The following is a 70,842-nucleotide window of genomic DNA, read 5'->3' as shown; positions in this document are numbered from 1 at the left end:
TCAGGCTTTGTATGTAGGGTGCTCAATGAATAGCTTAGGTTCAAAATAGGTAGACAGGAGGAACATAATTGTATTGAAGTTTAACATTCAAAATTATTATTTCTCAAGGATTATTACACTGTACAATAAAATGTAAAGTGCTAAATGGCGTTCCTGAAAGATGAATTAATCTGTGGTAAAAGTTAATTTCATATGAAACATAAAGTCCTGAATTGTCGTTGTGCAAAACATGTTGCATAAGGTACTATTTTATAAATATGTAAAATACCAAAATATTCCACATTCCTTCCATGTCTAATGGAGAGACATATTTTTTTTGGTTATTTTATTCAGGCATTAGGTGTGTGATAAAATAGATAGCCCATTGAAGACATCCAAGCCCTTTCCACTGAAGTTTCACCGGCTCACACTAACTATCCTGTTGAGCTCATTTGAATGTGTGTCTGCATCTAATCTTACCATTATGTTGATTCAGTGATTACTACTGCTTGTATAAAAGAAAATTGAGACAAAGAGGGCAGTTTTCATAATTGTCATGACCTGTGATCTTTAATTCTCTTTTGCGGCCTATATTATGTTCTCGGCAAAGTATAGGGGAACACGAACACGTGTCAATGTGGTAATACTATTTTTAGCATGTTCCTGTTTCATACAGTGATGTGTGACAGTTGAAGCAGAATACATGAAAGCCCGCAGTGTTTTGACTTCATGTCCCAGTATGATCTGAGAACAATTTGCAATCGAGGGCCTCCTTCAGATGGGGCAGAAAAAACAAGAAAAACACCTGCTTTCCCCCCCTGACCCTCACATAAATCAACTATATATCTGTCTGTCTGTCTTTCTTGTGTGTGTGTGTGTGTGTGTGTGTGTGTGTGTGTGTGTGTGTGTGTGTGTGTGTGTGTGTGTGTGTGTGTGTGTGTGAGTGTGTGTGTGTGTGTGTGTCTGAAGATCCATGTGTAAGAGTAAGGTTCTGTGTAGGTGACTCTCTCTAACTCTTAACACGGTGGTCTAATGGTCTTCTTGTTCTGTTCAGTACGACTCGGAGCAGGACGCAGAGAGCCTGGGCCCGACCTCCATCGCTGTGAGTGCTCTCTCCCTTTCTCTCTCTTTCTCTCCCTTTCTCTCCCTGAACATCCCAGGGCAGCCAGACACAACCCAGTGCCCTTGTTACTTGTGCTGGTGAGCCAGTTATAATCTATGTCATCGAGCAGGGCTGGATTTTTTTAATAGATCTAGAAGAAGAATACATCTTTAAGTCAATCACCATATCTAAGCTCCTTCTGTCATAGTAAGGCTGAAACTAGGAAATACTATCACTATTTAAAAATAACAAAAACTCCAAAACTATAATCTAAAACCATGAGCAGCTCTGACCGGGGGCGGATCCCAGCTCTGCGACAGTTAGCCGAGGCCGGCTCCGTTGAGCCAAACATCACTGATAGAACAAAGTTTGGAGTTATCAGTGAAAACAGAGCAGGAAGTGGACAACCACAAGAGCGCGTGTGTGTGTGTGTGTAAATGTGTGTGCAGGCATATACATAAGTCTGTCCTGTGCTAATAAGCATTTTCCACTGTTTGTGTGTGTGTGTGTGTGTGTGTGTGTGTGTGTGTGTGTGTGTGTGTGTGTGTGTGTGTGTGTGTGTGTGTGTGTGTGTGTGTGTGTGTGTGTGTGTGTGTGTGTGTGTGTGTGCGTGCGTGCGTGCGTGCGTGCGTGTGTGCGTGCGTGTGGTAGCTCGACCCCATAGAGAAGGACTGGATCTACTCGGCCGCGAGTGCACGTGTGCCCGATCTGTCTCAACTGCTGCAGCAGGACCCCTCTTTGGCCAACAAGAAGGTAGCACACACACACCGAGAACACGCTCTGCCTCTCAATGGCTGTCTGCCGATTAATAACAGTCATGGTGGCAATGGAAATGTAATGTAATGTAATGAGGCTCTAGCTGGCCATCCCTCTAATAAATGGCTTTGGTGTTTTTTCTTTTTTGTTTATTTGGGCTGGGCGCACCAGGACTTCACCTCTGTAAGTACCTGACCTGCTGCACATTAGTTATTTCATGAGGACAACTATAAAAGTCACACTGCAAATGGATTGCACGTGTTAACCTGTGGATCGGCCCATCTGACATCCCATTTGCTTCCTCCTCACGTGCTGTGTTTCTCCTGACTGCTGCGTGTTTCCAATGGTCCTGCTCCCCAGGGGGTGAGTTTACGGGCGACTCCCGTGCCGTAGCCCTGCCATTACACACCGCCTCTTGAGATCTGGGGGGAAATCAAAACGCTCGCACAAACAACGGCGCCGTGGGCGAGCCCGCCGCCGTAGCGCCGAGCGGAGCATGCGGCGCCACGGTTTCTTCTTCACGCGTTGTCAACGCGATTGCGAAAAACGAAGAAGAAATCCTTTCCTGGCCGTTTTAGCTTGTATAAACTTCACAAGCTCATTCCATTGAGATTTCCACCCCCTTTAATTGTATTCCGAGGGGCCTGTGTTGAAACATCCAGATCATGCATTTCAAAGGTCCACTATCAAAAGGATTATGAAAGATAGCTTTTTAGCTCCTGCGGCCCCCTGACAACCCAAATCCCTTTTATTTGTCTCCCTGTGAGCCTAAGAGATTTGAGCTCATGTTTGTTGTCCCTCCCCTCGGCTCAAAGTTCTCCCACCGTCCTATGGCCAAGGACAGACCACCTTCTAAGAGAAGCCCTAAGCCCCTCTGCCATCCCCACCCGGACAAGATAGCATGTCCACCGCCATTGAAGTGCAGGGGGGTGGGGGAGGGGAGGGGAGGGAGGGGGGGCAGGGGATTAAGCAGAGTCTTAATGTGCCACAAAGACTTCACCCACTTAAAGATAATCTGAAAGTAATAGAGCAGGCTGGGATTAATTGTAGAACAATGTCGTGCTGTGTCCTCGGGAAGGTGCTAAGACCCTTGCAGGACCCTTTGATGTTCCTTCTTCAGCCCTTCGGCTTTTCCCTGTTCAGGAGGTGTTGAATGGGGTTCATCAGAGAGCGGCTCAGGCCACAAGTCATTGGTGTCCAATGTGTTTCTTTTTGAAGCCAGGAGTCAATAAATCGTGATGTTAGGTCAGCCGGTTACTGTTTCTTACGTACCAGAAGTGATGATACTGGACAGAAGTGCCATGTGGGGGAATGTATTGTCATCGGGCGGCCTGAAGATATTACCTGTCGTTAATGACCTTGTTGCTTACCCATGATAACACACAAGCTTAGTCATTGGAGACGCTTACTGTTTAAAATCAAATTGCCTAAAAAGCTCAAGCCAGAGTAAATGATCCAAGCTTTTCAGCGTAGCCTACGACTCACAGGGCAGCGCTTTAAAGGGGAACCCGTTCATTTGGACCCACAACAACTGTACTTCCTCGCGCTAATCACTCATAGCCTCACGATCCTGTCCTCCGTCCCTCTCGCTCTCTCTTCCTCTCTCTTCCTGTCTTCCGCGGTGTTGTTCCTGTGACGTGGCTCCCCTGGCCCCTGCGGTGACGGACTTCCTCTCGCTCTTGTGCGCTACAGTTTGTAAGTACATCATCCGTCCATCACTCGTTGCTGTCGCTCCCCTGGTCTGTCGCTGCGACCCTTTGTGGTCCCTGAGCTGTTGACGTGTCTGTCGTGCCTGGTCTAAGAGAAGACCCCTGCCCCTCTTACTTGAAGTGGGGGTGTGTGACTAGCCACCCTGCTAGTCATTGGTGGGGGCAGGAAGGGGGGGATGACGCTACATCCTGTTTGGCCTCGTCGTCCATCACCCACACCCACTGGGAGAGCCGGCGGGCTGCCCGTCAAGCCGGCGGGCTGCCACGCACATCTGTCTTGGGGCTGTGGCGGGAGGCGGGGGAGAGGGGGGGAGCTATGGAGCTTCTCCAACCAGACGCCGTCGATCACAATTTGTCAGCCACACTGAAGGAGGTGTATCTCACTGGATCCCTCACTCCCTAAGACGCCATGTGATCTAATATGAGCTACAGCTGGTCTGAGGCCCTAGCCCTCTACTGCTGGTCTGAGGCCCTAGCCCTGTACTGCTGGTCTGAGACCCTAGCCCTGTACTGCTGGTCTGAGGCCCTAGCCCTGTACTGCTGGTCTGAGACCATGAACCTCTAATGCTGGTCTGAGACCCTAGCCCTGTACTGCTGGTCTGAGACCCTAGCCCTGTACTGCTGGTCTGAGACCCTAGCCCTGTACTGCTGGTCTGAGACCCTAGCCCTGTACTGCTGGTCTGAGACCATGAACTTCTAATGCTGGTCTGACACCCTCAAATGCTGGTATAGTTATTGTTTTGCTTCCACATTGATAATACAAAGAATCTAGTCAAATACAATATCTGGACTGATCCATGGTCTGAGTTCTGTAGTTCCAACCATTTCTTTAATTTTCCAATTTTCACTTCATCACTTTAGTTAATTTATGCTGCCAACAATTGCTGCTATAATATTTATCACTTTACCACTTTTACCACTAATACCACTTAATCCAATCGCTCCTTTTCACTTATTTAGTTTGTACTTATTTTATTTCCATCTATTTTATCTATTTTGACTCTAACCCTGTATTACTTTCCCACCTTTCTATTGTAACTGTTGCACATTAATTTCTCTCGGGATAAATAAAGCATCCTGAATCTTGAATCTTCTACCGTTTGATGCTGTACATTGTTCGACTGCAACATGCTTTCACCTGTTGCAGGCTTTTAGAAAGGCCAGTAGGGGAAGTTAGGAACGCCCTGACAAGGCTGGTAGGAGTTTGTAGGAGCGTCATGACAACGCCAGTAGGAGTATGTAGGAACATGCTAACATGGCCAGGAGGAGTATGTAGGAACGTCCTTACATGGCCAGAGCCATTGACCACCACAGTCTCCACATAAACACCTGGCAGGTGAACAGGGTTGATGTGGTCTGAAGGACCTCTGATGTGTTTGTCTGTGTGTGTGTGTGTGTGTGTCATTTAGGTGCAGGCATCAATCTGCGTATAAATGTATGTGTGTGTGTTTATTTGGACATTTGCTGGTGGTGTGTGTGTGTTGACAGTAGTGCTGTGATTCCTGGGTGGGTCTAGTCTCCACGGGTCACACCAACATCATCAATCTTCCCCCCCCCCTCCGCTACCGTGACAGGCTGCTGGGACCCCCGACTGTGGGCACAGGGCTGTGTTGTTTTGTAATTAGGCTCTGTTAGGTGGCAGGAAACCATCTCTCTCTCTCTCTACCTCTCTCTCTCTCTCTCTCTCTCTACCTCTCTCTCCCTCTCTCTCCCTCTCTCCATCACTACGTCCCCTCCCCTGCGCTCCCTGCTGTGCACAGCTGGCTCTCTGCCCCTCAATCAGCTCGACGAGGGACGGCTAACCCGCGCCGCCCGCCTCGCGCACAAACTTGTTAGCGCAGTAATGAGGTTGTGGCAATTACCGCGGATGACGCCGTAGCATTGCAACACGGTAACATGCTAGGCTAGGGATACGGTCTGCCGGTGCTTTTTTAATGTCATTTGAGGTCTTAACAAAGTGCTGTGAGGAGCAGTGAGGCTTGTAATGAGGGATACTTTAGTTATCAAACATGAGCCCAAGCTGACTTGATTATAACGTGGTTATAGCAATTAACGTGATCTAATAACATGGTAACACCTGCTCTCCTTTCTCTCTGTTGTTTTTAGACGGCTTTGCACTGGGCAGCAAAGCATGGGAAAGAGGACATGGCCACACTGGTGGTTAAGGCTGGCGCTGACGTCAACACCAAATCGGTTAGTTTTAGCCCTGTGATAAGAAGAAACACAACATTGGAATTCACTTTTGTGTGTTTCCTTTGCAGCCCCTCACTCACCCTCTTTTCCTTCCATTCTCTTCTCTTCCAGCACGTGAGTGGGTGCCCTTTCGTTTTTTTAATCACAGCGCTTAAGACAGGAAGTGGTGTGGTACGTAAGTAGTTAAATCTGGACATGGTAGTGGGTTGAAGCAGAGCCCCTGTGTGCTGTGGTCGGAGGGGGCAGGAGTTGTCAAGTGATGTAATTACTGTTCCTAAACTGTGTGTGTGCGTGTGTGTGTGTGTGTGTGTGTGTGTGTGTGAGAGAGTGTGTGAAGATCCAGCTGTGAAAATGTATTACACCAACACGTGTTGCCGCTCCTAAAACTACCACATGGCTAATAAATCATGTTATGTCACATTAATTGTTTCCCCAAAACACTGTCTGTACGGGCCAGCGGGCCCAGCTCTAGAACGTCCCCATTTCACTGAATTACCAACCAATTATGTTTGTATCATTATCGTGTGTTGTCATAACCTTTCGCTAATTTGTATATTTCTTTCCTCCCCGGTGTTTTCCTTGGATGTCTGTGGGCCATGGGAAAATCTAGGGGGTAGGTGTTAAACCTTTCCAGTGTTTTTCCAACGTTTTGTCTCCTGAAATCTCTCTACAGAGTACAGCATGTTTAGCTGCGGACATCACAGACCGTTTGAACCTTTAAAGGGGCCCAAGGCAGGGTGTCCCTCCCAGGGTAGGATGTCCCAGGGCTGGGTACCCACAGTGGCTGGGATCAGCTGCAGGGATAAGTTGTTATGGTTGAGGTGGAACAACATTTGTTGCTTTTCAACTGACATAAATAAACAAAGGGCGTTGAGTGTGATGGCCGTTTTCCACCAACATTAACTCTCGAAAGCGCACATGCCTCACGCATATCAACACAATGACAACAGAAATGTTTTGGTAGATAAATACGAAAAATGCATGGTGACATTTAAACAATGCAAAATATATATAAAAATAAATAATGATGAAGATGGTGATATTATTATAAAATTAGTGGGATACAATATGAGCGGTATACAATAAATAATTAAGTAAAAATGTAACACTGGATATAATTTGATTCATGAGTTGAATACATCATTTATACGACATGGCTAATGTGTTTCCGTTTGACTCACTCGCTGTGCTTTCTCCTTGCTTCCTTCCTTCTTTCCTTAATTCCTCCCAGGGATACACACCTCTACACATAGCGGCGCTGCACGGCCACCAGCACATGGTTGAGCTGCTCGTCCAGACATACGGTAAGCAGGAGAAGGAACCCGAGTGAGGTTCATCTCAAACTTCTCAAAACCTACGAAAAGTGCTTGGAGAAAGCGCTCCCACAGACCCCATGATCCGTCCGGTCTTTTCCGGTTTGCAGGGGCGAAGAAGAACCTCAGGGACTACAGCGGCCACCTTGCCAGCCAGTACCTGACGGACCGGGATCCTGATGAGCCAGGAGAGGAGAGCGAAACACGTGAGCTTTGATTTCCATTTAGATGCCCCATCATTCAATTACTCTGAGCATGAAAAGTAAAGTCCAATTAGTGAAGGATGTTAGAGCTAATTGTAGTTTGAATCCCCGTACCTTGAAGGGCACGTAAACCCAAAATGTTTTTACGGATTAAACGTTTTTGGTTTGAGTCTTACCAAGGGTTTTCTGTGTAAGCTTCTTCTGGCAAAAAAAAACCCTTGCACTTTTTTTTAATTCAGATATAATTTTTTGTATATTTTCCAAAAATCGAAAAAAAAAAAACAGAAAAAATCAATGAATAAATGGCCAACGTAATACCTGCCAGTAATGAGCTTTTTGTCTTTTTAATTACTACACAGCAACCTTAACACCCAACATACTCTGTGTCTCATTAGAGCTCCAAGCGGCCCAGGCCAGGGAGCGGGGCCGCAACAGGAAGCTGCCGTCTCTCTTCCTGTCCAAGAAGAAGTGGGGCTCTGCGGAGGAGCTGGCGCCCATAGAGGAGGAACGGTCCACCCCCCCACAGCCGCTGCTGCCCGCCTACAGGCCCAGGAAGTTCTCCCGATGAACACACCAGAGAGTGTAGTAAAGAGAGCTCCTCCAAACACCCGTCTCAGCTCACATACATGACGCATGGTTAATTACCTCATGATCTATGGCTCTCTCTCCCTCCCTTGCTCTCGCTCTCTCCTTCTCGCTCCCTCTCTCTTGCTGTCTCTCTCTTTCACTCTCTCCTTCTCGCTCCCTCTCTCTTGCTCCCTCTCTCTTTCACTCTCTCCTTCTCGCTCCCGCTCTCTTGCTGTCTCTCTTTCACTCTCCTTCTCGTGCCCTTTCTCTTGCTGACTTTCTCTCTCTCTTTCTCGCTCCCTCTCTCTTGCTGTCTCTCTCTTTCACTCTCTCCTTCTCGCTCCCTCTCTCTTGCTGTCTCTCTTTCGCTCTCTCCTTCTCGTGCCCTTTCTCTTGCTGACTTTCTCTCTCTCTCTCTCTCTCTCCTTCTCGCTCCCTCTCTCTTGCTCTCGCTCTTGCTCTCTCCCTCTCCCTCCCTCCCTCCAAATCCCTATATCTTGCTTTATCTCTCGCTCTTTAACTCACACAAAAACACCTTGTCTAAGTGTGTTACATCATAGGAGTTAATATCAACGAGGGACTAATGAAGTGCTTTGCTTAGATTGCATTTATGCCAAATGAGAGGTTTAATTGATTGATTTAAAATGCAAAGATAAATATAAATGAATAGGTTTCACACACACACACACACACACACACACACACACACACACACACACACACACACACACACACACACACACACACACACACACACACACACACACACACACACAGTTTGTTGCATGCGTGCAAGCAAACTCCTCATGCAAATGGTTCATTTTGAAGGATTTCAAAAGAAATAGAAGTTGATCAAGTCAGTGCCTTGCTTAAGATGATCAACACATTCGTGCTAGCTAAAAGATTGTCACTGTGGTCTGACTGGTTCTTGTTGAACGTTTGAACATTTACCTTTCATTTATTTTTTTCCAATATGCTAGGCTGGGATAGGATTCTCTCCCTGTGTGTCAGAAACCTCTGTGTCCCAAGTGAACAAATCTGACAAGCAGGTAAAGAGCACATTATAAGCTTATCTGAATCTCCCTTTCACACCCACAAACCGATTCTGAGCCAAAGGAACATTCCAGAGGTAATCCCAAAGCTATGTTAGAACCTTGACGTTACAGGACTGTTGTCGTCTCAGGCGTTACGCTCGGTTTATCAGTTTAGCCAGTATTTCATGTTGATACCTTCAGACTTTTGCACTTGTTGTATTTATGTATCAGTTTCCTTGGTTGCAAAATGTATTGAAACGACTTGCCTTCACCCTGCACTCTTTAGTGCATCATTTGCATTTTCTGAAGGAAAGCTATTTTGTTTTGTGTCCCGCGGGACGATAATATGTCACAGATTTTTATTATTAGAGGAATGTTTGTGAATGAATAGTGAGCACATGCTGTATGTGTTTATCTGAGGAGCTGTACCATAATAATATTTTTGTGAACATCTGGAACAACAACGACACAATACGGAGGGACTTCATGATCATTTGATTATGCTGATTAAAAAATTAATGTCCTAAATAATAATGTACATTTCTTTATTTTCTCTTTTACTTGAATTTTCTCCTTTTCAAGCCTTTGATGTCACTTCAAGCAGCTGAGTGTTTTGGCTACAGATGGAGTCAATATGGGCCCTGCAACTCTCCATACGGCTTTAGACCTTAATACCTGATTAGTTGAAAAGGGCAGCACTTGCTATTGGGTCTTAGATATCAGAAGACCGAAGGGAACCGAGGCAAGTGTTACACACTTAGATATCAGAAACCATAGAGGAAGAGAGACAAGTGTTTTACGCTTAGATATCAGAAGACATAGAGGAAGAGAGACAAGTGTTTTACGCTTAGATATCAGAAGACATAGTGGAAGAGAGACAAGTGTTTTACGTTTAGATATCAGAAGACATAGAGGAAGAGAGACAAGTGTTTTACGCTTAGATATCAGAAGACATAGAGGAAGAGAGACAAGTGTTTTACCCTCAGATATCAGGAGATGAGGAGAACAGAGGCAAGTGTTTTTGTGGTTCATCTTGAAGGAGGAGGTTGGGGGACTATCAGGGATAAGATGAGTTTTCTGTAATAGATACTTATCTGACTGCCCTCAAGCCCTCCAACAAAGTCCCCCTCTGAAGAGATTAGAACCCAGGGAGGGCACATTAACTCTAATCCTATGCTTTGAGGCCTAGCTCCTCACCCCAGCCCCACACCTCCCTCTGGCCCACTTATTTCAACCCCTTCTGTTGGGCTGGGGGGGGGGGGTACCTTGTACCTCTGGTATGTGTATGAGGAGTGTGTGTGGCTACCCATTGGGTTTGTGTGTGTGTGTGTGTGTGTGTGTGTGTGTGTGTGTGTGTGTGTGTGTGTGTGTGTGTGTGTGTGTGTGTGTGTGTGTGTGTGTGTGTGTGTGTGTGTGTGTGTGTGTGTGTGTGTGTGCATACATGTGTGTGTGTGTGAGTGTCTGTGCCAGGGCGGTGGAGTGGTTGGTCTAATGAAAAGCATTGAGGGGTGCATACTGCTGTGTAACTGATTCCTCTCTCTGAAGAGATTAGGAGCTACATTGTCGCTTGGTTGCTCATTTCCATGTGACCACAGCCTCCCACCAGTGGCCGCTCTGCATTGTTATTTTGAGTTGCAAACACAGAGCCCATGTCCCCGGCTTCCTTGTAGCCATTGTTTCACAAATAGGCCAAAATGTAGATGTCATGTCACAGATGCCCAATAACATCATTAGCTCCTTCTGTGAGGCTATGGAGGGAAAATAATGCAGGCATGAAGTTCCCTTGCTGGTTTGTAACGGCTGATGCAATCCACAGCAGATGATTATTTTCTGAGAAAAACTGAATCAACGTAGGAATAATTGCGTTGGCTGAATTGTTCTTATTCAAACGATTCAGTCGATTTGCTAATGCAAAACAGTTATTTCCTTTCCATATGGTATCAATTTGCTGTACAGATGTCTATCTTCATCAGGACTGTGTCCTCATCTGCATCAGAACAACTGTTTCCTTTGTTTACATGCAGCCATCAGTCTCAATATTTCATACTGAGACATGGAGGAGAGAGAAGACCTGCTTGAAGCTCCAAGAGGAACGATCTCGCTCCTCCATGAAGCTCCACTGTATCTAGAGGAACAATCTCTCCTGCATGAAGCTCCACTGTATATAGAGGAACAATCTCTCTACTGTACGTAGAGGAACGATCTCTCTCCTCCATGAAGCTCTACCGTATCTAGAGGAACAATCTCTCCTCCATGAAGCACTGCCGTATGTAGAGGAACGATCTCTCTCTCCTCCATGAAGCTCTACCGTATGTAGAGGCACGATCTCTCTCCTCCATGAAGCACCACCGTATATAGAGGAACGATCTCTCTCCTCCATGAAGCACCACCGTGTATAGAGGAACGATCTCTCTCCTGCATGAAACTCTACTCTATGTAAACAAGGAACGATCTCTCTCCTCCATGAAGCTCTGCCATATCTAGAGGAACGATCTCTCTCCTACATGAAGCTCTGCCATATCTAGAGGAACGATCTCTCTCCTACATGAAGCTCTGCCATATCTAGAGGAACGATCTCTCTCCTACATGAAGCTCTGCCATATCTAGAGGAACGATCTCTCTCCTACATGGAGCTCCACCGTATGAGGGGGAACCATCTCTCTGGTCTGCTTAAGACGAGAGGAACAATCTCTCCTGCGTGAAACTCTAGGACGAATCTCTCTGCTTTGCATGAGGCTTTATGTAGAGGCTCAACCTCTCTCCTGCTTAAAGATCTAATGGGTGTAGCGAAACAATCTCTCCTGCAAGAAGCTCTAGATCGGCCAAAAAAGAATGGGTCAAATTCTCCTCTGGCCAAAGGCCCAGCCGTCCAGTCCATACCGTGATGCATCCAGGGCCCAGCTTCCGTCGGTATGTTTGTTGATATGTTTTGTGTGTGTGTGGATGTGTTGATTTTGGGTGTGTGTGTGTGTGTGTGTATTAGTAGATTCCGTTTGTGTTTCTTCATTGTGCGGGTGTTTGTGTGCGGAGGGGGTGTATGTAGAGTCCAACATGGCAGCAGCAGCAGCAGACCCAGCTGTCGCCTCGGCTCGTCACTCGGCTAACGAACGCCGCCTGTCACTCACCCAGCGGTGGGCCGTCAATCAATCGTGATGCACCCAGGGGGGGAGGGGTGGGGGGGAGGCGGGCCACTGGCAGAGCTGTAAACAAAGACATGGTCACATTTGCAAGCGGTTTGAGCGCTGCTGCTAACCACTTTTCAAAGAATGATAGAGTGATCCTGATAAGAGTGTCGTGACAAAGGACAAAGGGGTGGAGGGGAGAGGGGTGGGGGAGGAGGAGGAGAAGGGGGGAGGAGGAGGGAGGGACAGATTGCAAACAGGTTGGTTAGTCGGATCTTGATAACATTCCCCGCTCTGCCTATGCATCTTTCTCCATTTGTGTCTGCATCTCAGCAGAATCCCATTAAGGTGGAGAATGGGAGGTCCTGCTAGGGGGGGGGGGCGGGCGGGGGGGGGCGGGCGGGCGGGGGGGGCAGGGTTTAGCTAACCTAACTGTATAACTCATCACGATACAGTAGTTGTGGTGGATTGATCGTTTTCACACACCGAGCTGCTCCTTCTGCCAGAGCTACCAAGCACTGGCTTATGTTAGGATTTAGTTTTGCTGATGGGTACATTATAGGTCTATAAAGTATCTGTAAAGGAATGAAAAGTATACGTATATAACGTATCTCTAAAATACAACGTAAAGTATAGGTAAATAAAGGTATATCAAATATCTGTAAAGTACAAGGTGGAGTAGATATGGGTAGATATAGTATCTGTAAAGTATAGGTATAGGTAGATATAGTATCTGTAAAGTACAAGGCTAGTATAGTGGTACATGGTTAGATATAGTATCTGTAAATTAAATGAAAAAAAAGGTCTGCTTGAGGTCAAACAAAAGTATTGTCTACTCGATATATCATGACCAAAGTATTGCAATGAATTTTACTACATTAGGATAATAAAAGCTCAAAGTAAAGTTAGATAATCTTCAACTTGCACTAGTTTCAAATTCCTGAATTTACTTTAACACTTTAATGTTGTTTGTTGGGTCAAATACTTTTTTTTAAAGGGTTGGGCTTAAATATTCAATGCATATCTAAGGAAAGGCTCAACAATTGCAAAACAATGGCCAGAATAGAGCAACCAGTATCTGCCAAGTAAAAATAAACTAACATGTAAAAGGTGTTGTAAGACTGTGGATTCTCTGCGGTGCTTTTGTTGCATCTCTCACACCTAGCCGGGAGCTATTCTAATGACATGCCCCCTTTGTCGGCTCGCAGGTAGGTGATGGCCTATAATTGAGGTCACACCTAAAGCCCATTGTAGCAACAAACTCATTAGCTCCCTTGTCCTGTCCTCCCAAGAATGTCTCCCAAACAGGGGGGATGGTCGGGGGGAGGCTTTCCATCCACCCCCTTTTACGACACTGATACCGTTTGATAACCGTGTTGTCAATGTTGCTAACGACCAGCGGCACGACAGTGCCATGTAAATGATGGATGAGTCGGTGGAGCATGGATAAGACGGGTGCTCGGACATGTCCCGATCGTCAAGACACTGCGGGGGGATGTGGGTGTGGGTGTGGGAGATCTCCCCTTTAGTCCGCACCCTCCCCCCCCCCCCCCCTCCCCTCCACACACACACACACACACACACACACACACACACACACACACACACACACACACACACACACACACACACAACCACAAAAAAAGGCTTCTCATCTTTCCCATTTGCTCCACTGTTCTTCTCCTCTGTAAACGAGTGACATCCTAAGAGCAAACACGAAACACACACACACACACGGCTCAACCTGCCTGGCCTCCCCATGCATTGTGGATCTGTGTGTGGTGCTCGCGCACAGAGGAAGACCCGGAGAAAGACACGTCCACAAGCGCAACAAAGGCCCCCTGAGCGGGCCCTGAGCTGTTGACGCTGGCGAGATGGAACTGATGCTCTAATCCGCCGCTCTCTGCTTCCTCCTCCTCCGCCGGAGTGCCAGTGAAGCCTCAAGGCCCGGTGAACCCCCCCCCCCCCCCCCCCCAACATCTCCACAAGCCGTCTTCACCCATGTGCCACTTTTTATATTTTATCTTTCTCACTTTGCGCAAACTCCCCCCCCCCCACATGGTTTTTCTACCCCCTATCCTGCACGAAAGTCTGCAGCCGAGCTCTCTCTCTCTCTCTCTCTCTCTCTCTCTCTCTCTCTCTCTCTCTCTCTCTCTCTCTCTCTCTCTCTCTCTCTCTCTCTCTCTCTCTCTCTTAATTATTGATTTCGAAAGTTTGCTTTGTAAATATTAATTAAAGTCATATAGTAATACATTATATAAATATATTTGTTTGATAATACATGTATATATATAGGCCTATATATATATTTGCAAGAAACGTCCAATGTAACATTGAACGAGAGAAACCGAGAGACCGAAAGAAAGTACAATAACAAATAAAAAGTACATTTAATGTTCAACCCTTTTGTAAAATAAAGTTATAAAATTACAACTATTGGAACATCGAAAATGAGTGTAAAAGTACATTATATGATCTAAGCTATATTGGCCCTGCATAATTGTACTCCCACATCTGAACTTTTATTAGTGAGAATAAAATATTGCCCTATTGGCCGATATGCTCAAATGAAGGCTTACAGTGAAGAAAACAGTGCCCCGGGCGCTGTAAACCAGCTCTATCAGAGCACATGAAAGGGGCTGGTGGCAGGACAACTGCAGTGTTCCCCGGCTATCTTTAACAATCTCCTGACCTCCCCACATTAGCATCTGTTATCTCACTATTATCATACGTATTATCATACACATTATCATATACATTAGTCGACACCTGTTTCACTTAACTATATTTAATTAGGACTATTCAAGCGGAATGTTTGAGTGAAAACAAAACCATCCGACCTTTTGAAGGAGAGTGTGTTGTTGTTCTCTTGATATGTTGACAAATAAAAAGGTATTCGCCCGCGGCAGGTCATTTATGTGTTAAATCCATTTTTTACATGTTTTGCATTCAAACGCATGGAATTAGCCTATACGCATTGACTTTTAATTTTTTTTGCTTTAGGTCTGCTTTTGATTTATTTCGACACTCGTGGTTGGGCGGGATGGGAGGCGGGGGACAGTTAAGTCGTTGAGGAAATTATGAATAAATGAATACATTGGCCTATCGGTTTGTGGTGAAATTAGACTTAAAAGATCAAATATAAATAAAAAAGATCTAGCAGAAGGATGTGGCTAAATTAAATATATCGGCGCTTTGCATAGTTCATTATCCTTCATTGAAGCAGCTAAAATCGGGAGGGTAATTCAATTGACATGCAACTGCAGAGATCCGCGTGCAATACTATGGCCGAAGTGTCAGATACTGAGCCACAGACATCAGAGATTGACATGATGTTGTTAACTATATTTAGGTAATGTTATAGCCGCTAAATCCGTAAGTGTCAGACATCTAAATCAACAGGCCTATTCATGAATTTACTATCTAGCAGGGAGCCAAAAATCATCAAAACTTCTCAACTTACAGAAACGTAGATGAAAAGAAAGTTAAAATGGGTTTTTAGAGGTCTATCTAATAAGGTTTAACGACACAACCACAAAAAACGTTCCTTAAACATGAGTTATAACTTGTAGGAGAAGTGTGAATAATAAAAAAACATTTCACATCTTAGGGCAAACGTTAAAAGGAACAACGGACAGAGTCTTTGATGGGATTTGCTTTTAGTGAAAGCTGACTCTCTGTGTTGAGCGCATCTCTGAGTGCCTTGGACTGGTCCCGCCCCCAACACATACCGCCATGTGTATATAAACGGCCTGGGAAGTTACATTGGCACTCACACGAGACGCTGGGACGCAAACATGCCCGCCCAACCTGGATTTGTCAATATTTTGGAAAGAAACATTAACATGTCAACTGGATACCAGATACCGTTCTTGGGATGCCCGTCAGGCTTACAGTCATCACCCCACTCGCTGGGAGCGATGTCGGCCAGGGTTCCACTCGCGTATTCGGGACTACAAGGATACAACTTCATTCCCTACCCTCACCATCGACACATTGCTCACATGGTAAGTTAAAAAAAAACACAGTATAGGCCACATCTTATTATTTATTATTAAAAATGGAAAAGTGCAGGAAAGTGGGGTTTCCCCTCCCATTCATGTCAGTTTGTCGGATTTCCGTCAACGTGCGCAATTACGCATACGCGTAAGGTGTAAACCTTCTGGTCCTAACCTATCGTCCTTCCTTCCTCCCTCAGAACGCTGCGTTCGATCTGAAGGCAGCTTCCCCGTATCACCACGCACTCCTAGCCCGAGGGGGGCCATTCTACTCCCCCTACCGACCGGGGCCCACCGAGGACCCCAGCAGGATCGCCAAGGTGGCTACCCGGGAGAGCACCAGCGCGCTGAAGGCCTGGCTCAACGAGCACCTGAAGAACCCCTACCCCACCAAGGGAGAGAAGATCATGCTGGCAATCATCACCAAGATGAGCCTCACGCAGGTGTCCACGTGGTTTGCCAACGCGAGACGAAGGCTGAAGAAGGAGAACCGAGTGAGTTGGGCCTCTAAAGGAAAATCAGACGAGGAGGAGGAGGAGGAGGAGGACGAAGAGCACGATGGAGATAGTGATGGAGACGAGGGTCCTCTACGGACATGTCGTCTGGAGGACCAGGAGGAGAGGGGCGTCCGATCTGTGGACGAGGACGCGAACGAGGAAGCCGGACACGTGTACTGCAGTTCCAGCTCTCTGCACGATAATTCAGATGTTCAACAGAAAGTCGACACGACGCGTAAAGACAACGAAGTCGCACTTGTGAACAAAGGTGATAGTGATACGGAGCAGACATCCGCTCCTTTGGAGAGGGAAGACATTATCGCCTGCCAAAAACCTAAGATCTGGTCCCTGGCAGAAACGGCCACTTGTGAAACAGTGAAGAAGGCTGTGGACACCACGCACCGGTTCCATGGGGCAGATGTGGGCCTCCTCTGGGCGGACTGGGCCGCGAGGAACGGGTTTTACATCCCGCTGATGTATTCCAATCCTGGGAGATTGTAACCCATAGTTGAAACCCAATTCAGAGACTTTCCCCCGCATTGATGCACTTTAAAGTTTTACACTTCACTGTTGGGAAACTTTTGTTTTTCCCTTCAGTGTTTTTGGGGACCAAAGAGGAACCATCCCATGTTGATATGTAGTTGTATTTTTTCAAATGCCAATCTGTAAATTATATCTCCAATGTCTTATAATGAAGAATTATTTTTGCTTTAATAAAAAGTTAACAAAACATAATTGTCCTGTTCCGTATGTGTCCTATCGGCCTAGTTAAATTTCTTATTTATTAGTTAAAATTATTTATTAAAGTGTTTATAAATAATTTAGAATAGGCTACGGCGAATGATCCACCAATTTGTTATTACACATAATGCCAAACCACCAACTGCGATGATATTATCAAACAAGATATTACGTTAGATTAAAATGAAATTCTGTAATAAATCGTTTGGGTTTTCCACTTTATTAACTTTATGTGTACACCGTGGATTTTTTTATATCGATCCGATCAGACACAAGATATCAGATATGCCCCACATATAGGCTACATCCTACACTGACTCGGCGTGGCTGCTTATAATCAGACGAACTTGTTACTAAAATCAAACACAGTAAAGCAAATATTATACAGACATTTCTAATAAGAAAATTAAACCTATATACAGTTAATATTATACGTGAAGATAGACTTGGGAATAGGATATTCCTACCATTCTCACAAGAGCCTATTTCATGTTAAACCCTCCTCCATGGTCTAAATTTCCATTAACAATCAATCCGATTTTCTTGTTCTGCTTGGCCCTAAGCATAACCAATCTACACACATACACACACTACTGTCTAAATCGAGCATTTGTCACCTTGTAATCATTATTTAATTAAATTAATAAATAATCACATTAGAACAAACCTGAGAACATATGGTTTTCATTAACCAACTATAACCTTTAACATATTGTATTGCTGCAGCAAGATCCAGCGAGTTGCTAAAAGGCTACTCAAGTGAATCAAGTACAGATTCCCTCACGCTCAAGGGTACTTCCAAAACCCTTTAGCAGATCACTAGTACCCCCTTAAGGCAATACATAGTCATGACATGGTCTCATTTTCTCCTGTTCAGAAAATATTAACAATCGCAAGAACGTAATGACAAACAAACAAAAAAGTATGTACAAAAACTATCAAACACTTAACAATGTCAGTCTATGACATGTTATATATTTACAATATCTATCACAGACTAATTTAAGTAACATGGTTGAAGTTAGTCAAAAGGATTGATAAGCAACAAGGGATCATGGGATTCTTGTTGTGGGACGACGGAACCTTTCCCCCTTTCCTGTGCTACGACTCTCCCGTTGTCAGTCACTGGGGGGCCGCCGTTGGTGCCCATAGGTGGCTGAGGACGGACCAGCGGGTAGTCGTTCTCTTCTGGTAACGTTATGGCTACTTCCGGTCCATGAATGGGCACGGGTGCGTCTGTAGTGCCGAGTTCTTCAAAACTCTGCTGAGGAAAACAACACATAATAATGCTGTAAAAATGTTCTGAATACTTTAATCTATGGTGAGTTGGTGTCAATTTTACTGCTAAAATAATTTGCAGATGCAATAGTAGAGTTGTAAGGCAACATAAAGGACATCTTCTTTACCTTTTTATCTTCATTACCTGGCACACAACAGAAAAAACACAAGTTTGAGAAGACATTAGTCAAGCCATACTAATTTAGGAATCCAGCACTTCAAACTAAGATTATTATAATTTACCTCTTAGTTTCCAGTATGCAAATGCAAACAGGGCAAGGATTATGAGGATTGGGATTATCAAAAAGAAGTGTTGACGATGTGTTGACTCTGGCAAGAGAACAAATACATAAGTATCATATCCCTCACATGTACAAACCATTTGGAATTAAATCATATATGAAAGATCATAGACATAAATGTCTTCGGGGGCACTTAGATTACTTTTCAGCCACTGTTTAATATTTTAAATTAGAACAAAATTTTCCCCTGTGTAAAGGTCACCAGGAGATGCATTAATGTCATTGTTGTCATTGGTTTACTGTTAACTGAAATATATCTGTGTCTGTATGTACTCGCTTCAATTTGGCATGTTGAAATACTCAAAATATGACTAAAGGCTGTTGAAGGTGTGAACAGTTTGGGAGGGGTGTGAACACCTTAGGGGAACCCCGTCACGCCTGCAGAAACCACACTGGAAGACACTTTAGATTACTGAAGAGCAATTACGCCTTCCCTACTACTACTGAACCACAAAAAGCTCGATGGCATTGCAAGTGCTAAAGAAAAAAGGCGAACATCTATACAGTACTCACCACAGATTGCGTCAGATGTGGTTGTACCATCTATTTTTACGGGTCCAGGTTCACATCTGTTGAAATGTTGAAGCATGACATATTGAGTTTCAACAAAAACAATTCCTTTAAAAATCCCTTATTTTGTTAGAATCTTTGGGAATTATAGGCACTAAGAGACAAACTAGCTGATTTCAATATATATATATATATATAGTTAAAGATCTACAGCTACAGTACTACAGTTACAGGAGCTACAGTAAAAGGGCTACAGCTAAGGTACTACAGTTACAGCATTACAGTTAAGGTACCATTCTAAAGTTATTAAAGACTTCCTCACACTCCCCATTGGTTTGGCGAATTACTTACACAGTCCAATCATGGCAGTCACTGCCTGCATGCTCCAGAGGAGAAAATGTGTTGGGCGGACAATCTTGACACACTGTGTCAAGAGAATGGTTCCCTGCGAAAAAGTCACCACCACATCAAAATAGATCACAGAAAACACACCTAACCCTAACCCTAACCCACTGCAGCTCATTATACCTTTGTCTTTGACCCTCTGTCCGGCTGCACAGTGGGAGTGGGCCACACAGGTAATGCACGCTTCGGTGGAGCAGTGAAACCCGTCACGACACCTGCACACGCTTAGCTTCTCCTTTGTAACAGCTTCATCGTGGACCATGTTTTTATCTGTGAGGAGGAAAGATTGCAACGGACAGGTGATGATGCTATGTGTAGAAGCTATTAACCCCCGGTGCATTTCAAATGGAGTGGAGTATGATGCAGACTTACTGGGGTCACAGTACGGTTGAAGGTCACACTTCTTTTCCACAGTGTGGCCCATCTGATACTCATCCACAGCACATGGCTTGCACAGGGGATCCAGGCAATCTTTATTGTCCGACATCCTGGTTCCTATTGTACAAAGATGGGCTATAGGGTTAGGGTTCCTGGCAATTCACTAAAAAGTCTGCAAGACCTTATAGAGATGGAAGTGTGTGTGTGTGTGTGTGTGTGTGTGTGTGTGTGTGTGTGTGTGTGTGTGTGTGTGTGTGTGTGTGTGTGTGTGTGTGTGTGTGTGTGTGTGTGTGTGTGAGAGAGAGAGAGAGAGAGAGAGACACACACACAGACACACAATAGACTAGCCTAAACATGTTCTGCAGCCTACCTGGAGGACATTTTTTGCAACACTGGCCATCTTCTCTACTGTATTGGGTCTGTGGATCGCAAGCGAGTGCTGCACCAGCCTGTAAACAAATGCTTGGTCATAACGTCACTCAGATTGGCGAGATACACAGAATTCCCCTCGAGGAGGATGTGGCAACGTTGCAGTGCATTCCTCGACACGTGCATGGCCTTACAACGCAGGATAACAATGCGATGCATAAACGTATCCATGCCAGAACCACGTAAATGTAGCTATGTGGCTTCTGAACAACACTTCCAACTAGTACTACTAATCTGTGGGAAAACGAAACTGAAAGTAAAATTGCAGGCTCGCCTCATATTAGGGAATCGCTGTTACTAGACACAAGTTTAAAACAATGCAATTGTGCTTTAGCTTATTTCACAACTGAATTCACTACATAAGGTTACATTACATAAAAAAATTGCTTTAAAAAAACCCTGTTAAAAGATTATGCTGTTTCTAAAATAGGACAGCTGCTAGCCTGCCATCTCAAATGACCAGTCCAGGACTGAAGTGAAAACCATGAAGGAAATATTGTGTGGTCGAGTGAATTACGGCTACTCACCGTGAAAAAAAATAAGTAGTTCACCCAGGACATGTCGAGTGCTGATTGTCAGAATGGTGCAGTGTAGAAATACGGGTTCTGGTCGTTACTCGAAGTCATCATATGAATCCTGAAAAAGAAAGTAAGAAAACTGGATAGCGCAATAGGGGCGGGGCAGAGCGAAGTTGTAGTTCCCCTGATTCTGCGATCCACCGAAAAGGGTGACCCCAGGGGGCGCTGTTGCATATTTTCTGCAACATGCACGTGTTTGAAGGTAGACAGGCATGACAAAAACATAAATAAAACTTAAGATCTCCCCCCATCTGGTTTTTAAATGTGCTTAATAAATACATTTGATTTGATTAGATTAGCATTTTACAGACCCATACAATGGATAGGGCGTTTAGTACGGTCCATCATCGTTGCTTCTTTCCCTATAAAAAGCTGCAGTCAGTGTTAAATAACGTTGATTTACCTTTGAGCATTTCCTGTGTAAAATGACTTAACACATTCAGGATGGGTTGCACCAACATGGATTCAATTATTATCTCAGAGTATGGTATTTAAGAGTTTGTGTAATATGTGTTGCATTGTATTTCGTTGTCCGTTATGCCAGTTGTTCTATGTGCATACATTGGAATGTTCTTCTTGTCAATCAGTGTGGGGGGCGAATCATCAGGTCAGCTGGGGGAGGGCCTTGGGAGAACAGGAGGGTGGGGGCTTGCAAGTTGAAGGGACCGGGTTGGGGGTTCCCAGGGTAACTGGTTGTTGTTAGTGTGGATTTTTGCCGTTGGTTACGGGTTTCAGTGACCTGGTTTGTAACATTAAAGTTCCTTCAAGTACTCATGACTGGACATCGTTATGTCACCGGCGAGGTCATTACAGTATGTTCAGATCTGGTTGCAAGAAGCCCAGCCATTCTAACCCACGTGGCTAAAAAATAGTTTCATATTCATTTCAATATAACTGCCAACACGTGAGGGAAACCCCAGATTGACAACAGCAGTGTTCATATGCTGTTGCGCCCAAAATAATGCAAGCGACAAGTCTCTGCATGTCATACATGGTTGCTGAGATTTCATGAAAGATTTCCCCCTGGACCAAGCCTCGTCTTGTTTGTGGGCGTGGAAAATGAGAAATGTAAAACTCTATTGTAGAAGTGAAATCTAGGACCATGCAGACCTGGAATTTGGGAAGGGGAAGGCTATTCAAGCAGGCTCAGTCAATTGGACTAATCCCTCCGAAAAGTTCAGGTAGCCGAGTTATTTGCAAGACGTTTTATTGATTTAATTTTTGTTTTCATATTCCATGATGCAAGGATTAGGACTCAAGAAAAGGGAATATCCCCTCAGGATGGACATAGTCACCGAAGAGCTGCCACAGGTATAATACAGAGCTTAAAATTATACACGGCATATACTTAGCGTGTCTACAATCCATGCGTTAAATGGCAAAAAAAAAAGTGTCTGCTAACAATCACGTTTTAGCATGCTAAATAAAAGTAATTGTAGCTAAACCACCATGTGACAATATAATATCCTATCCACTCGCTAGTCGCTACACGAGAGTTCCTAGGACACTTCTTCTTTTGACTTCTTCTTGTGACTTCCTCGTTCACTGTCATTAAACACAGAAACAACAGCATGTTTATGAATATACAAAGTTCACAGAAAATAGCAACCATTGTATACATTTTATTGCCCTTTTCCTGCCTTGTAGATGCAGAACCTGATGTGTGGGAAAGCAGTACATTATCTTTTTAATGAACAAATGACCAAACAAATACAAACAACCAATAAACACATTGACAAATACATACATAGGTAAAAAAAAAAATGTAATAGTATATTACTTTTTTTTTAATTTCATTGGGCTTTAATTTCACAATGCCAGATTTCTATCTGGTATGTGGAAATGTGTGGGTAGTTATTTCATAGATTTAGACTAGTGATGCGAAATTCTGATATTTTTTTGGACTCAGTCTTCGGAGTTCATATTTACTCTTTTGCTAGCTGAGCAACGAGATGCAGTTGAGCATCATGAACAAGGTGAAGAATGGTGAGCTGTCCATCGAAGACGCTCTGCACCAGGCCGAGAGAGAGAGGAAGCAGTTGCTCCAGCATATGGACGAGGCTGAGGAGGTAGGAGAATAAGACAACATGCATATCACAACTCTTCAAGAAAAGCCTGTTGGACTGTTTTTATTAGCATGTATTTATATTTCTGTGTGGATGAGACTTTACATATTTTTTCTGGAGATGTAGTCTTTTGTTCCTTTGAAGGTATACCTCACATGAAATATGTTGCTCTTCCTGTTAGATCCCTGTTCTGAGATTCCTGGAATTGATGTTGTAATTGTTGTAGAAATGCTCGCCCTCCCAGAGAGAGCACTTCTAAATAAACACTGCTATAGATGTATCAACTCCAATATCTTTCAAAGTGAAGTTATTTAAAGAGTGAACCCATTGTTTAAGGTGGAATGAGAACACTGATGAATTAATAGAATATGTGTTTGGGGTTCACTGGGTCTTTTATTACTGTTGAATGACTTAATTACTGACTTTATTACGTGTTGGGTTGAACCTACAGTAATTAGCGTGACAGTTGCTTTTCTTTGGGTGCTACAGGTGAAGCCACAGTCACAATACAACTTCAGCGTTCACAAACATGGCCGTTACAGATGGCAGAAGCGAGTCCTCCAGGTGAGCATTTCACTGTATAAATGTTAAACCATTCACTGAGTGAAGTCGCTGGTTGACAGACATACAGTGGAAGACTTTCTCTGGACACGTGTATTGTATTGAAGATTATTTTATCAAATGTTTGATAAACTCTGTGCAAACCTTGCGCAGAGCAATGAAGAGCAAAAATAAAATCGAGAAGAAACTAAGTTAAGTCAGTACTCTAGGAACAAATAAAATAAACAAAAATAACAACAAAATAAATAACCACAACAGCAACATCAATAACAATAGTAATTCACATTTAATCATTCATTGGCTGTTCCATCCAAAGCAAAATACAGGTAAATAATAGATAGATAGATGGATAGAGAGATCCTTTAATAATCCTTTACAGGAAATTACAGTGTCACAACAGCGTATGGACAGACATAACAAACACACATCCCCTCATATAGCTAAAATACTTAAATACTTAAACAATAAATACAATAATAAATACTACAAAGTGCAGTTATTTTTGTGCATTATAAAACCGTATGGCAGCTGGTATACAGGACTTCCTGTACCTCTCAGTTTTGCACATTAGTGCAATTAGTCTCTGACTGAAGGTGCTGTTCTTGATCACCTTCAGGGCGTGGAGTGGGTGAGTGGGGTTAGTCATTATTGAGGCCAGTTTGTTGAGGATTCTGGCCTCTGCTGGCCTCTGCTGGACCTTTAGCTGCTCAGCCCCGACCACTGAGCTGGCCTTCCTGATCAGCTTGTCCAGTCTGTTTTTGTCCGCTGTGCAGGCGCCTTCTCCCCAACATGCCACAGCGAAAAACAGAGCACTGGCCACCACTGAGTGGTAGACAGTGCACAGTAGGGGTTGGCAGATGTTAAAATGACCTTAGTCTCCTCAAGAAAAATAGTTGACTTTGTCCCTTCTTGTACACCGCTTCCATATGACTTTCCCAGTCCAGCTCACTGTCGAGCTGCACACCAAGGTACCTGTGGTTGGCGACCATCTCCACCACAGTGCCCCCGATGCTGATTGGTGTTGGTTGAGTCCTCCTCCTCCCCCTCCTGTAATCCACAACTATCTCCTTTGTCTTTGTGGTGTCGAGATGGAGATTATTGTACTCCTGTACTCCTCCTCATTTCCCCCTTTAATGAGGCCAACAACAGCTGTGTCGTCTGAATATTTTTGCAAGAAGCAGCTGTTAGTGTTGTGTTTGTAATCCGCTGTGTAGATGGTGAACAGGAATGGAGCCAGCACAGTTCCTTGTGGAGCCCCTGTGCTGCTGAGGATGGTGCATGAAATATTGTTCTGTAGGCGGGCGCACATACTGTGGTCTGAGATAAAGGTAGTCCAAACACCACAGTACCAGTAATGGATCCACCTTCATCATCTCCATCTTCTCCCCTAGCAGACGTGGCTGGATGGTATTAAAGGCAGGTGAGAAGTCAAAGAATGTTATCCTTACAGATGCATCAGGGGTGTCCAGAATGTGTGTATGCCCTCTGCAGCATGTAAATGAGGGCATCATCGACACTGATGTGAGGCTGATAAGCAAACTGTAAAGGGTCCCAAGTCTCTCAAATGTCTTCATGATATGTGAAGTGAGCGCTACTGGTCTGTAGTCATTGTGGTGCGTGGGATGGGTCTTCTTTGGGACAGGTACCAGGCAAGATGTTTTCCACAGCCTTGGGAGCTTCGGTAGGCGCAAGCTCAGGTTGAACAGGTGTGTAAAAATACCACACAACTCTGAAGAGCAAGTCTTCAGTAGCCTTGGGCTGATGTCATCGGGCCCCACTGCTTTTCCTGGCTTCAGCCTGTACAGCAGAATCTTAACCTGGGCAGTATGGAGAGCCATAGGTGGGGTTGCTGGCGGAGTAGGAGGTGAGAAGAGGGGACTCCCGACAGGTGACATCTCAGGAGTGTTGGAGAGAGGGAGGGGAGGTGGTGAGGAAGCAGCATTGGTCAGCAGACCAGGTAGGGGCGGTAGTGGTGGTGTGGGGCAGTCAAATCTGTTGAAAAATCTGTTCAGATCATCGGCCAGACTCAGTTCACCATCAGGCAGTGTACTGCCCTTCTGCTTCATGCCCGTGATCTTTCGCATTCCAGCCCCTACCTGCTTCACTCCATCCTGCAGCAACTGTTGTTCCAGTTTGAGCCGATATGCTTCTTTCCCCTCCCTAATCCTCACCTTCAGTTCCTTTTGAAGTTCTTTGATTTTATTCCTGTCGCCCTCCCTGAAAGCCTTTTTCTTCTCATTTAGTAAGGCCTTCAGGCTGCTGGTTATCCATGGTTTGTTGTTAGGGAAGCAACAAATAACCCTGGATGGCATGATGTCATCATAACAGAAATTGATGTAATGGGTAATGCATTCTGTTAAGCCGTCAATGTCTTCCCCATAGTCCTCACAGAACACATCCCAATAACGCATGTTGCTCCCATACTTCTGTCACGTAAACATATTGCAGATTGACTTCAAGACCCAGATGGTGTGCAGCATAGAGAAAGGCATCGTCAACCGGCAGCTCCCCTTCTCGCGGGTGAAGAACTGCGATGACGGCGCGGGCTCCAGGTTCTCCATCTCCTTCCGAGATCACCATGACTACGAGCTGGAGGCCACGTCACTGGAGGACAAGCACCAGGTGAGCTTCCGGTCACTGACCCCCAGGTCATTGCAAACCCTCTGAAACGTGTACGGGGCTGCTCGGCTGGTTGGCTGTCAGGAATATTCGCCGAAGGCAGATGGTCCCGAGACCTTTTTTCAAGCCGGTGTACTTAGGAAGTATTTAGGAGGAGTAGTATGCTTGTGGCCTTGAGTCATTAGGCTGTCTGTTCCAACCTCTATTTAAATTTTGATTATTTATAAAAAATTACAAAAAAAAACAACTGCATTTTTCCATTTGTTTATTACAAATTTTCATTAAAGGTCCCATGGCATGAACATTTCCCTTTATGAGGTTTGCCGAGGCACCAGCGCCGTGGGGCGGTGGTGGGAAGCTCATTATGGGACTGGCTCGTCGTGGCTGTTATTCTGCACCAAGGCTGAATTTCTTGAACGTCTTCAAGTACTGTATTAGGGGCCCACTAACGGCTATATAAAAGCATTCATAAAGTAGCATGCCATGGGATCTTTAAAAACATGGCGTTAGCTAGCGATCGGCCGGGAATGAGCCAGCAATCAGCCAGTGATCAGCCAGCGATTGGCAAGAGGATCAGCCAGTGATCAGCCAGCAATCAGTTGACCTCAAAGTTGGGTCCGACCCTTACCAACCTTACCAACCGGAATTGAAATGGCACACCAACTTGAAGTCGTAAGGAAGGATCATAAAACAAATCTCACACATATTATTACTAGCATGACGTCAGTATACATTTTCACGTTACTTAACAGAAAGCACATTGCTTATAAAAGGTGGTAGGTGGTGGATACACTACTGGTACTTAATGATCATTAATTGTCAAATAAATGTTTTAAAACGAAGCAAGACAACGTGATCTCCAACCTTAACGTCTGTGGAATGATGAATCGACAGTGATTGATCGATGAAAAAACATGTTATTGTTCAATCGCTGACTAGCATCACTGTTACCTCTATCAGGAAATATTTATTGAATCCCACTAGAAAATTCTCAGCACACATCCTTGCCTGAAGGCAACCGGTATGCCACCCCATTTGCTGGAAACCACTGCCCTACGGTATGGCAGGGTGTGTGCTCCGAGACATAAACAGGTTATTTTAGTTTTGGTTGAAACTCGACTCAACCTCACTTTTTCATCATCAGCCGGTTCCATGAATAACACCCCCTCTTGGCATTCCCTCCGGCCATTCTCTTTGTGTTGTAGATGATGCAGCTTGTGAATCAGATTATCTATGGAAACATCTACTGTCCCCCCGTGGAGGTGATGTCAGAAGCCCACCCACAGTCTCCGACACCCTCCCAATGCATTCTGGAGGGGGTCCTGCTCCTTCACAGGGGGGGCCTGGCATCTTTCAAATGGGTGAAGTATGGATACTCTAAAACCTTGGCAATACCTCTGGCTCAGTGCCTTTTCACTCCCCTTTTAAGTTAGGAATTAAATGCATGTGAATGTGTGAGAATGTATAGGCCACACACAGCAATCTCAATAACATACACCCAATCTCGTAAACCATCGGCTATCGTCTGACGAAGATTTACCTCTGGGGCCAAAGGGTAATTGAATTGTGTCTGTGTTTCAGGTCCTGATAATAAAAAGTAAAAGAAATAATAAAAAAAAAAAGGAAAGAAAAATAATAAATAAACTATATCTTTTTATAAAAAGATAAATTCAGACGATAGTCTGAGTTTCAAGATTACAGAGAGCAAACATCTTTGAACTCATGGAACCAAAGCCTGCTCAAACGTGATTAGTCAATACTACAGGGACTACAAACGCAAACTGAACGGAAACCTGAGTGCATCATGCTGAAGATAGAAAAAGCATGCAACTGGGTTAGGTTTGCATCATTTGTTGAGCCCATTTACAAGGTACAAATGACTTGAAATGCTTTGAAAGCCATGGCTGTTTCATAACCAATCTTGTAAAGATTTTTTTTCAGACCTCATGGGAACTGAAATAATCAGGTAAATAATACTAAAGAGGTATAGGCCTTACAACGTCATACATATGTCACGGATGAGTACCATGCATCCCACCTAAAAGGATAGAATGAGAAGTAAAAATCTACTTTTCCAACGTGTTTCCTTATTTCCACATTCGCAGGCTTAAATGTTCTTCCAATAGTAATGTTTCTGCTGCCCTCACATAGAGCATACAACGTGCTAATTTAACTGAAATCAGGACGGCTTGAACTGATGCGAGCAAATTTCTTTGGGATGCCTCCAGTTCTCCACCACGGGACTCAAACCCGTGCACTCAGACCTTCCACCAGCAATAAAACCTGCTAGACCTCTCGACTAGACGAAAAGACAACCATATCCTTTGGTCCAGCGGGTGATTTAATAGTCTTGCATTGTGATTTCTTCATTTTTCAGTGCAACTTGAGGTCTTTAAATGATGAATGGCAAATTCTCTTTTGTGTCATTTTGCACAACGATTATTTGGAAATGGATACTTTCACTTCTGTAAAATAGGCCTACACTCTGAAGGTTGTTTGACGTTTTCCTCAAAAGGAGCACAACATGGTTAAATAGCCACCGAAAAAGTGTGATTATGCTATCTCAAATGCAGCCGGATATAAAGCATGGTATCAAATCCCTTGCATGCCTATACATTAGGGAGGAACCAATCACAAAGTTGCATTATGACACCATAGTATACCCCCCCCCCCCCCCCGCCAGGTATGAAGCCCAGCTCCACCCGGGTCAGCTCATCCTGCTGCCCGCGGGACGTCCTGCAGTGCTGCCCCAAGGAGAGTCCACCCCCACCTTCAACAACTCCAAGGTCCTCCACCTGTCGGACGGAGACACACGCGTGGAGCGAAGCCACAGCCTTGACACTTTCACACTGATCACACACAAGAATGAGTATCAGTGAGTAGCCCGCACAGAGCCAGTCTTCATAATAGTCATAATCTTGTTGTTTACATTTCAGGGTCTAACAGCTAATACTGTTAACTGGCAGGCTGTGATGGAGTCAATATCCAAATGTGTTCATATTTTGGCATTTGAACTTTCTCTTCCTCTTTCTACCAAGCTCCACGCTGGTGCTGGGGTCGGTCTGTCCTTTAAAGGAATATGGCCTGTTTTCTTGGTCCCAACATAAAAATATGTCTGTTTGACAACAATATCACTGTTGTACGTAGAAATTTGGCGATTATGCAGCTGTGCATTAGCTGCAAGGAAGTGGACGAGGCACAAGCGTTCCCCTTCTGTGAAGCGGGGAATTTAAAACTGAGGATAGCGCAGCTTATACACAGCCATAGATTCTCCGGATTTTTGCAACCCTAACTGCCACGACCGCATCCCCACATGCTGTTGCAGATTCCGTGTGCCCATCACAGCCATGACCATGGGTCCCATGTCCATCGTGCAGTCAAGGGACGCCTGGGTCCAGGCCGTGGGCCGGCTCTGTAAGGACTGGAGGAGGAAGTCCCAGTTGTTTTACACTCCAGACTCCCTGACTCAGGGACGCCCCCAAGTGGCCACGGGTCTCTCGGAGTCTGGCAGCGAGCGCTGTCGTCAAGAGGCGGGAGATGCGGACCACGGCTACCCTCCAGCGGACTATGGGGCTGCAGATCTTAGCGATGAGGACACAGCTGGCGTAGGCAGTGGTGGTGGCGGAGGTGGCGGCGGTCTTCCAGCAGCTGTCGTGAAGAGTGGGTATGGGGACGATTCGCCGGCCGAACACGCCAAACCCACCACTACACCGAGCAGCGTCTCGATGCCTGCAGCTCCTGAGACGGAGGCCGTACCCGCGGACCACACCCCTCACCCAGCATCGCAGGGGGTCGACGAGACGCCCCCCACCTTCCATGATCCTGTGTCAGACTCACCTGCTATCCCTCCTAGCCCCTTACCTACCCCTTGTACCCCTTTACCTACCCCTCTTAGACCTGCACCTATGCCTCCTAGTCCCTTACCCAGCTCTCCTAGCCCCTTACCCACCCCTTGTACACCCTTACCCACATCTGATACTCCCTCATCCAATAGTCTTAGTCCCCTACCCAGCTCTACTACTCCCTCATCCAATAGTCTTAGTCCCCTACCCAGCTCTACTACTCCCTCATCCAATAGTCTTAGTCCCCTACCCAGCTCTCCTCGACCTACACCTACCCCTCCAAGTCCCTCACCCACTCCCCATGCTCCCTTGCCCGCCGACACCCCCCCCTCTCCCTTCAGCCAGCTGCCCCCTGCTCCCCCTCCGCCCCCCGGCCACCAGTCAGAGGTAACAGCCCGGCGCTTTCGGATCCCTCCTCCGCCACCATTACCGCTGATGAAACCCAAGGTGCAGCCCCCTAAACGACGAACCAAGGCCTTCCACTGGGACCAGGTTGGCTCCGATAAGGTACGACTTCATCATCAATGGGGCTCATGCATGGAGACGTCACATCCAAATGACAGTTGGAATGTTAGCTATTATGCAGGTCGTCTATTTGGTCATTGTTTAGTAATTAATCGTGAACGGATTTATCATCAGTGTATCAGTGTGCAAAAAAACAATGATTTCAATGATTTTGGATGTTTATTCACAGTGAGTGGCCAGTTTGAAAACCATACCCAGCTACCACATTGCCATATCTGTATCATGTACTTTGAAAGCGGGGATCATTTCTCCTTCTGTAGTGGTCACCTACCACTAAGTCTCAACAGAGTCTCATCTCAGTGCGAGTGGTTTTCCGGTGACTGAAAACAGACCTCATTCCATCCAAACTATCCTGGAAAATAGAACTGAAACTTGCATAGTTTCTGTTGATTACTCAACAGATTGAACACGCGTAGTTACTAAACAATCATCTTCACTTTCCACAGATTCACTTCCCTTTGGCGTTTTTTTCCACTGGCTTTGTTTTTCATAATGTCCTAAATGACTAAAACTATAAAATAATGAATTCTGCCTAATATTGATGTGGTTTCTGTTCGGCAGATTGACAAGTCATTTTGGAAGCATGGGAGCGCTCGGAAGGTAGAGCTTGACACGGAGCGCTTGTATGAACAGTTTGCTGTTCAAGATTTGGGAAAGTTTGGTGCAATAGAGCCATCACACGTTCAGCATATTATGCTCAACGCAAAGATTGCACACAACTTCAGTAAGTAAAATAAGATAAGACACTACTTCATGGGTCCCAGACCGACCAATCTAAATGTCTTCTCATCAAATCCTCAAAATCATGATGCCGTATTATATCATATATTATCCAATCATAATTTATTTAACATTTGTTGTGGTCATCGAAAGAAATCAAGTCATTTCTGGAATGAAGCAGAGTATTGAAGTGCATTCTAACACCACCAGAGGGCACTAGCCCACACAGATTAATGTCACAATGTTTGATTTATATTCTTGTCTGTTTTTGACTTTTATTGCATAATTAGCACCAAGAAACAGACTAAAGTAGGGCTGTGAACAGTGTCCCTGGGCAGTGTCTATGAATGTTTTATACATTTGGATTCAATGAAAAGCCACAACAACCAATGATGGTTGCAAGGGCATAATTTATGATGAGATTGGGATGAGCTTTAACACCACCCAGTGTATTTTGATAAAGTAAGCATCAGTCATATTTTGTTTAATTCCAATGTGCATTGCTAAATTTATAGAGGCTGTCCACCCACATCCATCCTGCGTCTCTCTCTCTCTCTCTCTCTCTCTCTCTCTCTCTCTCTCTCTCTCTCTCTCTCTCTCTCTCTCTCTCTCTCTCTCTCTCTCTCTCTCTCTCTCTCTCTCTCTCTCTCTCTCTCTCACTCTTTCTCACACGCACACAATTCACTCGCAGCAGCTCAAAGTTGCATATTGATCTACACATTAGTCTACACATTATGGTATTAACATTGTGCTGCATACAGGGGGCAGCATTTAACCTATTAGACCTGCACAGCGCCATGCATCACATCTGTCCATGCAATCCTCTGCATCTCATGGGAGTTAAATATAGCTAGATTACTAGAGAAGGACCCAAAACATGTGGAGAACTCTTTGTTCCTGAGTAGGTGCAGGGGAGGTGCAGAGGATCCGCAAAGAGGTCCAGATACCTCTGGTACAGGTCGGCAGACCGCCTCATCATTATGGTGCAGTCAGTGATCCAATATTAATGTGGATTTTTGTGTTATTGACAGCAGCTTGTTGTGTGATGCATGAAATACTCAGATTGGCAGATCCTCCTACCCTCAGATATAGAGACTCTCTTTGCGTCTAGTCTAGACCTAACCCTGACCCTTACCCCAAGATAATATGATTGTGTCAGATAATAAGGAAACAACCTTTTCTACAATGACAATTTCTTGTTGGTTATGTAACTACTACTAATGTGTTGTAGATATGTTTGTTCATTCAAATATTTCCCTCTTACATAACTTAGTTTTTGTTCAAATGGCTTTGATATATACTTATACACAATCCCATGCATGCAGGCAGACAAGCCATGCCGTATCAACAAGATAGCTGGCCTGGGATCTACAATATATCATCCATAGCTGAATTAGTCTGAGTTAATCACCCTTAGCCTCAGGTAATATCCAGTACAAAAGATTTATTGCATAGCCACATGACGCTAGAATATGGCATTATTGGGGCAGTATTGCCTCCATGGCTGTAATTAAAAGTGGCATTCCTCTGGGGTTAAAACTGGGATGTTTTTTTGATGTACCAAGCACTTAGCACAGAGAAGACAAGCAGATACTTAACTTAATGACAATAAAGCGTTGAAAACAAATGTAGGGGGACATTTGGCATGACTGATGCAAATAATGCCACGGCTAATCACTCACCTGGTATTCCGTTGTTACGGGGAACTCAAATCCTTTCTGTCAGTGATAGGAAATATATCAAAACAAACAACCCCAGTCACCCCTGTGAGGGCTAGAAAGTTGCAATAACACGCCATTCATAATGAGCAAACCACTGTGGCGTTTTGTTTAGTTCTCCTGTCGTTTTTTACCCGTGCTTGTAATCTTGTGCGTTCATTGCGTCAGATTTTTGTGGTTGTGTAATCTCCCGCGAGGGCACCTGAGTACCCTGGCTAATGAAGCCCGTGAACAGAGAGCCATGATCCAATGTGTCCGTCTCGTGAGTGAGGAGCGTCTCGTGGGTCATTTGAAGGCCACCTGTGTCCTCTACCCAGGGTGGTACATTCTGCTCATTTGGCCATGCTTGCTTCAGACTATAGTTTTGTTCATTTGTTTCTCTGTGTGTGTGTGTGTGTGTGTGTGTGTGTGTGTGTGTGTGTGTGTGTGTGTGTGTGTGTGTGTGTGTGTGTGTGTGTGTGTGTGTGTGTGTGTGTGTGTGTGTGTGAGTGTTAAGCATACTCTAAAATCTCAGGCTTTTTCTATCTATATATCATATCTACATCATCTCTTTAATATGTGATAGGATATCAAAGTCACTGCTCCGGCCTCATTTAGAGACGCCATTGTGCAAAGTTAAATTCATCACATTAAATGTAAAGTTTGTCAGAAATTATCTTCTTTCATCTATGTTGTCATGGGTATAACTTTGCCTTTACATCAAAGCTGAGATGGATTTCTACTGTGTGGAAAATATCAAACACGTCATATCCTATTCAAATAGGCTACATACAAACAAAGACATGCCCTCACTGGTGGATGGCCCTAATAAAACAATCAGTTATTTTTGAAGTATAACTGATTCTATATCAATAGTTCCCTATTGTTACCACAGAATCAAAGTTAGTCCCTTCAACCCTGCACCATGGATTGTTAAAATGCTCCATGGATTGTTTAAATCCAAAAAGAAATCCTCAGCCACTTCCACAAACGGTTAGACGGCTCCCAGGCAGGGCTGCCAGAAGTGGTCTGTGAAACTATGAGATATTCACCTGCACCAAGAAATCTCTTGACTTTCCATGTCAGGCTCCCACGTTTCTCATCCCATTGATTTCAATGGAGTCTTTTCACCAGACTAATGAATTGTATGTCTGCCAGCTCCTGCATATTCAAGGCGGGATTTTAGGTGGAACAAAAAAGATGACAGCACTTTTTATTTCATGGGATGCAAATGAGAGCCCTTCTCCCTAGACCTCTGAGACGAAGGAAGAAAGCAAAACCACCCTTGTCTCCTGAATGTAGTTTTATTTTTGGAGAAAGAACCTTCTGCATAGGCAGGATGTTATTTGCCCACATCTCTATTGTCTGCATATGTGTATTGAATTCAGAGGTAGTCTTTTTGTTGTCTCTATTTCTTCTCCAGACATTTTCCTCAAAAGTTTTCGGGTCCAACCAGGAGAGCTGAAGGACAAACTGTTCATAGTCAACGAGGCCGAGGGAGGACTCTCTGACGAGCAGATCGCTTCCCTCAGGAGGTACCACACACATTGGCTTTCAACCATCTTCTCACACCTTCTTTTTTTAAACACTTATCTCTAGCTGCTTCATAGACCTGTTAGCTGTAGCTGCTTAGTAGAATTGTTATCTTGAGCTGCTTAGTAAGATCCTTGAGGTTGAGTATGTTTGATTTTCTTCCGTGGGCCTAAGCGAGCAATGAAACTTTGACCCTCAGAATTAGTCTGATAGTATAACCTCTTGATAAATATAACAACAAATTGAAGGTTGTTTATACAATAATAATTATATCCAACAAGATCTTAATTAATACATTTATTAAAAGCATACAATTTAAATATCACACAAAAGCTTGCATGTATTAAAACCAAACCATGTAGCTTGTTTTGCAGACCTGAATAGGATGGTGACCTAAACTAAGGTGATGCTTTAGGGTGCTTTAGCCAGGATTCCTTGGCCCTACATGCAGGCCCTTGGCATGAATGAGAAAGTTCAGGACACCTGGCTCTATCCATTCAGGACAATGTGACACATGTACCTTCCTGCTAGCGCCTCACGCAGCTCAGTGACTGGCCCGTACTCTTGAAGCCATCCCCACACTAAAAACAACACAACCTTTTTACCAGAGTGGCCTCCTCATAAATCTTTGATCTTTGGATATTTACGGACGCGGACACTATTGATATACACCTAACATGGTAAGTGGGTATGGGGGAAAAAAAACATTCAAACCATTTAGTTTACTCGGTTAAAGTGACCCAGTGTGAACCAGGGATCTAATGTAGCACACAGTCGAGAGACTCACACGTCTCAACTCGTTTATGAAAATGAAAGTTGTGTTTTAATTTGTTCCACTGCCTGAGATGTATAGGGAGGGAATAATATCTCCAGAAGGACTACTCTTCTGAACAGAAGCTGCAATATTAATGAACAGAGTGCATACCCTGTCTCACATAAATTGAATTCTGGGGTTGGACTGCACTCAAATGACAAAAGTCCATACCAAGACAAGTGTAGGTAAGATACAGTGAAAATCGTTCATTTATTTGTGCAGACCTGTTAGACAAGCAAACATTGACAAATCCCTTATTCTTTTAGCCTCTTATTAGCCCTGCAGCCACTTGGCATGGGGTTTAAGTTTACTACTAAATATATCATTTTATTATAATTGCTAAATGCTATAACCGTGTGTAAATGCTATTTTTGAGTTTTCTAATTAAGATTCAAATAAGAACATTGTAATGCACTTCATTTCTTCTGTTTATTATTAAACAGTTTTTTTATATGTTTAAGGATCCCTATGCCTGATGCAGACCTGAGTTATTGTTATTTGTTGTAGTATAAATAATAATAATAATAATTGTGTGGGTGTCTGTTGAAGGTATGTTCCCACCCCTGACGATGTGGAAATGTATAAATCCCACAAGGGCCCTCTGGCTGAACTGCACATTGTGGACCGATACATGATGGAGGTGGGTGTTGACATGGAACAACCTTGAACAACGCAAGGCCCCTAGAAGTAATTATTAACCCCAGTGCCCCATAGCTGCAATCGGAGGTCAAGGGTCAGCAGACAAGGTGCCGCGCAATCAGACCCATAAATGGACATTCCTGTTCAGGAAGATCTGACATTCAGGCAGAAGAAGGATTGATGATAAACAGTAGCTATGGTTACGACACCAGCCGATAAACAAAATAATGAAACAGTAGAGAGAAGGTGATGTGTGGGTGTGGATGATGTTCCTTCTGTGTGTGCGTGCGTGCGTGCGTGCGTGCGTGCGTGCGTGCGTGCGTGCGTGCGTGCGTGCGTGCGTGCGTGCGTGTGCGCGTGCGCTGATGTGGGAAAGTGACTATTTAGGGAGCAAGTGGTTGCCGGATGAGTGCTTCAGACTCCATGATTAATCAAGCTAGATGTAACATCTTTAACCCTCTTGGGAGTTGAAGTGCAAATTGAAGTGATACCTCAAAAGTCACCCGAGTTACCGACTAGAATACTGTCCATTTCTGTCCCACTCTCGCTGTTTGGTAATGAGGTGATTATCACTGTCGCTAGGATTTATGTGCATTTTATTTCTGCAATAGGCAATTCTGCCATAACTTAATTTTAAACCTGTGTAATTAGCAACAATACAAGAGAATAACAAATTGCACGGTGAATCCTGTAACTCTGTGATGCATTTCAACATAAAAGGTCTGCTCCCTCCTTAGAGAGAAACAGAGGCTGTAGTTTAAGTGGAAAAATGGTATATAAATGGAAGGGTTTTGACCTTATCCTCTCAAAGACAAGTGGATTAAAGTGTGGCCATGCTGTTACAGTCCAGCGGACGTGGTCCACTTTGTCCATGCTAATATGTAGTGCAATAGCTCTCTCTATTTTCTTCAATGGATTTGATAAAAGGTGCAGTGTGTAGGAGTCAGGTGCATGTAGAGGTGAGGTTGCAGATTGCAACCGACCAAATAACCCCCGGCCCCACCTCTCCCTTCCAACGACGTCGGAGAAGCTACGCCTATACTGGCCTGCATTGTGTATGGGGGCAGCTGGTCCTTCAAATGATTTCATCGCCTGCGACAGCATAGAGTAGCCAAGTGTCGAGTTAACAGATTCATTGATTCATAAGCTGTAATTAGTTATTTAGCCCATAAAACTCAAAAGTCATAGCTGACAAGTAAGATAGCGATTATGAATTAAAAACGCTTGAATTAATTGTGAATCAAAAACGAGTCCTCTCTAGAGCCTTTTGGCCGTTCTGGGCTTCTGCAGAAGACATCTCATGGAACATAGCGTGCTCCTTGGGAGAGGGTTCCTCTGCTGCCTAAGTAGATATAAAGGGCTGATTTTAAAGTCATGAAAACACAAAGATTGCTTTCTTTCACGGGAACTTGCACGTATTAAAACATACTTACTTATCTTATAATTGATTTGTTCCTTGTGTGATGTGCTAGATGCCAGTGGATTCTACACACTGCCCCTTTAATTAGTGATTTTGTGATGTGCTGATATAAAACATGGATGAATGAGTTTAGCTTGGAATCTCAAGTCCTTCTCTGATAGGAGGCAACCAAGGAGGAAGAGAGAGAGGGAGAGGGAGAGGGAGAGGGAGGGAGGGAGAGAGAGAGAGAGAGAGAGAGAGAGAGAGAGAGAGAGAGAGAGAGAGAGAGAGAGAGAGAGAGAGAGAGAGAGAGAGAGAGAGAGAGAGAGAGAGAGAGAGAGAGAGAGAGAGAGAGAGAGAGAGAGAGAGAGAGACATCACAAAGGGTGGATCAGCCCAGCCGGTTGATTCCAGGTGTCAGGCGTGTGTGTTCCCTGCTAAATCCGCCTGTCGACAGGCTTGTCTTACAGAAGTCCTTGGTCCGTACGACCGGGCAGCAGCCATTCCATAATAAAAGCACCCGAGGTTTCAGCTCAATGCTTTTCAAACTAAATCTGAATAATGTGATGGACATAACTTGATCAGTGTCTAATGTAGGTGTGTGTAGGGATGTGTGTGTGTGTGTGTGTGTGTGTGTGTGTGTGTGTGTGTGTGTGTGTGTGTGTGTGTGTGTGTGTGTGTGTGTGTGTGTTTGTGTGTATGTGCAAGCATACAGGTATCTGTGTGTTTGTGTGTCTGAAAAAAGATTCAGACACAAATAGTGGGTGTCACCTTCTCAAACGCGGGTCTGCTTCAGACGGTATTTGTGTGTATGCATGCATTGCATGTGTGTGTGATTGTGTGTGTGTTTGTCTCTATGTGTACATGTCATTCTCACCTTCTCCAACATGTGTCACTCCAGATGTGCAACATCTCCTACCTGAGCAGGCGTCTCGACATCCTGCTCACCCTGAGGGAGCTTCCTGTGAGCATGAAGGACCTGCAGCCCGTGAGTTCCTCCTCCTCTCAGCCAATCAAAGTGAACCGTGTCAAAACCAAAGTTCAAAGTCGAAGAATCCCTTCACAGGAGGAGAAAGAAAAGCCTAAATGCATGCAAATTCTTGTCTGTAATGCAAATGTTAATGTACAGATACATCATGGTTTTAGTCCTAAATCAAAAGGACATTTGTGGGAACAGTGGCATTAATGCTTAAAAGCTTTTTTCCAACTTTCAGTTTGACTTTGATTATTTTTGAGTGCTCTGTATTCATGCAGATTGGCACAAGAGGCACTTTAAAAACCTTCCTTTGCTGGGAAACGGAAGAAATGCCTGAAAACCCTTTATCTATAAACAGTGTCATAATATTCAGCAAGCACAATCAACAAAGAAAGACTAATTGATTGGGAACCAAACACAGTTTGTTGTTATTTTCATTCTGTTTACGCTTCTTACAATGTATCACTGTCGATCAATGAACGTGAACGCAACAAATCGTTACATTGACCATCTATGTTTATGTTTAACACTTGTGAACAGGCTAATGTTTTGTGAGCGTAACCACATTTATAGAATCCAGGGGTCTCCTTTATAAAACTGTGCGTGGGATCGTTACTAAAAATGTGCGTACGCCCAGAAGCCAAGTTTTGCGTGCGCCCAAAAATATTCCGATTTATAAAACCCTGTGTACGCACACCGTACGCAATCTTTGCTTTATAAATCACAGAGTGCCTCAAAGTGTGCGCAGCTGAATCAGCTTCATGTTCCGCCCTGTACACGCCCCTTTTTAACCATAAATGGTCAATGCAAATGACCTCATGAATTCGATCTGCATATAAAACAGACTCAGATGCAAGTATTATGTCTTGTCGGAAACAATGGCAGAAGTACTGAGAAAAGCAAAAAAGTGAAATTTCACGAAGGTTGAAGTGGAGACACTTGTGGGTGAGATGGAGGCCCGAAAAGTAGTTTTGTTCGGCGGTCACGGGATTGGGATCGCCAACAACAAAAAGCAGAGTGAGTGGCAACATGTTGCTGCAGCAGTGAACTCTGTCAGTAGCACGGAGCGCACAGTCCCAGAATTAAAAAAGAAGTGGTCTGACATAGAGTTACATATTTTTATGTAGCCTACCAATAAATCGTTATGGTCCTAAAGACCCTCTCCCTCCGAATCCTGCCATTTGCATGGTCCGCCAGAAGTGCCATATGGTGCAGCATTACCACGGCGCTCACCTCTGTATTCATAGGGTTACGGTAATAAGACTGACCGAGAACACCTTGGATAATCAGTTTGTAATCACCCACGTAAAATGTTCTTGAACATAACCCCTTTTTAATGCGTGATTTGTCATGAAAAGCATCAAGAGTAACGGACAACGTTTGTGATGAGGAGTGTGGCTTGGTTTTCCACACTTGGGATTTAATTGACATTTGATTATGTGTTTACAGTGTCACATAAAAATATTATGTTATTGACATGTTGGACAGATGCTTTATTCCATGCAGTCGCGCCGTCAGTGGACAGTATTGAGTGACGGGATTAAATATAGAGAATTTTTTTTTATTTCTATTCTAAGGAGATGTTTCTGGAGTAATAACTGAGAAATAACGCAGTTGACTTAAATTATTCTGATTAGGATTTAACGCATGATACGGGTTGAAATTAAATTTATGAAGGGCGATGATAAAACATAATTGTTCTTCTCACTCTACAATTCTTCGGTCTGATTTCAGTTCACCACCACACCATCTGTGTCGCCAATTCTCCTTTTCCTCCAAACCATGCGTACGCATGGGTCAGTTTGCTTAGGGCTGCGCACATTTTCCCGTCAAGTTGGTTTTTTATAGATCACAACCTTGGCGTGGAAAGTCACGTACGCCAATTTCAGCCCCGTTTTGTGCGTACGCAACGGTTATAAATGAGACCCGAGGTCTTCAACCTCAACAAAATTTAAATCTGAGATATTCTTTAATATCTTCCACATCTCCAACCAGTTCTGTTGGATAAAGTTGTCTATTGAGCTGCCATGGAGGTGCCAACTTGAGCAGCCTGAGCCCCAAAAACATGTGCTCTGACACAGAAGGTCGCTCTTCTTGGAGAGACATAACAATTTTGCCTTTTTGTTCGCTTTGTTCTGATTGCTGTCATCACCATGGAAACAAACTAAGGAGATATAATACAATTATAAGTAGTGTTTTGGTCTGTCTAGCATACGGCAGGCATTTGTTGCCACAACTGCTCATAACTATCTATAAGCAGCTATATATGAGCAGGAGAAGATGTTATGAGTGTGTACTACAGAATACTTTAATCAATCAAAACCCTGAATTAAATTCAACTAATTGGGGTTGATCGAGGTTGATCAGTGTTGGCCTTCTCGAATGCAAATTAAAAGTCGACAGGACTACATGTGAGAATATGAACTTGTGCAAGACATCAAAGATCCTGAAGTGGAAGAGGATTCCATTAATGAGTCGAACAGAGGTGCTGAGGAGGAGAAGCACCATAATGATGTGGAAGAGCGGAGCCCGGGGCTATTCTTATCAGCCAAGGGCTTACGCCGATCGAACGGAAAAAGGAAAACAAGTTTGGGCTGTTTATTTGTATTTTTCTTCTCTCTCCGATCCACTCCAACCCCACAAACAAAGGTGTCCCCGCAGGTCAGCAGCAGTTCACTTTGGGGGGCATCATCAGCAGTGACGTCCTCCGCTTCTGTGTTTCAGCTGATCGAGCAGAAGATTTGGATGTGCACGGAGCTGCTGGGCTCGGGCTCCTTCGTCGCCATGCTGGAGTACCTGCTCGTCGTCGGAAACTTCCTCAACAAGAACGCCGGGAAGACGGCCGCCAAGGGGTTCCGTCTGTCCTCCTTATCCAAAGTAAGGCGCCCGGGCCTATGGGGGGCGGGCCTGGGTACAGGTTTTCTTTTATTAAAGGGTACATATCGTACCACCCGCTGTGAGTGTGACTAGATGTTACAAGCCATTTTGAAAAACTGCCTCTTCTGACATCACAGGTGGGCGTGCCCACGCCCACCTGTGATGTCAGAAGAGGCAGAGCGACTCTGCATTTACTTTGCCTCTCCTTTCAAACACAATTCTGATGGGGGAAGAGGTCAATGAGTCGATTGTCCAATCACCACAATAGGGGGCGGGGTCTGGGCGAAATGGAAGTCACGATTGCATGCTTACCAGTGTCACTCATCCCCATGTGTGTCTCTATGCAGGCTTTCCAGATTCATACATTATGATACTCATAATCAACGCAAAAGACGATATCAATGAATCAGAATATGATTATTCAAGATTTTTTACAATCAGAATGTGATTAATTTCTGATGACTATGGTTGGGATTATTTGAATGGGATTATTTTATATTGTATTTCATTTTGCTGGAACATTTTGTGGGTAGCCCAAAAGCACTCTGCCAACAAGTTTACAAAAACAGTTGGGTAAACAACCTATACATTCACATGCCTCTAGCCGCCCTGCCCTTGGGCCAAAGAAGAGGCTACCCTTTATTGACCCCTTTGTGAATGAATGCTCTTGCTCTTGCACACACCAACATCCCTGTCTGTTTACTGCCTTGCTGCCTGTCTGTGTTGTGAGGGGGGCATTCCCCCTAAGGGCTCGGCCCAGGTCGTTGCGTGCCCGGGGTCCTTTCCTCTCTGAACCCTCTCTCTCTTCATCCTTCACAGCTCGCCCAGCTCCGCGGGAGAGACCGGACCTTCACCTTGCTCCACGCCCTTGTGGAGCAGCTCATGTTGCACCAGCCGTGCATGCTCATGCTTATCCAGGAGCTGGAAGAATTTGAAACTGTCCCAGGAGGTATAAGTTAGATTTTGATCAAACTTGGAGAAATCCGTGGATTGACGTATTCTTTGTTTTCTTTTGGGTGGAGGCTGGTATAATTAAAACTTGTATCTTTTTCCTTTGTGTGTGTGTGCGTGTGTGTGCACGATCGTGTGTTTCTCTGTTGTTGGACAGCATCCATCAAAGGACTGACTGCAGAAGTAGACGGTGAGTGAATCAGGGTTTTACTTCTCTCTGTCCCAGAATGTTGTTCTTAGCATCTGCTGAGACGACAAGAACAAATGACTCCCCAGTCTGATCCATCAGAGATATTCTAAATATTCTGGAGACAAGGGCAGTGGTAGGATAGCGAAGTCTTACAACCAAAATATAAATGGCTGTCTCGCTTGAAGAATTAATTTGTACTCATTCTAGAGTCCCTGGTCACTCGTATCCAAACTGGGAAATGGGTGGATGTTTTTATAAGACATCCATCGAAGTTCTAATTTTTTTTTTTTTATTAAATATGATGAAAGTCTTATTGGTCTCCTATAGTTTTGTACCTGGGCACAGTCTACGACCCGTGTCCTGGTAGATAAAACGTTTATGATTGGTCAGGCTCATGATTTCAGCATTGGTCAGTGAGGTATGATGTCAGTCCTTATTATAGATATTATGCCCTAACAACCTCCAGTTACTTTTACAGTTTTCTTTTTATCGGCATGTATCTATGCAGATTGACAAACTGTTGTTATCACTTTGACTATGCACACCGGATGGCAACAACACTGACGTGTTGGGAAACCTTTTGAGTCTGAAATAAGTGGCCTAGCTCCATTTATCATTTGCATTAGCTTAATTTACAATTGACCATGTGTCTGATATGACATGATAATGCAACAGTTGACCCTGACAAAAAAATACAGCTTGCGAACGAACCTGACAGGAGACCTGTATTTGATTTGCTGGTTGGGTCAAATGATGATGGATGGTAACTCAAGTGTGTCACCCTTGCAGTCCTGAAGAATGAGCTTCAGAAAGTCTTGCACTACAGGAAAGTGAACAAAAAAGAAAATAGCATGGATCAACATCAAAAGTTCTCCAAAGACTTAAAGGTGAAGTATGCTAATCAAATGCTAAGTACCTTCCTGTTAGCTAAACCATGCACACTCTCATTCTCCGATGTTGAAATTGTCTGGATTTTGTGTAAAATATCGGTGTTTTGTGTAAAATATCATTTTCCCCCTATTTTAATCCAGCTATATAATATGTTGTTTAGCCCCTCCAAGAGAGAACTTCGATTCACTAAAACCCATTTGAAACTTAATGACTTAAATTGATGAATAAACATGACCAATTAAAAAACAAACCTTCATTTGCAACAGATGGCCATCGGGAAGTACAAAACGGATATCTCTTTGTTGTCGAAGAAATGTGAGGAGATGAAGAAACTCTACTCTGAACTACTGGTAATTCCCAGAGTTATTCGCATCTTAGTTTTTGTGCAATTTGCACAAAAAATATCATTTAATCTAAAAATATCCCCCAATTTCAGTCCAATGTCGGTTCCCTTTCTAATTGATTTTCCTCTTATCGCCTCCGTCCCATATTAAGATGCTGGGACAGATTTCAGAGTGAAAAGACTCCAAGGTTACTCTCTGTACCGAATAGTTGGTGTCCTTTAGTCCTTGGGGCCGAACAGAGTCGATCACACTTCCGTGGCGTAGGTTGAAATTGAGCCACAGATTTTCATTCCCTAACTGCTAAATAATGTTCAGTTACACATTTAGTTCTGTAATTTTGTATATTGTAAATGTCTCCCAGGGATTTTGACCTTTTTGAACAGTAAATAATAGTACTGAATTAGAATAAAGTGAGGTATTATTCATCATTACAAAAATATAGATGGTCAGCCCCTTAGCGTCCTTATCCTCCTCCAACTACTATTTGAGCCAGCTGCTAGCTGTTTCATTATGTGTGCACTGCAAATTGCAAATTGTAATGTTATATTTTATCTTACTAATGTTGATGATGTTTACTTATTTAAATTAATTGGAGGTTTCTAAACAGGAATGAAAAATAAATCACGCCAGTAATGCTTTTACATTACTTTCTAATGTTGATTTAAACAAATCCAAATCAGTGGGACATACATACACCAGTCAACTCCTGTTGGCCACTCTAAAGTACAACACAAAAATCGAGTTTGGTCGTCCCTTAATAGTCCAAGTATCAGATGTAGTTGAATTGACCTACATTTACCACACTGGCCATAGAGGCCATTGTGTTACACCAGTATGAATCACTTATGATAGGGAAAGGGGCAAAGAAATGGCAAGCTGAACTACATCATGTTATTTATGATTTGACATACAGCATCATGACATCATCATATGATCCTAATCATTACCTATGGAAGGATCATCGCTACAGATATGGTCTTTCCTGTCGAAATGGCCTGTACAAAATGCCACTTGACATGCAAAAACAGCAACCTGTTTGTTTGTTTTTTTAATGCAAGGTCATGATGTGTTTGGCAATTTGTGTTCCATTAGGAAGAGTGTAGGGGGTTGTATTTACACTTTTTATGCCATTGCTTTTGTGCCTTAGCCTGGCTATTACCAGACCAAGCCATTCGTAGGTTGCACGTTTGTCTGGGGAAGCTGAAGCGTCATTTTCTTCAGTACAAGAGGTGTGATCAACGGGCCTAGTTCAACTGACTCTGTACACGATTGGCTGCTTGCCGTCCCTTCCCTGTCGTCATTGTGTTAAACCAGCCAATAGCGTGCCAAGGGGAAAAGCCAGCTTTGTGTTTGGCTCCCGCAAAAACGTATCAGAAGCAGCAAGAAATGTATTGCTCTTCTCCAGACCCTTGTGCAGGGCAAACTCAATTTGCCGGAAGAATGGGCGGGGCTGCCCAGGCTAGATGTGCCTTGCAACAAACTGCGAACATTATCAGAGAGATATAGAGAGCAGATAAAGTCGTTATCATTGTGTCCCCCAATGCAACAGTTTGGGAGATTTAGAGGTCAGAAAACATGATTGAATATCAGGCATAGAGATTATCAGGTATTATGTTCAATTAAAAAGGGAGTGAATAGTGTATGCATCAGAGAGGCGCTCAAGAATGATTTCACACCTATAACTAAACACTGGTCATTTATTCGAACACCCTATGTGTTACATTATATCGCAGCTGCTTTCACAAGCATGCCATGCCATATACCCAGTAATAGGCTCTGCGAGCCAAACTATATTGTACTGGGATTAGTTTGATTTTAATGACGTAGACATCAACCGAATGAAAATATATATGTACCATACATGAATATCTTTAAAGATGCAATGGCAGAGTTTTCCTGCTATTTGTTTGCATAAAAGTTGTGGTTTGAGTCAACCGTGGTTCTACTGCTTCAACCCAACGTCAGCGATTGATTGGTCTTCCTCCAGGTACAGGAGAAAACAGCATTCCAAGTTATTTCATCAATGTTTGTTTGCTTTGCATTAAATCCATGTTGATGTTCTACCGAAGCAGTCGCCATTCAAAATGCAAGATCAAATAATTGAATGCCTGTGAAGGTGTTGGGATTCCAGTAATACTGCTATCAATGCAATGTAGTTTACGCGTAGTTATCGCTTGTCCTTGTGCAGATTAAAAAAGGGTGGGGAGATTTGGCGAACAGCGCCACAACAAAACACACTGGTCCAAAGTCATATGCTATCCACATGCTCTGCTAATCTAAATCAATCGGTGAAACCAAATATGCTGCTATTCCTCTGATGTGTTCCTAGATGGATGGTTGCCAACAAATTTGCAACCAACTCTTTGTCTTTCTTTTCTTGTGTTTAGGTTAAATTTGGGGAGCCAATGGATCAAGACTCGCAGGAACTTTTTGGGTGCATCAGTCAGTTTCTCCATGACTTCAAGAAAATACATGCCGAATTTCAATAGTGTATTAAATGCCCTCAGGTAGGTTCTGTACTGCAAGACATAAAGAAAGTATTACTTTGATGGCCATCACCATCCATACTCTACAGTCTAGATTCTTCACTGACTGTATGCACTTCAAGATGTGGATAGACTAGAAGGTATCTACAAGTGTGCTGACATCTGGTGTTAAATTTTCTATGTCGATGAATATGAGAGGAGAGGAGGGTGAGTGTGAGCAACCATTGTCAATGTGTCAACCATTTTGTTTCAGTTTTGTAACTGGGAGCCTATATAATTTTTTTATATCCAATTATTAGGCGTAGTCTTATATTTTTCATCTAGTTTTCCTCGTGCATATAGCCTGCATGAAACAATACGGCCAGAAGGCATGGGGCAGAGTTCCTGAGACTACTTTTAGAATCGTCCATCTTCGGAACACAGTCAGACAGTCAGACGTCCATAACATCCGCCGACGCATTTTTATGTGGTCGTGCCTAACATTATTTGCTGTCTGATTCCATTGGCACTGAATGTCTTTAGTTATTTTGGAATCTCCTTCACCTCTTATCCTTGCCCTCGTGACATTTTCCATCAAGGTCAAGAGAAATTGGTTAGGAAAGGAAATAGGGCTTAATTTTTAGACTATTATATATTCCACCAGAGCCAGGGCGTCATCTTGACTGAATGTCTTGTCCTAGCATTATCTCAGACATCAACGGTCGGCGGAAATAGAAAGCAAGGATGCTTCCTTAACATTGCTGTTCTCTGTCTTCTTCGCTGACAATTCTCTGAGTCCTAGGCCGTGTATTTGTAGTATTAAGGAGGATTCGTAGCATTATCCAAAGCAATACTCACTGGTGCAACATGGGTGCTACTTCGCCACCCATTTTCTTTGATGGTGAAAACCGGGATGTGGTACAAACTTGAAACCTGTATGTGCGTAAACATACGAAGCAGGGATCTCTCCCAAACGGTATGCAGGTGTACACAGGCTGAGACGGTTTTAAGGGTGTTGCAACATTCATGTAAACATGAGTTTTCTTATATGGATAGGCCTACAATGAAATTCAAAAACGTTTGCAGAATCTAGATATTTATCTCATGTAAAAAGGGCCTTAGTTGTTCCTTCATTCAATGAAAAGCAAATCCTTCACATTGCATTTAATATAATAATAGATACTGTTCCTGTGTGTTGGCAGTTGTTTGGGTGAACGTTGACAACCAACCCTTTTTGGCAAAGTGCACATTCGGAATAACCTGCATTTCAAACACATCTATACAACACAGATTAGTTAGAATAGGGCGGTCTCAGTGATGGCAAGCCGAGTGAGATATTTCATTTGGTGTTGTGAAACATTTGAGTTGTATTCCATTTGTTGATGCAGCAGGCTTATGTTTGACAGTCACAGTCTGACTTTTTGAGGACTCTTGAGTCCGCTACCTTTTGTGTATGCTCAACGTGAACCATGCACGATCGTCTCAGCAGTCGCTCATCCCTCGTTTCCAAGATGATCTTCACCGCTCGCTCGAGGATAGGAGAATTAATGCTTTTTCACCATGATAATCAGAATATAAAAAATCGGTTGCTTGGGTATTCAGGAATGTTTGGTCTCAGTGGGCTTGAACTTACTTTATGGAACTTAAGATCAAATGATTAAGTCACTTTGGGTATTTTGTTTGTGATCTATGAATTGCATCAACAGCTTCACACTTTAATTCTTTAGAATTAATGATCTTTTGTGACTTTTATGTTTGTATGAGATACAGTTTAATCATAGAATGATATAGTTGGTAAAATTACCAGAAGGACATGTTATAATGAATGTTGGTTGTTTGTAGGCAGATAAAATCCCAATTTTAATCAGATCTGTCTATTTTATAAAGTAAGGAATAATTAAAGTGACATTTAAAAATAAATGTGATGTTGAACATTGTTTTCCTTCTCTGAGAACTGTAATCATTCAAAATAGAGATTTAAAGAATAAAAAAAAATGAATTATGTTGAGGTATCTCAGTCTCGGTCTCAGTCAGTGCTCTAAAAACAGATTTGTCCCCGGTTTGAACCTTGAGATATTCCCACCACAGGGAAGCACTTATATAGCCAATACTGATGACTTCCAAAGTCTAACATCGGAATCGAGAGTCAACCTGCCTAGGTAGCCTGCTATTACAAAATACAACTAGAAATCCATCGAACATGACTAGCAGTTTTTATGAGACAACTTAACCCAGAAGGTCCAATCTCTCCAAAGCTCCAATAGGTCAAAGGTCCAATAAGTCAAAGGTCCAATAAGTCAAAGGTCCAATAGGTATCGCAGTAAATCTTGGTTGTCCCCAAGTGGGTAATTAGCTGCATTATAGACAACAAGATGATTTAAAGATAATGGGATGATTTGGAGAATAAGATAACAATACAAATCAGGACATGGAATATAACATAACAAAATATTTCAATGCAAAATAAAAACACTTCAATTACATATTGTTCCTATGTGTAAGCATATTGATCAAAGTCATGCAATTGAACCAAGGGCCACTTGGAATAGGTTATTTGTCAGATTTGTCAATGTGTTAATTTATTTAATAAACAACATAAATTACTATCTCCAGCCGTGTTTGTAAATGTTTTCCCACTGCAGAGCTTATTATACACTCAATGAGCTCATCAGATTCACAGAGGGAAGAAACATACACAGATACAAACTCAGACACAGATACAAATATAGAAACATCAGATTACTTTATTGATCAGCGAGGAACACTTTTATAACAGTTGCTCAGCTCAAGCCAGAGACAAAGTAATATACTAGAATAAACCCAACTAGCAACTAGCAATATACAAAATAAATATTAATATTTTTTATTCTTATTATAAATCAAACATGTGTCTAGCAACAATATTCTGCTGTTGGTTAGATGCTCATATGTTAAATAAAAGTATATTTTGTAACTTATGCGAAAAGTGAAGTAGACTGAACGTATATTGCACAAGTCATCTGGATATTGTAAACAATAAAAAGGTGGAAATATTAACTCATGTAGCAAGGAAGTCAAGTAGTATTATTTATGGTGATGAGACCCTAACCAACCCTTGTCAAAAAGGGAACTGGATTAAAATCCCCAGAGACTCTTAAAGAATCTAAGAACTTGGAGATTCTTTATCGGTCTCTGATTGAAACTCATTTTCTCTCAGGCTGCTCATTAAGACAAGTATGTGCAGCTGCCCCCACTGGCCTCTGAGCTGCTGACGGACTACCAACGGTTGGTCCCACACCCTTCATTTGAAATAGATTAGGGCTGCAGAACTTTTGAGTGAGGGGAAATTTAAATCCCACACGTCCACTCTTTTAATTCAACCATTTCTTACAAGGCATGCTGATGCTGAAAGGTACATGTGCCTAGTGTACATACCTCTAGTAATTTGTTTTTGTATCATCCCAAAACCTCCACTCATCCCAAGCATGTGACACTGTTGACAGTAGGCATGTTGGAGGAGAATTTCGATTGCTCCACATCTCACATGGATTATTATTTTTTAACGTTGATCGTAGCCTACTTCTGTTTAAAAAATAAGAACAGCGAAAGGCGAGTTCCATGAGAACCATTTAATGACACTGTGAGCTCTGAGCCCTGAGCCCGCTTTCTTGTAATGTGAAGAGGCAGATGCAAACGTAACATTGATGTGTACAGAACAAATATAATGGAGAATTGTTCAGATGTATGAATATATTGGAAACCTTACTTCCCAAAACCAATTGGACTGAATATTTGTGTTAGGGTTACGGACACAAAACTAGAGAGGGGGAGGCTGGGGATGTGACTCTGAATGAAACACAAAATGTTTTCAATAAAGAGAGTGATGACCCAATCCTCCTAAAATGTTGATAACTTTTGGTGTTAAGCCCCGACTTAGTTGTTTGTGTGTGTGTGTGTGTGTGTGTGTGTGTGTGTGTGTGTGTGTGTGTGTGTGTGTGTGTGTGTGTGTGTGTGTGTGTGTGTGTGTGTGTGTGTGTGGGGGGGGTGTATATTTGGGAAGAAGGCGGGTAATCCTTACAAACCTGCCATCACATCTCGTCTGCACCGCGTTGCGAATGCTTGCGCATGTTTTCCCAGGATCCTCTGACCCTGTGAGCTCACACCTTCGGATATAATCGTGATCAATGCACCCAGTCAATCATAGCTCATTCAGTCCATGGTTCTTAAGCTCATTTGTTTTACATTGAATGATGCTTGTAGGCCGAACTGTCTACAGAACAAGAGAACGACCAGCACACCATGTAGATGCGTAATGTAGCAGACCAGTGCACGCAGTGCGCACCAGATAAGGGGACCCTCCGATGCGCCAGCTTGGGGAGAGGGGGGCTTTATAGACAACCTACTGCTTTCGCCGGTCGACCGAGAGCCCTCATCAATACTTTGTCAATTGAATTGCTCTAATTAACAATGTATCCTAATTGTAAATAGAATAGGCTGTTCTGTCTGCTGATAGTTATTTGAGATGTTTATTTAAAATGAACAACGTTTCAGCACCAAATCTAAAAATGCCTCATAACTAAACCCAATAAGAGAAGTGTGGGGCATCAGACGCGTGTGTGGTGCTGATGAGCAGCATTGTGCGGGACTGATCAGCAGTGTGCGGGACTGTGCGGGACTGATCAGCAGTGTGCGGGACTGATCAGCAGTGTGCGGGACTGTGCGGGGCGGCTCAGCAGTGTGCGGGGGACTCGGTGCGGAGACGCTGTGTTTGGAAATGCTGCCGTCACAGCTGGTCACCGGGGCGAATGCCCTTCTCGTCGTGCTCTGTTGGACTCTACTGTGTCCGTTCGGGAGTGCCCAAAACGACACGGAACCGATCGTCCTGGAGGGGAAGTGCCTGGTTGTGTGCGACTCCAACCCCACCGCGGACTGGAGGGGCTCCACCTCTCCGCTCGGCATCTCGGTGCGCGCCGCCAACTCTAAGGTGGCTTTCTCTGCGGTCCGCAGCAACAATCACGAACCCTCGGAGATGAGCAACAAGACGAGAATTATATACTTCGACCAAGTAAGTAACTCCCTAAATTCTGTTTTTGTGCACTTTTATCTCCAGGCGTTCATTTATCATTGCCGTTTGATCAATTTGGAATGGACAGTCAACTCGGTACTGTGCTATCTGTTAATTGATAGAAAAAAAATCCGATATCCGTTTGTTATCGATAAAATATGACAGGGATTATGTTGGATTGGGCTGTACATCCCAAACGTAGTGTTAAAGGATGGCACAGGGGTGCATAACGTCCCCAACACGACGCACGGCGCGGTGAGGCGCGCACACTCTGCGCATCCCCATGGTAATGGCATTGGACATTGGACATGGAATGTCCAGTTCTTGTATTGTGGGTAAACTTACAAGTTAATCCCAATATGCGACCTATAGTTATTCATAACATTTTTCTACATAAACTGTTAAATTCTGCTTAGATGTCGTTTCGGGTGCAATGGTTGCACATTTTTGGCGGCAATATGGTTTGAGAAAGGTCATATTGGGGAAAGGATGTGGGGATAGTGTATTAGATATATTGTAGCAGTTGCTCTTGTGCTCTGAAACGGTAAATAAATGTCAAATAGGCTTACTGTTACACCTTGCACACACTCGTATGGTCAATTTGATATGCAATGATTGATGATTGATTGAAACAATCAATGTATAATTTATACATTTGTGATTTTTGTTGATGACTGATAACTCGTAAGACTAATCAGTTGGCTGCAGAATGTAGACTGAAATGTTTAGTTGACTAACCAATTGACAATCAATTGATCATAATTGTGATAACCGACTATCGTTATTGTTGGCTGATATGGAAAATATTGGAAATATTTGGTCGCCTATTTTTTGGTTTCTGAGAATTCCCAAATGAATAATCAACAATTCTTGAAAAGCAGCCAGGAAAAATCAACTTGGCTGCTTGTCAAACATTTACATCCATTTATGGGTCTGTGTGATAACTTGTGATCTGCGTTTGCCATTGTGTACTTTCGGTATAGACAGTCTGTCAGAAAGGAGGGAGAGGTCCCTCCTTTCTGACCGAATGTCTATATTTATGATGATATATATATAATATGATATATAATATATATGTATGTAATTACATGACGATGACAATTATTTGGTTGCAGACAAAATATGTTTTATACTGATTCCGTACACCCACTGATTGTTTCAATAGCTTCAGCTCCTTGAGAAACATGTATGTAATATTATGTATGTGTTATTCTTGCAGGTACTTGTGAATATTGGGAACTACTTCACGTTTGAGTCTGTTTTCTTGTCACCAAGGAAAGGGATTTACAGTTTCAACTTTCACGTTATAAAGGTGTACCAGAGCCAAACCATACAGGTATACACACACACACACACACACACACACACACACACACACACACACACACACACACACACACACACACACACACACACACACACACACACACACACACACACACACACACACACACACACACAAAGAGCAAGAGAGAGAATGAGAGTGAACTCTCAATGTAGTAATTTTAATTAGAAATATTATCTTGGGTGTACTGTGGATGCATTCCATTACTCCTAAATGTACTGCCATCTGGATATATGTTTCATGTTAATCATATGCTGATGAATGCAGTGATTCGTAGAAATCATTATAACTCAGACTTTTCTCTTAACACATGGCGCTCAAAAATACCTCAAACCGCAAAGAATAATGAGCAGCAGGCCTGCTACCATAGAAGTATTTCCTCCCTCAAAACACTCATTAGAGTACACGTGTCAGAAAAACTGATTAGCATCAGGAGTTTGCTACGCTTTCACCCAGACACGTAGGTGGATTTTTAAAACAGTCTCGCATAATGCAGCTACTGAGCGGCGCGTCGCTTACCCAGTGTCTATGTTTGGGTTCCTCCAGGTCAACCTGATGTTGAACGGCAAGCCGGTCATCTCGGCCTTCGCGGGCGATAAGGACGTTACCCGCGAGGCGGCCACAAACGGAGTCCTGCTACTGCTAGAAAACGAGGACAAGGTGTATCTGAAACTGGAGAAGGGCAACCTGGTCGGTGGATGGCAGTACTCCACCTTCTCTGGCTTTCTGGTTTTCCCTCTGTAAAACAACAACAACCACAACAAACAAAACATCAACACATCGAAAAAATGAAGATCTGCTAAAGGACATTCCCACAATGTTTTGTCCCCCATCCATCGAGTTCTTTTGACGTCCCTGGGGTGACCCTGCCAGATCAGGAGAGGAGGAGAGAGAAAGAGGGACGGACGACCACATCTGAGAGGAAGGCAGAGCTACTCTCTGAGGTAACCCTGGACGGGTCCCTGTCAAAATCGCTCATGATGGAAAATGTATCGTTCTTGTGTTGTACCAGCAATCGTGAAGAGGAAAACCAAAAGCTATTCCAACGGTATCGTCTGAGTGACATTGATTTGTTGAACATACCACAGTAGGATTGAATGTCTGCTAAGTCAATTGCATTTGAGTCCATTCGTCCTTTTCCGATGTATTTTATTACAGTTCCTCAGAGGCCATTGGATCAATCAATTTTTATCTTTCGTTATATTTTCTCCACATGGAAATAAAAGGTAATGCCAATTCCCAGTGCATCTTAGACAGACTCTCAACTTTCTCTCACCAGAGAGAAATGATCGCATCCATTGTAGTTTTTTCGGTACAAACTTAATGATTACATCTTGGCTGTGAATGGGGCAACTTTGGCCACTGCAGACAGATGGTGTGCACAGTGTACCAAAGTGTGCTAAATGGTAGTGAGGACAGAAGTTTGGCTGTAAAACCCATCTTGTTCTGACTGCATTGTGTTGTTTGCCACACGGTGCCAAGGATGAATATTCTATTTTTTACTGTTTGCATAATTATGTGGTGATGATCCGAATCCGATATTGTTTTTTTGAAGAGGAAGATAGGTAAAAAGCAGAAGCAGTTGATCAATAATGCAATTGATCAAAAGTCCAGCAGCACGCCAGCGATACAATGCTGGTTTAGCTCTTTGCCCTGTAGTTCCTGGTAAGTATGTTACCAACCGGAGATCTGTGGATGGCCTTACGTCAGCACTTTCTGCTTTTGCAATGTCCTCAGAAGTGCCCTTGACATTTATTTTCTTGTGAGGGTTCTCAGTGATGTGAAATCAACTAATAAAATATGACTAATAGTCAGCAGTCACACTTGAATCAGACCTATGGAAAAACAATAGACATAAGTTAGCTTAGTTCTGTTTAAAAGTTTCAGTTGATATGGGTTGTTGAGCACGAATATAACGAGATGACCTTTATACTAAAACCACATGCCCTTAGTAAACTTTACCTTCACAAACTTTAGAATGGTAAATATACAATCAAAGTTATAATAATTGTAATAGACAATATTGAATTGTAGATATTGAGCCCTTTCCGTTTTGTGCAATCGGTATTTGATAAAACTTGAGCACACTAGCAGTCTCCCAGAACCAGGACATGTCCGACCCATGATAAAACCACCACTAAAATATGATAAGTATATCACATGACATCTGTATGGCTCAACTGAGATGAGCCATGGAGTGATATTGTATGGTTCGATTTCGTCAGTTTTCTGGATGAATCTGGCTCATGCTTGCTGCTATTGTTTCCACATATTAGAGAAGAAGTTTCATTTTTGTCTGTGGAGGACCTTATTTGGGTTTAACTAAGGGGCCCTTTAAAGATTACGCTGTCAAAAATGACAGATTCCAATATATTCTGAACCCACAGAGTGGATCTGTGGGCAGTGTGTTTTCTGTTCATTAGTGGGATCAATTGAAAGGACACCTGGGATTTAATATAATGCCGCTTGAATTGGATATGTCCTCTACAGAATCCATGGCGTTGAATATAAATGTTTTGGGGTTATGGTTATGGTTAGGCCAATATTCTATTTAGTCCATCCTTACTTTTAACCCTGTATTAATGTGTGTGCGCCTTCTGGTACAGTTACAATGTACAGTGCAAATTACTCTGCTAAGTGCTTTTCTTGGTACTGATCAACTTACAAGTACAGCGCTAGGTACTTTGGTTGGCACTGTTCTAGAAACTGAGGTACTATGATAGTATTATTCTAGGTCCTGTCCTGTGCAAGGTACTATGCTTGGTGCTGTGCAAGGTATTATGGAAGGTTCATTTTTTAACATAGTGTACACTTCATGGTATCAAATAATTGATTATTATAAGTATTCAACTGAAGGGCATTACATTGAACTAAGCACAACTTTTTAATATATATTAAAGTTATACCTTTTTGGTTAATCCTGACTTCTCATTGTCCTTCATCTTCATAATTTGCAGCCACTCTATTTGTCTCATCTATGAAACCCACACCACAAAAGACAAAAATGGTCATAGAGTTAACTTCTAAAAATAAAGCTGTGTAAATATTTTTACCTGCCGAAATTCCATACTCCAAAGGGTGAAATACAATGACAGTCATGTAATCGTTTATGTGCTGAACTTTATATAATGTGCTGCAAACCTTTTGAATGGAGTCTCTCATGTCATATTTGAAATGTTTCATGCATCTTATGAGCTCAAAATGAAATGTGAACTCATACTAACTACATGGTGATCACTACATGTTGATTTCCCCTATCTATGTGATCTTTGTGACCATCAATAAGCGTTATATCAAAGTACTTATATACAACAGCACATATTGGAATGATGTTTACTGCGTCATTTCCCCAAGAGAAAGCTGTCATTAGCCGATCATGTGGATATGATATTATTATAAATAAAAACAATTATCCATGTCTAATATAAAAATTAGTTTCATGCAACTGAAGAACAATTGAATTGGTAGCACATTAGTATGATGGCGTTATTTATTATGTCGTACTTGTTGGGAATAAAGCTGCAGACTTTGTGTTTAATCCTGCTTTCTGATGTCCTGTCATCTGATCACTCCAAAATCAGGGCAGACGATTATTTAAGGACAGAAGTAGAACTTGCAGGTCTCTAGTCAAATTCTAATGTTTATTTTGTTTCAGTGGTTTCTTACCTCCAAAGGGGAGGTTAGGCAACTAGAACCTCTAAAATATGTATGTTTGAGCCTTTAGGGAACTGCTGGCTAAGTACCAGAGAGCCGAATGCCTCCAATGATCGGGCTTTGGCGCAGCTCCATGGAGCTTAAACACAAATAGTTTGGTTCAGAAAATAAGAAAACCCAGTTGAAAAAGCAATTAATTAAGTATATTCAGGTGTATAATACTGCTTTGTAGATTGATGCTGACAGCAGGGACTTCCTAGACAAGAACAGATTTAATAAGACGTGTATTACATATCTTTACATGCAAGAATATACATTTACCACAAAATAAAGGACTAAATGAGAAACATAAATAGTATTTTAATATAAAGTTTCACCCAGAGTCTTTTCCAAAGTATAGAAAAGCTGAGGGACCTCAGATACACTGAGGCATAGGCCTATAGGGTACACGGAAGTCACAATTTTATAATTTCTTTCTTTATTGGCATATTGGAGGACAACCTTTAGGCATGATTATGTGCATGCCGTCTGTAAATGAGCTAGCACTTCTGGAGCAGCGCTTCTGTCATTTGTTTAAAAACAATCTGTGGACTCTGATTGGCTCCTTTGGGACTATCACAACTCACAGGAAATCCAAAACCCAAAGCAAAAAAAGAAATGGGCATAAAACATTAAACTAGCCAAGAGGTATAAGGCCAGCCTGTGTTGTTTGCTCCACTGCCAACACTAGGGTCTCTTAATGATAGCGCTGCGTTCATGTTTTTGGTGTGTTCTGGCACCTTTTCAGCCGCAGGTTCTGTATTTAGCTACAAATGGATTGGAACTTTCTTTCTATTAAGTGCTGTAGTTCAGTGTATTTTCAGTTTGGTGTAAAACTGGACTACATTGAATTGGGAACTTGTACTCTTAGAAGAGAGACAATAATGAGTAAATTCCACATCATTGCTTTTTTTTCTTGTATGACTTGAGGTAATATTCACTCATTGGAGAACCAACCATTGATATGTGATCAGAAATGGGGTCACTTGACTGCAGTGATGCACGCCACAGAGGGGTCCTCGTAGGAAAAACACAGGTGTCGCTCATAACACTGATTATAGGTCTGCTAATTTTCTTTACCAGGGTCCGGCTAGAAAACTAATCTAGTGAGGAAGAGTGCCCTTTAAAAGTGCCCTTTATGTACCGCTGCCCTGGTCCGTTAAGAGCGATCACACACAGGTGAGCCACACCTGTGTGTGTCCTACGCTGACACCTCTCTGGTGGGTCTCACTGCAGGTGTGTCCTTTGCGTAAAAGGTCTATTCACTTATTGTACATCTAAAGCCCATCCAAGCTCATACCTAACCAGGTCTAAGCATATAGAGCACTACAGAGAGCCTAAGCAACGACAGTGAGGAAAGATAATTGTCAGTTTTCAAGTGTATTTATCACTTCTAAAGAATTGGAATCGGCAATGCATACAGGAAATTTATTGGGGTTTCAAATGTTATTTTTCAGTAATACCCAGAGTGCAACAGCCGGTCTTCTGTTGGTTGTTGGCAGAGGAGTGACCTGAGAGTGACCTGAGAGCCAGGCCTTTCTCGCTGACAGAACAGGGCGGTGACATGGGTGGATTGTGTCGTTGTCCCCTTCCCATTCCCAATATACAGTAGAAAATATGTTAGGTATATCCTCCTCTTATGATTACTGACAAAGCTTAACTGTTAGCTTTTATTTGGACGGAGAGTAACTAGAAAGCTAAATAGATGAGACAAGCTCACGTTTCAGGTAACTAACTACTGTACTCTGTTCTTTATGCACCTACTCAATTGCTACACAGCAAATAGCAGAGACCTTGAAGTTTGTAACACTTTTTGTATCAGCACCCATAACTTGCTGAATTTTTTAGTTATAGCTTTCATGTTTTTACCCTTATTTGTCATCTCACAATATGACATGAAGGAACCTGACATGGCAGGTTTCTTATATGGTCGTCATGGCACTAAAATAAGATGGACTAGAGTAAAGCTGCCAGTACAAAGCAACTGGTGTAAAAATGCCAATGACCGGGCTGATAATGAGAAAAGTTGAGCATAGTCATTATCTTCTACCTTTTGATCCTCCAACAGTCAACTTTTTCCTGATTGAATTCTGTGACGTGTCTCTGTGGTTTAATCTTTAAAGGTTGAAGCTTTTTTCCCCTCACACCATTTCAGTGTTTTAAATCACAGCACTGCCTCACATTAGAAATTTAATCTCAACCACATGCACTATAGGTGTATGGATATTATTACAGTGTTATTTACGGATTTGTACACTTTTAAATGGTGAAAAAAACAACGGTAATGACAATAGCAATAATGTATCAAACTTTCTTCCTTGGCTATTTCCTGGACTATTTCTTATTATCTTATTCTTTCCTGTACAGGATTGTTAATAGTTTAAATAAAGAAAGAAAGATGGAAAGGTGAATTAAACATTTAGGAACCGAAGGTTTTACCCAACAGTAGCTATAACATTTATTTTATGGGAATGTTTATACAATTGCATAATTTAAGACTATTGTACTGTACAACACAGGAAAATGGCATGTTCATTACCTTAAATCAGCATTTCTCATTGTAGTGAATTAGACTCCTCCTGATTAAGTCACTGTCTATTTCTGTGAGTATATTTTAAATAAAAGGATTTCGTAACTTGAAGAGATATTGCATTGGCTAAAACATATGCTCAATGACGTCCTCTGAAGTCCTGTATGGACACAGAAACCCAGACATTTTCAGAAAATCCTATTTGATTATCAACCCAAGTATAATCAAATATAATCAAATGTCTGAATACAATTATGTATTCAGACATTTAATGACCAATTGAGCCATTGGTCATTAAAAACAACCTATTTTGCTGCTCTGTAATTCAATACTAAAATATGCACAAAAATGGGTTAATGTTGAATTAATATTGGATTCTTATTATTTCATAGCCATTCAAAAAAAGGACTACTGAAACCGGGCACATCATGCACATGCAGGGACACAAAAGCACTGTGTGAAAGCCTGCAACAAGTTGGCCACTTTGTTTTGGATCTAAAACCCAACACATTCACATGCAGCATCTCTCGGTCTGGGCATGACATGGCTCCGTTCCCGCGTCTGAATAACGAATGAAAAGCTCAGACGGTGAGACTCAGCAGTGGTGGGGTGTTGGTTAGGATTAGGAAGAGGCTCTTTGAAGTAATACACACACACACACACACACACACACACACACACACACACACACACACACACACACACACACACACACACACACACAATCTGATGAGGTTTTTTCCACGCTTCATTAATCACCCTGAGCTACCTTCTCTTTTCGCTGTGACCTGCCATATATTTGGATTGAATAGATAAATAATTTGGTTCAATTTGAGTAACTCACTAAATCAATTAAATATTTAGAAATATTTTGCAAATCTCCTTTTAAAACGCACATTTTGATATATATATATATATATATATATATATATATATATGTATGTATGTATGTATGTATGTATGTATGTATGTATGTATGTATGCATGTATGTATGTATGTATGTATATATTATATATAGAGATATATTTTCCTTTTTTCTAAGTTTAACCCATGGAGGCACCATTTTAGTTGTTGGAAAGGATGAATAAATGACCTTTTGTGATGGCCTTATATTTCTGGAAATATAGACATGCTGAAAATACGTGTGACAGATTTAGGGTAAATATTAATGCAATGTAGCAACCAGGGTTTACAGAAACACCCAACACAACCGTCTGTCGACTGGGTTAGGTATAATGACGATTCCCCAACAGAAAAAACGAAACAAAACGATACGAAAGGAAAAACAACTTCCAGAGCGCACTAGTATCCTGGCAGATTCTCTGGATTGCATTTTTGATTTGTCCACTAACCATTTCCATCCTTCTCATCTGCTATCTTTATCCACAGGGAATGGCTCTGTGCTCTTCTTAATGTGTCCGGAATGATAAACGGAATTGCCGTGACTTATCATTCGCCTCCTGCGAAAAACTAAAGTGTGAGATGAAGGAGGAGAGACTACCTAGCACTACCAGCACATGGTCTAAAGTGTGGACCTATTAGTAGCTCTGAGAATGTGTTTGACCTGTGAGAGTGATGGTGCATGAATATATTAGATGCTGTTTGAGCATCGACCAATGGACCGAAGGAACGATAGACACAAGTTGAGCAAAGATGACGATAGCCATTGTCCCAAGCGATTACCTTTTCCTTCCACCCTTAACAGGATTGAGGTAAGCGGATACGCACTGTGACCTTAAAAAACACATTACATGCCCCAACAACCTTTTGTATTTGCTTTAGCTACCAAGGTTCCATGCTAGTGTTCCTCCTTGAATACCAACATTTGTTTCAAACTTAAAAGAAATAATAATAATTGATTAAACATGAGCATGTCAAGAGACCTGCACTTACAGTTCATTGGACATTTTCTTCATTTTCTTCTTTAAATTACTTCTTTTTATACACAATACGATTTGTCGTGTGAAAGCTAATTCATGTAATAGTTTTGCTCTGATTCAAGCAGCAATGCTGACTTGTAGCTCAGCGGGATGCTTGCGGAATTGATGAACTAAATATGTGCAGTCACTCGAGGCCCACTCAAGACACACTTTCTTCCTCATCAGCCTCTACTGATTGTAGTTGTGAAACAGAAAACTGAAAATAGCATTTTGCAATTTAATGAATCTCCCCATAACGATGCATGTCGTGGCACATTATTTTGTTGGATATGTTATTAGATTTGTTACTTCAAGAAGACTACATTTTGGATTATTATTATTAGTAGTAGTAATAGTAGTAGTAGTAGTAGTAGTAGAAGTAGTAGTAGTAATACTATTATTATAAATAACCATGGTTATAACTATTTGGGTAAGACTTATATGTAACAAAATAAAGGACCATTAATTTAACATTATGTGTGCATGATGAATTCCTTTCTAGAGTGTAATGATTGTGTCAAATTTCTACTTAGCCCCTGATCAAATTGTCTTACACCACCCAGCATGTGCCATTTGGTAATAATGTCCTTTAACTGTATGAATGTTTTCATTTGCGAGATTGAGTGTAATGAAAGATTCCTTGCAGCTATCGCCTTTGTAAGAAATTAAGAAAAAGTATTGGCAAACATCTCAAAACAGTTTGGATATTTTAAAGGCTCTAGTGCGGGTTTCACTCAAAGAATTCAAGAAAGATTCAAGAAAGGGGAGGTCAAGGAATACTTTTAGTGGCACTTAACTTTTGATGCAATCCAATCAGAAGGAGTTTAAATAGTTGAGTATCATGAGTAAACCACTTCCTAATCACTTCAACGTGTCCAACCCCTGGCCACCTTGATTACATCTACGATTGTACATTCACAACAGACATCCATCGGCTGCTTCAACATCAATGTTACTAAATAATGACTTAGGATTCCCCAAAAATACAGATCTTTTGATTCTATAACATGAGGTCAATTTGGTTTTCAAAAACTTTGGATTCAGTTCATCACACTTTCATGCCCATTCCTGTACATATAATGGTACGTATCTCTTATTTTGCCATTCTCTTCAGCCCTACAAGAAATGTGAAGGCCTTGCGGAGCATATCAGATTCACATTCACGTTACAGTCTGACCTCTTTTCTCTTTACCTCTTCACCTATATGACCTACTGAACTGAAAGTACAGCTCCCCTCCATCAATACAAAAGCTTTCTGAAATAAACTTTCTTACAAACAAGTCAGAACTCTAAAACGGTGTCTAGATTAATATTCTGAGGTTGGATGTGGTTGAAAAACAATCCAAATCCTTCATTCAAGAGGAGAAACATCATGCCACTGCCACTGTAGAAATATTTTATCGATACTTCTGAAAGCTTCATCCACCCGCTCAGTGAGTATTTTCCAGTAAAATATCAACAAGAAAACTGGAAACAGGGCATAGTTTCAGGTTCCGGCCCAGACTCTGTGCCGTCTCCTCCCAGAAGTTCTGCTAACATTGAAGGACTGCTGGATCAGAAGATCTGCTATAACATAGTAGGGGTTCAATCTGATCTACTGGATCAGAAGTTCTGCTCTAACATAGGAGGTCTGCTCGATCAGATGTCCTGCTATAACATAGGTCTGCTGGATCAGATGTCCTGCTATAACATAGGTCTGCTGGATCAGATGTCCTGCTTTAACAAAGTAGATCTGCTGGATCAGAAGTTCTGCTATAACATATTTGGTTCTGTTTGATCAGATATCCTGCTAGTCTATAGTATGACTGCTGTATCGCAGATTATGTTTAACCAACAATAGCTGACATTGAAAAAAAAGGCAGGGAAACAGTGTTCAACCAGCTGAAGATTTCTCTCCATTTGCGACATCGCAATTTAGAATGTCCTTGGGAAAAGCATATGGCAGGGACAAGATTGTTCTTACAAAAGACTAGTGTACATCTTGTAAATCACCACGGAAACATTATGCTTCAGTGTTCCCTTTTCTCTCCTTGGTATAGGTAATCTCTTGATGTTTATTGGTCTATTTAGGCAGGACGATGAAGAAGATAGGGTCTATATGTTTTATTAAACAACTTACTTTCAGTGACTAGACAGCCACTTAAGCATGCTCATGTTTATTTGGAGGAATTTCGGCCTTTGGTTGATTAGTCTTAATTTTATAGATCACAAAGTTGTGCATTCCAGGACATCATTCATGTTTGGCGGGTGGGGAGCAATGTTTTTTGCCCCTGAGCTCGTCTGGCTGTCTTAAGTATCATTGCATCATTCATGGTTGTTTAATCTCGATGCGTGACCATTGGATGAACACATCCTGGTACACATGGAGGTTCCTGCAGTGGTGGGTTTTGAAATTCTTTGGCGATTCAGGATGTTGTCATTTCGGCTTTGTTTAGTTGACTTGGCAGCGAGTGCATGCAGTGACCGTCCAGCCCACTGACAACCCCCGGAGGAGAGCAGCGTATCGCCTGCCTCGTGGTGCTCAGCCCAGAGCCGGCTGCCAAGACACGGAGACGCTAGGCTGGCCCCTTCTGAGGGAGGCACACGCATACACACACACGCACAAGCAGGCAGACAGACACACACACGCAGGCAGGCACGCACACATACAGATACAGGACACGCTTACAGATACACACATGCACACACAGATACACAGATAAGCACACAGATACAAAGATACACACACAAACACACACATACACACACTCAGATACACACACTCAGATACACAAATACACACACACACACACACACACACACACAGATACACAAACACACACAGATACACACAGATACACCCATTCACACACACGCACGCACGCACGCACACACGCACACACACAAACACATACTAGCACACACCAACAAGCACACACACCTGTGCGCACGCACACACTTTTAATATCCATCTGTGAGTCTCCTCTGTGACTGTCATTGAAACAGCTGTTGACTGCTTTGTCTCCATGTTATAATAATAATTATTAATAATGGTAGTAATAATGATGTCTTACTGTATTTATTTATATATCTTTTAGTAGGTATAGCATTACCTTAAAGCGCCAGTGGATGGAAGGATGAGGGATGACGGACGATGGATGGATGGCTGACGATTTTTTTTGAAAGATCTTGCCCAGTGGAATTGGGCCAGATTGGTCTGGAGGATCAAGACCCTTACATCTCATTTGATGTCCTGCCACACATAGTGGAGAATGTGTTCATGCCAATAAGCCCATGTGTGGGGTGTAGCGGTAAAGGGTTTTTATGGTCGTGTTGGAAGGGGAGACATATTGGCTGTGATTATGACGAAAGTATATTTTTAATATCATCACTCTCTAAGTCTATATTCTTATCGCAAAACTCATTGTCATCAACCGAACCTCAACCCTTTTAACATCAATTACATAAAAATGTGACTGCCATGACATTAATCTTGCTTTGTTACACAAGTGCCATTATATTAACTCTTTTAAGTGAAAAGTTATACCCGTTGGTTAAACTACTGATAAAGTCACGGATGTCCATCTTATTGACAAGCATGTGGAACACAATGAACCTAATCTCGGGTTGATAACCCCAATATAGTTGCATTGTGCACATTTTATGCCCTCCGTCCTCAGAAAGAGAATGGCAATCTCCAACAAGACGACAAACAATTACTCTCCTAGTACGGATATTTAATTCTCCCAAGATTGGTCACTTGGTTCTGTTGTTCTCATTAGTTTAGGCGTAATTACAAAAAACAACTAAATCAGAGTCAGATAATTAGAAGCAAACCGAATCCGTTCCCACTGGGGTTGAGCGCCCACATTTGGGAGATGAGGCTCCCCCCAGCAGACGCGGAGGCTACAGTGGGTGCAGACAAGATGCACAATCACTATAAATGTGTTCCTTTGTTATTCTCTCCCATTGGCTCACTCTCCCCTGATAATTTTTTTGTTGGGAGAAATTGTGAGGCATTTCCTGTGTCTGCACCTGTTCATTCTTTTATGGGAACTTCTGTATAGCCAGTCGATCATCGTTGTCTCGACGAGTTAAGGCCAACATAGAGATCGGTCCCTCTCTCTGTCTCTCTCACCTAGTCTCTGTCTCTCTCTGTGTCTCTGTCTCTCTCTCTCTGTATCACTCACCTATTCTCTGTCTCTCACCCTCTGTCTTTCTCTCTGTCTCTGTCTCTGTCTCTGTCTCTCTCTCTCTCTCTCTCTCTCTCTCTCTCTCTCTCTCGCTCTCTCTCTCTCTCTCTCTCGCTCTCTGTCTCTCTTTCTCTCTCAGTCTCTGTCTCTCTCTCTGTCTCTCTTTCTCTCTCAGTGTCTATCTCTCGGTCTCTGTCTCTCAAACACACACACACACACACACACACACACACACACACACACACACACACGGATACACACACGGACACACACAAGGACACACACACACACACACACACATACACACACACACACACACACACACACACACACACACACACACACACACACACACACACACACACACACACACACACACACACACACACACACGCATACACACGCATACGCTTGAATAATTTGAAAAGACACAACAAATCAACCCTTGATTTTATTTTATCCGCTGCCAAATGGATTTGCAAATGTACCATCACATTAACAGATGCACTGTGAAATGCATTCAAACATTCATATGTTTACTTGTAAAGCAGACTTTTGTAAAATATAGGTTGAGTGGAAATATCCATGGATTATTTGAATTGAGTCAATTATACAATTAACCGATGTACTGGGTTAGGGACTGTAGGCATGTAACCGACTGAAGCCCTACTTCATTATCCGCTCTTTAAAACTAAGTCTGTTCCAGTTTTCAGACTTCAATCAGAACGTTTTTTCACAATCAGATATTATTCATAATGCTGTAATTTCACCTAGGCCAGCTATAGAAGTAACTCGTTCCCTTGTTGGATGCATTTCATTAATCAAATGCAAAACACACTTTTAAGCCCAGAGTATCAATGTTTCAGATATATTCAGGCCTGGCATTCTTTGAAGGAATAAAATTATTTTCAGAAAACCAAAAAGTAATTAAAAAAAGTTGTCAGTAAATATGTAAAACATTGCTCCCTTGTTAGAGACATTGGGAGGCAGAAATAAATAAATTAATACATAAACTGATCAGCCCAACATCATCGTGAGAATAAAAATGACAACATCTGTGATAGTTGTTAGTAATTTTTTTGCATTAATTTACGCCCCCAAATCCCAACAGCCATCTTACACTGTTGCTCTGTGTCACTCTGCCAAGAGGCATCTCCTCAGTAATGAAATAATATCCCCAACATGGAGGCTTACACTATTCTCTGCCAGTATTTAAATGTAATGACACATGTGATTAGTGTTTACTAAATTTCAATGAAAATAATAGTTTTCTCCTATTTAGCTAATTTCCATAGTCTATTAATAATAAGTTTAACAATGTACACCAATCATTTAAAACAGTAAAAGGCTGCAACGTCATTTAAGGCAGCTTGTTTTGTCATTCTGCCAGGATCTAATCAAATCAAATTACTTTTAATGTTTTGTCCAATGTTAATTAGTTGTATTACTTGAACATAAGTCGATATAGTGCACTCTGAAAGCCCTCCATGTTGGATCTCTTACGAACCATAATCATCCAAGTGTTTTTTTGTAATTGGTGGAATCCAACAGTTTCCGGCATTCCATTGGATGAAACTGCAAAGTGTACCAGTGGTATATTATTTTGTTCATTCTGTTCTTCGATAAAAGCTATCATGTTTTTGCCTTGAAGCCAATAATGGACTGCAGTGATATGTGCTGATATTTACATCATGTTAGTGATAAGTACTGCAAATTGACAATACTAGACCAGCTACAAATGCACAGGCTCTTCGCCTTCATTGGCAATTATTTCTTATTCTGATGTATTGGCCAAGTGCTATCTTCAATATGTTCAATATGTACAAGACAGGGGATGTCTTTGAGAAAGTCTCCCATAGTCATTCTTTCTGTATTCTCAAAAAAAAACTGTTTATTCTCTAAAGAATTAATAGACCTATAGTTGGGTGGCCATCCGTAGGTGTGTGTGTGTGTGTGTGTGCGTGTGTGTGTGTGTGTGTGTGTGTGTGTGTGTGTGTGTGTGTGTGTGTGTGTGTGTGTGTGTGTGTGTGTGTGTGTGTGTGTGTGTGTGTGTGGTGTGTGTGTGTGTGTGTGTGTGTGTGTGGGGGGGGGGGGGGGGGGAGAGAGAGAGAGAGAGAGAGAGAGAGACAGAGAGAGAGAGAGAGACAGAGAGAGAGAGAGAGAGAGAGATGCAAACATGCACTCAGGCATGGGGAGACTTACAAGCCCCCTGCCATTACCTTGAGGCCTATGGTAATTTTCAAGGCAATAACAACACGTTGGCCCATCGTCGAGGCTCCAATCCACCACCTGCTGTCTGGCCACCAGCCTAATTCAGCTCTGAAACCCCCAAGCTGGGATGATCGACACCTGGACGCCTCCGATAGTGTGATGTTAAGTGGAATCCACCATTCATTACTTTTAAAAGTCATTGACTTTACACCTGCCTGCCTTTGTCAGAAATGGGTGCAGTAGGTTTGACGCAAGCGCATCGTCAGTGATTTGGGGAGGAGAAGGTCCTGTGTGATGACGACAACGTTTTAGATGCTCTTTGAGTCCCCTCTTTCAGAGAATTACGAAGTAGTGCGATGTTGTGTCGTTTAGGAAATCTGGAAAATATGCACATCATCATGTGTACATAATCACACCCATGTAAGAGCGGACATATACATGTATGCAAGCACGCACACACAAACACACACACACACACACACACACACACGCATACACACACACGCATACACACACACACACACACACACACACACACACACACACACACACACAGACACACACATATATGCATGCACTCGGGACAAACACACACGCACACACACACACACACACACAGACACACACACACACACACACACACACACACACACACACACACAGACACACACACACATATATGCATGCACTCGGGACAAACACACACACGCACACACACACACACACACACACACACACACACACACACACACACACACACACACACACACACACACACACACACACAATCATCATGTGTGATCCTTTTAAATAGGTTGTTTTTAGTATTCATGTTAAATGTATTCAATGTTGTGTAACCTAACTATATAATATGTCTTGATGATGTGGGTCTGTCGTTACACATGCTGACCCGTGTGGTGCTGTGAAGTCCTCATCCTCTCTCTTGTGCCCTACACACAGCTCCTTTAGCTCCAAAGAATTTTAAACCTCTCTGTGTCCCGGGTCTATTGCATTTTCCTCGGTATTTTAAGCAAAGAGTATTGTGGTCTTAAAAGTCAGCTGGCATTAATTCCTCCCAGGCAAAGGGATTCAACTATGCTCTGGAAAGAAGCTTACGTTTCGGTGTTCCAAATCACTCTACGTCATTATGTTATTCATATATATTTCTGCCCTTTTTTCTTTAATTTTTTTACATAAAAAAACAACAGTTGTGTTGGTGACAATACTTGATGCAATTAAATGCACAGCAATTGAGCCTTCAATTGCAGCCTTCACTATTCAATTCATAAATGATCTTGCAAAACAGGTCAAACTGAACATTTGTCTCATGGAAATGACTCTTACTTTTATTGGTGTGGTTGTTTGCATTGCAAGGTGCTTCCAGTACATTTGACAGAAAACAAGAAGTGGTTGAGAAAACCAGCAACGGTGGTAACCTCAGAGTGACGGCTGTGTCCCGTGTAGAATCCCCCCCGTCCGCCCACCGCCACTATAACAACTTCTCCAGTGTCAACACCTGCACTCTGGCCAACATGGCGATCCAGCGGTTGGCGTGCGTCTCACCGTGGGCCACCGTCTGGACGAAGCCCATCTTCCGGTAGAGGGTGTTGGCGGCGGCCTGCGGCGAGCTGCTGTCCACCAGCAGCCGTGTGTACCCGCGGCCCTTGCAGGTCTCCAGGGCCTTCAGCGCCAGCAGCGACCCCAGGCCCCGGCGACGACAGCCGTACGACACGACCATGAGGGGCAACTCGCCGTAGAGCTCCAACTCCTCCTCCCCCTCCTCAAATTCCTCCTCCTCCTCTTCCTCCTCTCCGGTCCGGTCCTCGCCCCTTCCACCGGGAGCCCCCTGGTCTCCTTTCACCGCCCGCACCGCCACCGCCCCGACCAGCCGGGTGCGCCCGCCCACCTCCGTCTCGGCCACCCAGAGGGCGCTCCCTTCCAGCGGGCCGTTCTGGCCCCGGGCGGCCTCTAGCCTCCGCCGCAGGTAGCCCTGGTGGACCTGGTGGCAGCAGTAGTAGAGCAGGCCGGCCCAGGCCGCGCCACACAGCAGGGCCTGGAGGTAGGAGCCGCCGCCCAGCACGTAGCCGGCCACGCACACGCTCAGCGCCACGCCCGCGTGGTCCGGGTAGGCCAGGCTGCGGAAGAAGGCCGGGTACACGTGCTCCAGCACGCCGTCGGACAGCAGCGCCAGCACCTCACGCCGGTCCGACGCCTCGTAGCCCCGGATGGAGAACTGGACTGGGGGGGTGGGTGGGTGGGTCGGGGAGGGAGGGGGCAGAGAGAGGAAGGGAGGGAGTGGAGAGCAAGAGGATTGGAGCGGTAGAGAGGGGGTAAGAGAGAGGGAGAGGGGGAGAAAGTTGTAGAGGGAGTCAGGAGGGGGGGGTATTATGGTTTATTAACGCTAATCTGCCTCGTGGGACTATTACAGAATCTCGTTGTATTTCGCAATGGGATCACGTAGCTTTATGTGCACAACAATTATAGTTACTGGTCTTTATAGTTCTAATATGCTTAAAGTTGCCTCACACACATCTGGAAAATAACAGAAGAAAGAAAAATATAATCACATATTATGCATTATACACAATACACATTGTATTTTGTATAAAATGTGTACATCATACACATATATTGAATACACTTTATTATATCTAATGACACAAATCGATAATGGAGAACGGATATTTACTTTGACATCTCCCGTGGACACAATTCCCAATCCAATGGAGTAAAAGTAAGTAAAACATATTTTAAACTTTTAAGTCAATGTCCAAAAGTATCAGTTAGAAACATCCCTTATCTAAACAGCTATCGTATCAAACTTTATACAAAATATTTACTTACGGTTGTTTTTCTTTTCCATGCTTTTGCCTCTTTTCCCTCGTTGTTGGCTAAGTTTTAAGCCTTCAGGACCAGTCCTCCCTCTCCCTACTTTCTCCACACTCTGAATTTAAGCTACAGATTGTGATAATCACCCATTCACAGAGAGGATTAAAATTACTCTGGGCATGCTCACCTTTAAGTACCCACACACTCATATATGCAGATATATACGTACACACGCACGCATGCACGCAAGCACACACACACACACGCACGCACGCACGCACGCACACACACACACACACACACACACACACACACACACACACACACACACACACAAACAAATCTACACAGTCACACTCTCAAACATCTACTGTATGTAAATAGATTGCAACGGCAGACTGGTGGTTTTAACCTTTGTATTTACAGTTCTTTCATAAGCCATATTTTTTTATGTATTTATCTATGTATTTTTTTGTCAGAGGAGCGAGCTGACTGTTGATTGCAGTATAATACAATGAAAATGAATCACCTAGTATAAACAAGCTTGAGAGAGATCGTGTTTTAATTTGGCTCCCTGTTTACCAATCTATTACCATGGAAGAACAATATAACAAGCTGTATTGTTCGCTCTGAATACTGATCATATTTGAGGAACACCTACACTCTGTGCTCTTCCAGGATAGCTTTGCTGAGGGTTCGATTAAATAAACATTCCTAGTACACCAAACTAATTAAACAAATGTTTTGGTGGAACTGTCACAGGTATCAACTTCCATGCCCAGTGTCTCCATCACACGCCAGACTAGAAGATAAAAAAATAAGCAAAATGAAATGAATAATGGACAAAATGTTCAATGGTTCTTCTCAGTGTCTGACTGAGATATAATTGACTGCAA

General features: G+C 42.9%; 6 protein-coding genes across 8 annotated transcripts in view; 4 read left to right on the top strand and 2 right to left on the bottom strand.

Annotated features, from left to right (window-relative positions):
- LOC132454249 (ankyrin repeat domain-containing protein SOWAHC) overlaps window positions 1-8,598 on the top strand; it is a 13,484-nt gene extending 4,886 nt beyond the window's left edge. The window contains exons 4-11 of the mRNA XM_060047492.1: window positions 1,034-1,081; window positions 1,733-1,834; window positions 2,009-2,020; window positions 3,530-3,532; window positions 5,653-5,739; window positions 6,971-7,043; window positions 7,163-7,258; window positions 7,651-8,598. Of these exons, the coding sequence (XP_059903475.1) occupies window positions 1,034-1,081; window positions 1,733-1,834; window positions 2,009-2,020; window positions 3,530-3,532; window positions 5,653-5,739; window positions 6,971-7,043; window positions 7,163-7,258; window positions 7,651-7,823 (594 nt within the window). The 3' untranslated portion in view covers window positions 7,824-8,598. The remainder of the gene's footprint in view (window positions 1-1,033; window positions 1,082-1,732; window positions 1,835-2,008; window positions 2,021-3,529; window positions 3,533-5,652; window positions 5,740-6,970; window positions 7,044-7,162; window positions 7,259-7,650) is intronic.
- Window positions 8,599-15,730: 7,132 nt separating this feature from the next.
- Window positions 15,731-17,193, top strand: irx7 (iroquois homeobox 7). Its single transcript, XM_060047450.1, has 2 exons — window positions 15,731-15,985; window positions 16,177-17,193. The coding sequence occupies exons 1-2, from the start codon at window positions 15,776-15,778 to the stop codon at window positions 16,972-16,974; spliced, it is 1,008 nt and encodes a 335-aa protein (XP_059903433.1). The 5' UTR covers window positions 15,731-15,775; the 3' UTR covers window positions 16,975-17,193.
- Window positions 17,194-17,418: 225 nt separating this feature from the next.
- Window positions 17,419-21,236, bottom strand: cd40 (CD40 molecule, TNF receptor superfamily member 5). Of its 2 annotated transcripts, none has more exons than XM_060047463.1 (10): window positions 21,044-21,236; window positions 20,458-20,536; window positions 20,082-20,204; window positions 19,833-19,979; window positions 19,656-19,749; window positions 19,308-19,363; window positions 18,736-18,822; window positions 18,621-18,637; window positions 17,649-18,478; window positions 17,419-17,608 (listed from the first exon to the last, which is right to left on the bottom strand). In XM_060047463.1, the coding sequence occupies exons 1-9, from the start codon at window positions 21,074-21,076 to the stop codon at window positions 18,236-18,238; spliced, it is 879 nt and encodes a 292-aa protein (XP_059903446.1). In that variant the 5' UTR covers window positions 21,077-21,236; the 3' UTR covers window positions 17,419-17,608; window positions 17,649-18,235. The 2 variants fall into 2 exon arrangements, with proteins under 2 accessions (XP_059903446.1, XP_059903454.1); XM_060047471.1 differs by having other exon boundaries at window positions 17,649-18,475; window positions 21,044-21,235.
- A 549-nt stretch (window positions 21,237-21,785) lies between these two features.
- LOC132454207 (protein diaphanous homolog 1) lies at window positions 21,786-48,214 on the top strand. 2 transcript variants are annotated; one of them, XM_060047439.1, is made up of 17 exons: window positions 21,786-22,275; window positions 23,035-23,163; window positions 23,650-23,724; window positions 26,170-26,343; window positions 27,546-27,706; window positions 29,024-29,215; window positions 29,666-30,689; window positions 31,269-31,431; window positions 34,548-34,659; window positions 36,021-36,111; window positions 38,410-38,496; window positions 41,209-41,361; window positions 42,181-42,310; window positions 42,470-42,502; window positions 43,292-43,389; window positions 43,660-43,743; window positions 46,125-48,214. In XM_060047439.1, exons 2-17 carry the CDS (start codon window positions 23,047-23,049, stop codon window positions 46,224-46,226), a joined length of 2,796 nt encoding a protein of 931 aa, XP_059903422.1. In that variant the 5' UTR covers window positions 21,786-22,275; window positions 23,035-23,046; the 3' UTR covers window positions 46,227-48,214. The 2 variants fall into 2 exon arrangements, with proteins under 2 accessions (XP_059903422.1, XP_059903413.1); XM_060047430.1 differs by having other exon boundaries at window positions 21,790-22,405.
- A 2,032-nt stretch (window positions 48,215-50,246) lies between these two features.
- Window positions 50,247-56,128, top strand: cbln4 (cerebellin 4 precursor). Its single transcript, XM_060047481.1, has 3 exons — window positions 50,247-51,246; window positions 52,466-52,582; window positions 53,138-56,128. Exons 1-3 carry the CDS (start codon window positions 50,956-50,958, stop codon window positions 53,333-53,335), a joined length of 606 nt encoding a protein of 201 aa, XP_059903464.1. The 5' UTR covers window positions 50,247-50,955; the 3' UTR covers window positions 53,336-56,128.
- Window positions 56,129-68,442: 12,314 nt separating this feature from the next.
- On the bottom strand, window positions 68,443-70,310 carry LOC132464337 (uncharacterized). Its single transcript, XM_060060664.1, has 2 exons — window positions 69,962-70,310; window positions 68,443-69,355 (listed from the first exon to the last, which is right to left on the bottom strand). The coding sequence occupies exons 1-2, from the start codon at window positions 69,978-69,980 to the stop codon at window positions 68,607-68,609; spliced, it is 768 nt and encodes a 255-aa protein (XP_059916647.1). The 5' UTR covers window positions 69,981-70,310; the 3' UTR covers window positions 68,443-68,606.
- Between the last annotated feature and the right edge of the window lie 532 nt (window positions 70,311-70,842).

The sequence above is a fragment of the Gadus macrocephalus genome, chromosome 1, assembly GCF_031168955.1.
Source record: "Gadus macrocephalus chromosome 1, ASM3116895v1".
NCBI lineage: Eukaryota > Metazoa > Chordata > Actinopteri > Gadiformes > Gadidae > Gadus > Gadus macrocephalus.
The sequence above is the reverse complement of the archived record's forward strand: the minus strand, read 5'-3'. Positions and strand labels throughout refer to the sequence as shown.

Coding starts and splice junctions, on each gene's coding strand:
- irx7 (XM_060047450.1), top strand. CDS start 15,776: ATGCCCGCCCAACCTGGATTTGTCAATATTTTGGAAAGAAACATTAAC. Junction 15,986..16,176: donor ATCGACACATTGCTCACATG/GTAAGTTAAAAA, acceptor TTCCTCCCTCAG/AACGCTGCGTTCGATCTGAA.
- cd40 (XM_060047463.1), bottom strand. CDS start 21,076: ATGTCCTGGGTGAACTACTTATTTTTTTTCACG. Junction 19,980..20,081: donor TCAACCGTACTGTGACCCCA/GTAAGTCTGCAT, acceptor TCCTCCTCACAG/ATAAAAACATGGTCCACGAT. Junction 18,823..19,307: donor CACATCTGACGCAATCTGTG/GTGAGTACTGTA, acceptor TTCTCTTGCCAG/AGTCAACACATCGTCAACAC.
- LOC132454207 (XM_060047430.1), top strand. CDS start 22,331: ATGATGCAAGGATTAGGACTCAAGAAAAGGGAATATCCCCTCAGGATG. Junction 38,497..41,208: donor GCATGAAGGACCTGCAGCCC/GTGAGTTCCTCC, acceptor TCTGTGTTTCAG/CTGATCGAGCAGAAGATTTG. Junction 42,503..43,291: donor ACTGACTGCAGAAGTAGACG/GTGAGTGAATCA, acceptor TCACCCTTGCAG/TCCTGAAGAATGAGCTTCAG.
- cbln4 (XM_060047481.1), top strand. CDS start 50,956: ATGCTGCCGTCACAGCTGGTCACCGGGGCGAATGCCCTTCTCGTCGTG. Junction 51,247..52,465: donor GAATTATATACTTCGACCAA/GTAAGTAACTCC, acceptor TTATTCTTGCAG/GTACTTGTGAATATTGGGAA. Junction 52,583..53,137: donor ACCAGAGCCAAACCATACAG/GTATACACACAC, acceptor GGGTTCCTCCAG/GTCAACCTGATGTTGAACGG.